Genomic DNA, 72,089 nt, shown 5'->3' on the forward strand with positions numbered 1-72,089 from the left:
TCTTGAAATCGTTAAGGTTTTTTGGCAACTCGAAGTTTCAACTCCCTCCATACATTTTCTATAGGATTAAGATCTGGAGACTGGCTAGGCCACTCCATGACCTTAATGTGCTTCTTGAGCCACTCCTTTGTTGCCTTAGCAGTGCTCTGGGTCATTGTTATGCTGGAAGACCCATCTTCAGTGTTTTGGCTGAGGAAAGAAGGTCCTCATCCAAGATTTTACAAATACATGGCCCCTCAATTCGGCAAAGTTAGCCTGTACCTTTAGCAGAGAAACTGCCCCAAAGCATGACGTTTCCACCTCCGTCCTCGACTGCAAGGATGGTGTTCTTATGGTGACAGTCAGCATTTTTCTTCCTTTAAACACGACAAGTCAAGTTAATGCCAAAGAGCTCAATTTTGTTCTCATCTGACCACAGCACTTTCTCTCAATCCTTCTCTGAATCATTTAGAAATTCATTGGCAGACTTCAGACAGGCCTGTACATGTGCCTCTTTGAGGAGAAATATTTAAATCCATGGCAGCGTATTGCGTTACCAATGGTTTGTTAGGTGACTGGTCCCAACTGCCTTGAGATCATGCACAAGCTCCTTGCATGCAGTTCTGGTCTGATCCCTCACTTTTCTTATGATCATCCTTACCCCAAAGCAAAGTCTTGCATGGAGCTCCAGACTGAGGGCGATTGATTATTTTGTATTTCTTCCATTTGCTAATAATCGCTCCAACAGTTGTCTCCTCACTCAGCTTCTTCCCGGTGGCCTTGTAGCCTATTCCAGCTTTGTGCAGGTCTACAATCTTGTCCCCGACGACCTTGCCCATGATGGCAAGGTTTGAATGGAAGAAAGATTCTATGGACAGATGTCTTTTATACACATAACAGGTTGTCATTACAAGCATCTTCTTAAATTGACTAATCTATGTACCACATGAGCACGTACTGTAGCCAGTCTGTGGGAGCCAGAATTATTGTTGGTTGGTAGGTGATCAAATACTTATTTTACTCACTGAACTGCAACTCCATTTATAACATTTGCATCGTGTTTTTTCCTGGATTTTTGGTTAGAATGGTATATAATTTAAAATACACCTATGACAATAATTATAGACCCTTAACTTATTCGTAAGTTGTCAAACTTATAAAATCAGCAGGGGATCAAATGATTATTTTCACCACTGTATATCCTTAATGATTGTGGAGAAGGATTTGAATGCAAGGCTTATTTTTTACTTTAGGCTGGGTTCACACTATTGCAAATTGAATGCAGGTTTCTTCCCATGTCAGGAGATTGTGACCGCTCTCTATGGAGCCAGTTCACACATCCACAGAGTGAATTGCACGGGAGTCCTGTGCGTTTTCTGGTCCCTTTCAGTCAGACCAAAATTGGACCTGAAACAAGGACGCACACTGAACACCTGCTGTGAGCCACTCTGTACAGCAGTGTGAACCCAGCCTTAATAGGGATGCCAAAAGCTGGCCCATAGATGCTATTTACACAAATGTCCTGCAGTCCAGCATTTTAACCTTACGAATATGAGCTGACATGATACACATGCCAGAAATGAAACAGGAGGCTTCTAGCAAACTGTCCCAACTGAATTTTAACACTACAGCAATCTTCTCCATACACTGTATAAAGTGAGAGATCAACTTCCACAGCACTTGGATCTCAAGAGCGTTTTATCAGTCAGATAATGGACTGATAAAGTAAGGTCAGAGAAGAATCGGCTAGGCAAGATGGGCAGCACCCAGCAAGAAAAGGCATCCAACCAACTTATCCGTTAGGTCCTTAACCACTTAAGGACCACCGTATTGCCAATGTACGTCATTACAATGGCACAGGCAGGCACAAGCACGTACATGTACGTGCCTGCCTTCCAGCGGGTGGGGGGTCCGATCGGACCCCCTCCCGCTGGATACGGCGGTCCGGTTCGCTGCAGGAGCGATCCGTGATGAGGGGATGGCCGTTGGTTTCTGGCCACCCCCTCTCGATCGCTCCTGGCCAATGAGAAGCTTCCTCCCACTGTGTATTGTATACACAGGAAGGAGGAAGTGATGTCATTCTCCTCGGGGCGGTCTTTTTGACCGGACTACGAGGAGAAGACAGAAAGTAAGTGCACCAAAACACTACACTAACACATAGGTATTGCATTGATCATTTATTTACTGATCACTGCATTCAGTGTCAGTTGTAAAAGTAAAAACTGTCAGGGCAGTTAGTGTTAGGTCCAGGGTAGCCCCCTATCACCCCCCAATAAAGGTTTAACCCCCTGATTGCCCCTAGAGTTAACCCTTTCACCCCCTTTTGCCAGTGTCACTAAGCAATCATTTTTCTGATCGCTGCATTACTGTCACTGATGTCGCTAGGTAGCTAGTTATTTTTTTAGGTTCACCGCCAGGTTTTTATAGCGCTAGGTACCCCGATATACTACCCAATAATGGTTTTAACCCCCTGATTGCCCCTAGTTAACCCTTTCACCCCCTTTTGCCAGCGTCACTAAGCGATCATTTTTCTGATCGCTGCATTAGTGTCGCTAGGTAGCTAGTTATTTTTTTAGGTTCACCGCCAGGTTTTTATAGCGCTAGGTACCCCGATATACTACCCAATAATGGTTTTAACCCCCTGATTGCCCCTAGTTAACCCTTTCACCAGCGATCACAGTATAAGTGTCACTGGTGACGCTGGTTAGCTAGTTAGTTATTTAGGTTCCCCGTCAGGTTTTTATATAGCGCCAGGGACCCCCATATACTACCTAATAAAAATTTGAACCCCCCGATTGCCCCTAGTTAACCCTTTCACCAGTGATCACCGTATAAGTGTTACGGGTGACTCTGGTTAGTTGCTTTTTATAGCATCAGGGCACCCACCATTTATTACCCAATAAAGGTTTAACCCCCTGATCACCCGGCGGGTGATATCAATTAGGTTTTAGGGTCAGGGTCTGCCTTGCCCCAGGCAGCGCAAGGTTAGTGCCAGTACCGCCAACACCCACACGCAAAGCATAAACCTCCCGTAGTGGTATAGAATCTGAACAGATCAATATCTGACCTGATCAGATCTATACTAGCATCCCCAGCAGTTTAGGGTTCCAAAAAAATGCATTGTTAGCGGGATCAGCCCAGATACCTGCTGGCACCTGCGTTTTGCCCCTCTGCCCAGCCCACCCAAGTGCAGTATCGATCGATCACTGTCACTTACAAAACACATAACTGCAGCGATCGCAGAGTCAGGCCTGATCCCTGCGATCGCTAACAGTTTTTTTTGGTAGCATTTTATATTTAAATCCGGAAGGCAGTGCTTGGTTTCGGGGTCCCGTACGTGGCTAGGCTCCCAAAAAGTCCCCCACATGTGGTATCCCCGTACTCGGGAGAAGCAGCAGAATTTATTTTGGGGTGTAATTTGACTTATGCCGATGGCATGTGTGAGCAATATATCATTTAGTGACAACTTTGTGCAAAAAAAAAAAAAAATTGTAAAATTCCTGCAACTTGTGGCAAAATATAAAATATTTCATGGACTCAACATGCCTCTCAGTAAATAGCTTGGGGTGTCTACTTTCCAAAATGGGGTCATTTGGGGGGGTTAGTGCTATTTTGGCATTTTATGGCCTTCGAAACTGTGATAGGTAGTGAGGAGTGAAATCAAAAATGTGCACCCTTAGAAATCCTGAAGGCAGTGATTGGATTTCGGGGTGCCGTACGCAGCTAGACTCCCAAAAAGTCCCACATACGTGGTATCCCCATACTCAGGAGAAGCAGAATATATTTTGGGGTGCAATTCCACATATAACTATGGCATGTGTGAGCAATATATAATTTAGTGACAACTTTTTGTAAACTTTTATTTTTTATTTATTTTTTTTGTCATTATTCAATCACTTGGGACAAAAAAAATAAAAAAATATATTCAATGGGCTCAACATGCCTCTCCACAACTTCCTTGGGGTGTCTACTTTCCAAAATGGGGTCATTTGGGGGGGTTGTACTGCCCTGCCATTTTAGCACCTCAAGAAATGAGATAGGCAGTCGTAAATTAAAAGCTGTGTAAATTCCAGAAAATGTACTCTAGTTTGTGGACGCTATAACTTTTGCGCAAACCAATAAATATACGCTTAGACATTTTTTTTTTTTTTTTTTACTAAAGACATGTGGCTGAATAAATTTTGCCCTAAATGTATGAATAAAATTTTGTTTATTCGATTTTTCTTATAACAAAAAGTAGAAAATATAATTTCTCAAAATTTTCGGTCTTTTTCCATTTATATCGCAAAAAATAAAAAAATCGCAGAGGCAATCAAATACCATCAAAAGAAAGCTCTATTTGTGGGAAGAAAAGGACGCAAATTTCGTTTGGGTACAACATTGCATGACCGCGCAATTACCAGTTAAAGCAGTGCAGTGCGAAATTGTAAAAAGACCTCTGGTCCTTAGGCTGTTTATTGGTCCGGGGCTGAAGTGGTTAAAGAGAAACTGCAGTCTGCTCACATAAACATATTTGCCATTCTGATGCTTTGCTCCAACCACTTTGCATATTTTATACACACTGTGATTCTGCAATTGCCAAATATGCTGCAGAAATCTCCCTCCGCTAAGTCTGGCTGCAACCATTTTAACTGGGGGGCAGCTGAAGCTGCTGCCTGTTCACTTCCTGGATTTACACACCCCTCCAGCTCTCATTGGCCCTCTTACGACTCCTCCCCCCCTGCCTCAGAGAGCGAGCTGTGCATGAGGTCATAAGCTTAGGCTTTTTACCAGACAAGAAACAGGAAGTGGTCTATATAAAAAAGGTATTTACTGGCAGGAAAAAAATAAAAAAATGATGTATTACTATCTAAAGCAACTATTACTATTAAAACAACCAGGGCAGAAGATTTACCAGATGGAAAGTTGAGGGAAAAAAAAAAAAAAAAAAAAAAAAAAAAAAAAAATGATGGAAGGTCCGCTTTAAATGCAAGTGCATATCATCTACCAGAATAGTAAGCACTCATAAAGCGGGAGTCCGCCGGGACTCCGCTTTTTTTTTTTTTTTTTTTTTTTTTTAAAAGCCAGCAGCTACAAATACTGCAGCTGCTGACTTTTAAAATAGTGACACTTACCTGTCCAGCGCGCCCGCGATGTCGGCACCCGAAGCCGATCTCTAGATAGTCTCTCGGGTCCTGCCGCCGCCATCTTGGGTATGGGAATCAGGAAATGGAGCCTTTCGGCTTCATTTCCTGGTTCCCTACTGCGCATGCGCGAGTTGCGCTGCGCAATAAGGACGGTCCCCGCTGCCTCTGGGATCTGTGAGTTTCCCAGCAGGCAGCGGGGCACTTGCGGAAAGGGACGGGCACTTGTGGAAAGGGGCGTAATCTACGCCCCTTTCCGCAGAGAGCTATCCCGGAAGTGGGTGCAGATACCTGTACAGGTATCTGCACCCCCCTGAAAGGTGCCAATTGTGGCGCCGGAGGGGGGGGGGTTCCGATAAGCGGAAGGTCCACTTTAGGGTGGACCACCGCTTTAAAATAGGACACTGCAGGGAACAAAACAAAAAAAAAAAACAACCTGCTAGCAAAAAACAGGATTTTTTTTTTTTTAAAACACCTTACCTGTAAAATCCTTTTCTTTGATGTACATCAAGGAACACAGAGCCATAGTAAATGACTGTGGGTTATAGGGCCACCGATAGGTGATGGAGACTGGCACGCATCAGTGGCCCTATAAACCACAGTCATTTACTATGGCTCTGTGTCCCTTGATGTACATCAAAAAAGGATTTTACAGGTAAGCCATTTTAAAAATCCTGTTTTCTTTTCTTACATCAGGGGACACAGAGCCATAGTAATTACTATGTGGGCTGTCCCATAGCAATGGCAACTGAAGGGAGGGAGACAACAGAAAAGGAGGGCCAGAGGACTCATACTGCAGCCTGCAGTACACTCATGAACTTTAACACCGATTTGATAAAATCTGGTAAACATAAACCGAAGACCAAGTCGCAGCCTTACAGATCTGAGTCAGAGGCCTGATGATGCACCACCCAAGAGGCACTAATCGAGTGTGCTCTAACATAAGAAGGAAGAATTTTCTTCTTAAGTTGAAGCTTGATCAATCACTTGACGAATCCATTTGGAAAATAGTAGATTTTGACAGTGCCAACATTTTGGACCTTCTGGCAGTACAAACAAAACGTGTGTTTTGCGAACCTGAACTGTCGCCTTTAGATAGACTGATCGCTCTTACTACATCAAGGGAATGTAGTGCTTTCTCTTCCCTAGATTGAGGCTCGGGGAGAAAGAAGCAAGAATAATATCTTGGTAGGAATTCAGGGTGACATAAAACCACATCATCCTTATGCATGATCAAATATGGCTCTTTACAAGACAGAGCATCTAGTTTCGATACTCTTCTAACAGGAGAAATGGCAACCAGAAAGATTATCTTTCTTGACAAAAGAACCAAGGGAATTTCTCGTAAAGGCTTAAACGGCTGATTTAGCAAAGCCGATAAGACCAAATTTAAATCAAGGATTTAGAGGTGCCTTGATAGGGGGAATAATGTTACCCTCTGAATAAGATGCTTCCCAATCTTGGTGCGTAAGAGGCCATTGAAAAAACACTGACAAGGCCGGGATCTGGCCCTTGATAGAAGTCAAGGGCAGCTTTATTTCAGATCCCATTTGCAGGAATCAAGGATCCTGGCTATGACATACTTTCTAGGGTGCCAACCCCTGGATCCACACCAAGAAACATATGCCTTCCAGACCCTATAGTTAATGATTCTGGAAGCCGGCTTCCTGGCATCAAAGTAGACACTACCAAAAGGAGATCACCCACAATCCTTTATAAAAGTGGGATTCAATAGTTAAACCCGTTAAATTTTTCATCCGTAAGGTAGGATGAAATAACGGACCTTGTGCGAGAAGGTCTGGCTATAATGGCAGAGTCCGAAGGACTCCTACTGCCATCTTTATGACCTCGTTAAATCAAGATCTTCTGGGGCCACCAGAATCACCCCCTTTCGTTCCCACTTGATCCTGCGGAGAAGGTGCTGAAGAAGCAGAACTGGAGGAAACGCATAGATCAGTGAAAAACTGATCCCATGGGAAGACTAATGCGTCTGTTCTGCCTGCTAGCGGATCCCTTGTTCTCGACACAAAGTTGTCAACTTTGTTGTTGAATTTGGACATGACTAGGTCCATGTCCGGAATACCCTATCTCTGACATATCGCTAGGAAGATGTTGGGGTGAAGAGACCATTCTCCCGGAATAATTGTTGGTGACTCAAGTAGCCCGCCTGCCAATTCTCTATTCCTGAAATGAAAAATGCAGATAGGCAAGGAATGTGTTCTGCCCAAGCTAGAACATTATTCACCTCTTTTTGGGCTGCATGACTTCTCCCGCCGCCCTGGTGATTGATGTAAGCCATCGCAGTGGCCTTGTCGGACTGAATCCTGACAGGACAGTCCTGTAGTCTGACCGTCCAAGATTCTAGGGCCAGACGTACTGCCCGAATCTTCCAAAATGTTGATAGGCAAGGTCCTCTAATTTGGACCATGTCCCCTGGACAGAATCTTCTTCCAGGGCTGCTCCCCAGCCTAGAAGGTTGGCATCTGTTAATACTTCCCAGGATACAGGTAAAAAAGGATCCCTTTTGCTTGATAACCACCAATTTAGGCTCTGACTTGCGTCAGGAGCCAAGCGTATTGGAAAAACAAAACAAAAAAAACAAGGCCTGAATCTTTTTGAGACCGACAGGATGGTGTTTTGAAGCAGTCTTGAGTGAAAACTGCATGAGGGACAGCCTCGAAGGAGGCAACCATTTCCCCTAACCATCTCATGCAAAGTCAAATGGAAGGATTTTTCCTGGTTTTGATAAGTTGAATTAGTCCTGCAACGGAATGGATTCTTGTCCGGGGTAAGAATACCTTCTGTACGGTATCTATAACCAGCCCCAAGTACTGTAATCTCCTTGATTTGTAAGGAGGATTTTTCTAGGTTGAGTATCCAACCCAGAGATTCCAGGTAGTTACAGCTGTAATGAGACTCTTGTTTAGACCTGAGACTGAATGATCTATTAAAGGTAGATCGTCTAAATAGGCTAGGACCGTTATGCCTTGAGCCCTATATCTGTTAAAGGAGGTGCCAGAGATTTTCAGAACACCCGTGATGCTGTGGCTAAACTGAATGGCAGGGATGTTTAAGTGCCGATTCAGATCTTTGAGATCTAGAATGGGTCTTACCTCTTAGTTTGGTTCCGAAACCGTAAAAGGTTTGAATCAAAAACTTGTGCCCTTTTCCACTAAGGGAACTTCTGGGATAATAGATGATCCAGAGCCAGAAAGACTTATTTTCTCTGGATCCTTGGGAACATCTTCCCTTAGAAAAAATAAATAAAAAAATGAGGAGACGGAAACTCTCAGAACTCTAGTTCTAGTTAGAGAAAAAAAAAAAAACTGCAGAAGACACCCATCTCTCCTAACATTGTCTTGAGAATTGCAGGAGCATTCCCCCACCTGAGAGAGCGGGGGCGCCCCTTCATGAAGAGGTTTTAGCATTCTGCTTTGTGGACTTTCTGCCCCAAAATCTGTTCCGACTCTGGTGCTGCCCTTGGGGACTTCCCCTTAAACCAGACGGTGAGGCAGTTGAGACGGCACAATTAAAAGGAGAATATTTTAACTTCTTTAATAGTAAGAGAGCTTTTCCCATTAGAGGTCCTTTGGACGTACTTATCCAGATCTCTAAATAGCCGTTCACCATCTTTTTACACAGTACTTCAGCTCACCAAATTTTCAGCCACAGAACTCTGCGAGAATGCACTAGTCCAAGCATAAGCCATGAGGTTTAAATGATAGGGTCTTTCATAGCATCTACTGTGAAACACAGTGCGTCTGATATACCAGCTCATTGCTGGGCCTGTTGATCAGGCAGAATTTAAAGTATCTCCACAAACTGTTCCTTAATGGACTGAAATACACCAATTGCAGCAAGGACCGACTGTGCTACTAAACTTGCTAAAAACATATTGTTTTTAGAAAGAAGTTCCAACTTTTTATCTGTTGGATCCTTTAACATCAGTGCATTATCCACCGGACATGTGAGATTCTTGCTCACCGAGGCGATTGCATCATTATTGCTGGAGCCCCCCCATTTTCTTTCACAGAAATCCTCTTCCATAGGATAAAGTGTGGAGAAATTCTTGGGAGGATATTATTTATCCGAATGTTCCCATTCAGAATACATTAACTTTTTTTAGTATATGTGCTACCGAAGCGAGCACCATGAATAGGGAAAAACATCCCCAAATGGGGGAGGTTTCAATTAACCCAATTAGAGATAGGTTCCTCAAGAGCCTGCGCTGTAGGCAGCAAAAAGGTTGAGTAATGGAGTACACAAGCAACCTGTCTTGTGATGCTACTCCTTCCATATTAAGATCCTCAGAAAAAGGATAAATAAGTATCTTCCAAATATTTGGGAAGATCTACCTGATCCCCAGCCTCCTGCACCTCAATAAGAGGGTTCTGAGCACATGATGGGAATCTGCTATGTTTAGCCCCACTATGGAGAGACATCATAGCATCAATCTTATTTCCAAATTACAAATGGTAGAAGAAAAAACCTCTTGTAAGATATATACAGGGACTGAAGCGTTTATGCAACAACTGTTTCCTCTCAGAGGAGGATGACATTCTTTTGGAAATGGATTTAGTTTATAGTAAAACCATTGACCTCTTTAGAACCCTTAGAGGAGTTCCTGGTCCCATTACCACTCATAGCCTGAAGCATAAAGCAGAGGCACTCAAAAAATGTACATTGCTAGCCTATAGTCCAGCGCCATTAGCTGCTAATAATCCTAGCCTGGTAAAGAATAATGTGTCAAAGGGAAATGCCTTTGTCACCAACCTGAATAAGCCATCCTCCTGCTCTGTCCCTCCACAGCCTGCAGCAGCTACACATAAACAGCGCTTTACAATTCTTCCATGTGTTGCTGGCGTCTGTCGCCATTAGCCATGCCCCCCTGCGAAGTGTGCCCCCTCCTTTCCTTTCAACGGCGTCCTGGGGTTAAATCCTCTGCTGAGCGATCCGTCCCAACCACCCCCCCCTTTTTTTTTTTTTTTTACAAAAAAGGAAACAGTTTTTATATCAAACCCCTGAAGGGAAAAAGATCAATATTGGGGACGCAGGAGGAGAACCAGACAACCCATCTTACCGGAGGATCTGTTGTGGCCAGAGGAGAGGAGAAAACTACAGGCTTCTGTGCCGTTTCCAGCGTCCGGTCGGTGAGTGCTCAACACAGCCCCCAGTGGTGACACATAGGCATGACATCATTATACATAAAAGGAGGAATTCCTGAGAAAATCTCCCTTACCTTTTTCTTGCAGCAGGGTTATCCGAGATAAAAACCCAATCTTCACCCATCAAGGTGGGCTCAGAGACCTTTAGGAAACCTTCAGGAACAGGGGGACCTCAGATTACCCACAATCCTGGACCTGCGACCGCACCCTGCCAGTAAAAACTTTATGGCCTTACTACCAAAAAGTACTGGATCCCAGGGTACAGCTCTCTAAAGAGAAGCATTTACAAGCAAAACCTTGTTTCTTCAGACACGAGGCCCGGGTACCATCCATTTAGCCCATGAAAGGACATCGGAACGGATTCAGTCAGCATGGCTAGCCCCAGCAAGGAAGCTTCCAGTGGAGCTCAGCAGACCACATCTTTACTCGTGACCAACACCTTAGACACTGGCGAATAAAAACTGAGGACTCCTAGTAGTGGGAGGGGTTATATAGGGAGTACACTTCTTTCCTTAGGGCATGCCAGTGCCCATCACCTATCAGTGGCCCTAAACCCACATAGTAATTACTATGGATCTGTGTCCCCTGATGTAAGAAAAGAAAAAAGGTAAGTTGTAGAATGGCATCCATCCTCCTAGCACTTTAGCCCAAAAAAAAAACTGGCGCATGCTTGTATTGGGGTGGGTTATCCTGAGCTGGTCTACAGAATCTTTGCAAGTATTCAATCCTCCTGTAAGGGGCAGCATAATTTAAAGGCAAGATTTCCCATGCCCCTGAATAGACAAGAAAGAATTTGTTTTATGTGTAAACTTTATATCAAATGACAAAGTAGCTAGTTACTACTGAAAAGTTTCAACTGTATTGTATTTAATTTCTGTTTAGCCAAAACATTATGTATTTATAATGGTCTGTAATGAGAGCCATGTTGCAGAGCAGGCCTGAATCTTATTTTTGAACTTTTTCAAATATTTTTATGCTAGATGTAAATATTCCATTCACTAGAACAGGCAGAAAGATATTCAAATAAAAATGGTAATTGGAGACAGGGAATTGATCATATTTTTATTCTGAAGTCACCGAGATGCCAGCAACAACATGGACCAGAAAGTCAGCTGAGGCTGGACACAGATGCAAGTGTGGCCACGTTGTCAGTCATAGGAAGCAGCACTGTTACAATGAGGCAACACATATCCTTTTCTCCTTCCTGGCAGTACTGTCAGATAGGGCAAGGATGGTAAGTACTGTGGTATAAACCATGCAACGGTAACAATGGATGAGTTGTAGGTGTGTAATAAATATTTTTTGGCCTCTGTTCCAGACATTGACAGAAAAAAAAAAAAAAAATGGTTTTAGGCAGGCAATTTGGCATAGTCAGATTCCAATTAAAAAAATTATTTTAAGACCTGGTAAGAAAATATTTTAACTTGACACAATTTACTCAGTAGAAATGATGTGGATTCTCAAGCTTTTGCAGGACATGGTGAATTGAACTATACAATTCACATCTTTGTCTAAAACAAAAAGTTCAGGGGCAGGAGATTCTAACTGTGGAACATTTATTTCACACCTAAGAAAAAAAAAAAATAATGACTAAAACAGCAAAATGTCATTATTGTTCAGTGTCTTCAGAAGCTGCGATTCGTCGGGGTCCATAAAGTAGAACATAAGCTATATGCCAGTCTCCACCTCCAGACAGCCGTAGTATATCTTCGGGAGAGACAATGCTCACTTTGTCATCATCAAACTTAATCCATTCATCTAAAAAGAGAAAAAAGCAGATCCAGTGTGTAAGAGAAGCAACATAGCCTCTTCAAAATATGCAACACCTAAATGATATTTCTGCAGAGTACATACACATTTCACTGAACCATCACTGCTCAGAAAGGAATTTTCTTTGACACTACAGACATAGGCATCAATATACAGTAGAAGGAGCCTTGCATGTATTGTCATCTGAGGCTCAGAGGCTTCGTGCATACATACTACTACTATATAGGTTTTATATAGCACCAACAGTTCGCACAGCGCTTTACAACATGATGGCAGACAGTACAGTTACTATACAAGAGGAATCAGAGGACCGGCTCCTTAAAGCTTACAATCTAGGTGGAAGGGTCAAGTGATACAAAAAAAGGTAATAACTGAGGGATGAGCTGGAGAAAATCAAAAGTATTGTTAGGTGGGGGGCAGGATAGGCTTCTCTGAAGAGAAGAGTTTTCAGGGATGGTCTTAAAGGCAAACAAAGCTGGGAGATAAAATCAGACAGATTGGGGTAGGGAGTTCCATAGGACGGAAGATGCTCTGGAAAAGTCCTGGAGGCAAACATAGGAGGTGGTGACAAGGGAACTAGAGAGCAGGAGGTCTTGGGAGGAACGAAGAGAAGGATTGGTATTTTGAGACCAGGTTAGTGATGTAGCTGGGGGCCGAACTGTGGATGGCTTTGTAAGTTGTTAGTATTTTTAACTTAATTTGTCGGGTGAGTGGAAGCCAGTGAAGAGATTGACAAAAGGGTACCAGACACAGAGTGGTTGGTAAGGTAGAAGAGCATGGCAGCAGCATTTATGATGGACTGAAGGAGGGATAGACTATGTAGAGGTAAGCCAATGAGAAGGTAGTTGAAGTAGTCAAGGCGAGAGATGATCAGGGCATGAACTAGGAGCTTTGTTGCGTCAATGGTTAGAAAGGGGCATATTTTGGAGCTGTTGTGGAGGTTGAGGCATCAATATTTTGACAGTAATTGGATGCAGGGCCTAAAGAATAGATCAGAGTCCAGCATAACACCTAGCATCTTGGCATGCGGGGATGAGCTGATAGTTGTGCCATTGCTCTTGACAGAGATCAAGGGAAGGGGCACGTGGGGGAGGAAAGAATACAAGCAGTATGGGAGTGGGAGATGCTGCTGTAGTTCACATTCATTTTTATAGATTTCTTGAGATCTAAGAACAGATGGCAGACAGATTGCAAGGGTGCTACAAGTGCCCTTACATCCAGTATACAAAGCCCTTTAAAAGCTTCAATTCAGCCTTACCTTCAGTCTTGCACATGCTCCTCTCCTGTACTGAAATGGCCTAGTCTGATTTCACTGCGAGCTTTGCAGCAAATCAGACAGCACCTACCTGATTTCCTGGTTGGAGGATGCCCTTACCTCCTAAATTCTTTCAATCATGGATCAGCATCACATGAGGGATTTACCTTGGGCAGTCTTTCATGCAAATGCAGGCTGCTTAGGAACACCCAGACCTCCAGATTAAAAAAGTAGTACAGCCAGAGCCATTTTGCAATACTTCTCTCCTATGGATCAAAGGAGTGCAGTTTGTACTTTTGCACTCCTGTGATCCATTTTCAGCCGACAGCAGGCTAAAGCCTGCAGTCAGCTGACGTCACTCAGCTGATTCAGGCTCAAAGATCCCATCTCTACAGTTGGGATCCACCCAGATGCCTGGGCCAGCAGCTGGCTCAGGCTCTCAGCATGCCAGCCCGTTCTGTCCCCTTCACAGGCCAAAGCTCCAGTGAGCGATGGAGGGGCAGAGCAGAACGCCAGTGACTGCCAGTCATGGCTCTCTGTTCAGAGCGGGGGGGGGGGGGGGGTTTGGGGAGAACTGAGAGATCATCGGTTTGATTGTTCAGTTCACAGGGTAGGAGCCAGCAAGGGACAGCTGCCACTAAGATCAGTGCTGCAGCCATCTAGGTGAGTATGTTTTTTTTTTTTTGCTATTCCTGAACTTCTTTTAAATTCCACCCTTTAAGACATTGATATTTGCAGATGTGCCAGCCCACCGCGTGCAACAGGGCTGAGAGGTACGGAGACAGTTTGTTGTGATGTTTTTAGGAACCTATGTACAGCACCCTGCCAGTTCCTTCCAGCAGCCATGAGCTGTCTGCATTATATAGAGAAGCACAGAGATCAGACAATAAGTCTAGGAAGCAAAATTTAAGCAGATTAAACCTCATATTTAGGCCAGATCTACATCTTTTTTCATTGAGACAGCATGCCGCTACCCAAAACATAGCTATAAAGACACTATTTTTAGTGTGGATTAAAATTATAAATGTGTGAAGATCACATGGTGACCAAACATCAATGAGTATGTACCCTAAAAAAAAAAGAGATTAGGCAGCTGCAGGAAGTTACCTTGTTTCCTTTTAACCCATGAAACATAGTGCCCTGATGAACTTGATCTTCCCTGGTGTGTAAGAACTGCCTGCAGTTCATAGTAACCACAATTATTAGACCCAACATCTACAAAACAAAAAGAAATATTTTGTTACATTTATGCCCATTGTTCAAGAACATAACAGTCACAAAGAACATTACATATACTGTAGCTGCTGACTTAATAAACATGCACTGACCAGTCCAGGGATCCAGCGATGCCCTTACCCGGGCTAGTGCTTCATGGATCCTGGGGTCCCTGGCACCATCATCTCGGATGTGGGAAGCCGGCTGTGGCTTCTTGGTGCTTCCCCAACAGCTTCCTACTGTGAATGTGTGAGTACCACTGAGCTCCCTCAACCCACAGGAGATTGCAGGGGGTGGTAGGAGAAATAGGAAAATGTAACTTCCCTTTATAGGTGAAGTTCTGCTTTAAGAACACAGAGCAGATTGTTTGCACCCCTTTTGTTAATGAACAGGATCTGCTTAATTTTCTCAGTGTAGAAAAATGGTGCAGATTGTACACTTGCTCCACTGTTATAAACCCCATTGAGTCTGAGCAGCCATCCCCAACTCAGAGAACCCCACAAAAGTATTCTTATATACACAACAGCTTATCTCCCAATGTTGCTACACTAATGTTCCTTAGCTTTAGCGCCTCTGAACTTTCACAAGAAATCATACCTTGCTCACCAGTTGTTCCATTCGTTGTATTTTGTAACTATATATTTTTTCTTAGTAATGCAAGTCTCTGAATGCATTTTTTTGCTAAAAGTTGCCATTATAAAATATGTTTGTCATGTCTAGCACCTCTGAAATGTCAAAAAAGCCACTTTTTTGTCTTTGAGACACTTTTCATCTAGCTTTGTTCTTGTAATATTACCAAATTCTATTTGTAATAAGTTCTTACCTTCAGGAAAGGCAAACGGTTCATATTTAACTTCTTTTTGTGTCCCTTGAGTAACCTAAAAATACACAAAGGACATTAAATAAAAAATATTGTCTAAATACAATAAGCATGTGCATTCCTTTATTCTTGGTGTGCTTTGTAAATTTCTTCTACATCTGTACAGGACTTTTCTGTAATAAAGAGGTCACTGCCATTCTCTCTCATTTTGCAGACACATTGTAGTGGGTGAACTTGCTGGGTCTGCAATCTACACAGGCTACGTGCACCTCATTGATTAGGTCACTACTTTTACAATGTGATATTTCAGTTCCCAATACAATATGGTGCATACAAAGCAGATTTATAGCTTTGTGACTATTGCGGAATATAAATATTGTGCCAGGAGCTCAGCTTTAACTTATTTATTTTTTAATATAACACCCTCCAAAATAATTGTATTTTAAGGTGGAGTGGTTACATCCAATTTGAATCATACTCTAGCTAATGCACACTAGACACAATGTATAACAGACTTCTTCCACATAACTGCCACAGCCATTACAAAGCTAAAATTATTGTACCACAGTCCCTTGAGGAATCATCTAATTTCAGCCTTGAGTGCTGGTTCACACTGCTGTGGCTTATCATGCGACTTGAGTTCAAAGAGTGTGACTCAGAAAATGTTCCTGCACTGACTTCTGTTAATGAAGTCGCACAGGAGGTTGGCTGTCGAAGCCAAGTAGATGTGGCGTGGCACTAAGGGAGTGAATGAAGACAACTACTGCAGTGAGGTTCTGTTATTACAATCTGTGAGCAATACTCAAACCAAACTTCGTACAACTAGTCATACGGAAATAGTCGATGACTAGACAAATGTTGTTCTAAAATACTTAAAGATTTTAATTTGCTTTTAAAACGTACATATTTGTAATGACTGGACTTTTCTGAACAAAAACCACATTCACTGTTGGAAATTTATTTGGTTGAGAAAAAATTTCCATTAAGCTTCCTCAAATTTCTTCATCACTGGTTGAAAATTATTGATTTGACTCCACTTAGAATTAGAAAAAAACCAAAAAAAAAAACAAAAAACAAAACGTTTTTACAAATGAAACATTTCAAAGACAAAAATCTACTAGAATATAGCCAGCTTAACCACTTGCCGACCGTTGCACGACGATTTACGTCGACAGAATGGCACGGGCAGGCATATGGGCGTACCTGTATGTTCCTGCCTTCCCGCGGGTGGGGGGCCCGATCGGGCCCCCTCCGGTGCCAGCGGCGGTCAGTATCCGTTCAGGAACGATCCGGGATGAGGGGGCGGCCATTCGTTCATGGCCACCCCCTCGCGATCGCTCCTGACGAATGGAAGTGAGGCGTGACATCACTTCCTCTCCTGTAATGTAAACACAGGCAGAGGAAGTGATGTAATCTCTCCTCCGTGTCGGTATTTTTCGTTCCGGCACCGAGGAGAGAGGATCGGTGAGTTGCACCAACACGACACTACACAGTAGAACATGCCAGGCACACTCTCACCCCCCCATCACCCCTGCCCCCCCAGTCACAGTGACACCAATTGCATTTATTTATTTATTTTGCATTGGTGTCATTTGTGACTGTAATAACTGTTAGGGCAGTTAGGGTTAGCCCCCTTTAGTTCTAAGGTACCCCCTAACCCCCCCCAATAAAGGTTTAACCCCGTGATCACCCCCTTGTCACTAAGGCTGGGTTCACATTGCAGCGGTTTATGAGAACGGATGTGATTCGCACCGCACTGCAGTGCAAATCACATCCGATCTCTGTGCGATTCGAGTTCAGCCATACAGTTCAGCCGTGCAAACTCGCACGGGACCCTTTTTTTGGTCCGCAGCAGAATCGGATCGCATGGTGTTCACACCATGCGATCCGAGTTTGCAGATCGCACTGCGATATGCGAACTGATCTGGGGGTGTCATTAACATTTCACTGACACTCCCAGCAGTTCGCATAGGGCAGTGTGAACTGCTGCCGGAAGGCATGCGATGCGGGAACCCGCCGCGGATTCGTGGCGTTCCCGCATCGCTCCAGTGTGAACCCAGCCTAATAAGCGATCGTTTTTCTGATCGCTGTATTAGTGTCACAGGTGACGCTAGTTAGGCAGGTAGGTATTTAGGTTCGCCGCAGCTTTTTATAGCGCCAGGGACCCCCATATACTACCGGATAAAGCCCCCTGATTGCCCCCTAGTTAACCCTTTCACCAGTGATCACCATATAACTGTTACAGGTGACGCTGGTTGGTTAGTTATTTTTTTATAGTTTCAGGGCACCCGCCATTTATTACCTAATAAAGGTTTAACCCCCTGATCACCCGGCGGGTGATATAAGTTTGAGGGTCAGATAAGGTCTGCGTCGCCCCAGGCAGCGTCAGGTTAGTGCCAGTACCGCTAACACCCACGCACAAAGCATACACCTCCCTTAGTAATATAGTATCAGATCTATATTGGCGTCGCCAGCAGTTTAGGTTTCCCAAAACGCATTGTTAGCGAGATCAGCCCAGATACCTGCTAGCACCTGCGTTTAGCCCCTCCGCCAAGCCCAGACCAGCCCACCCAAGTGCAGTATCGATCGATCACTGTCACTTACAAAACACAACACACATAACTGCAGCGTTTGCAGAGTAAGGCCTGATCCCTGCGATCGCTAACAGTTTTTCTTGTAGCGTTTTGATACAGTCGCTGACAGCCTAGGTGCTTTTTTACCTGTGAGTCTCACTAGTGTACCCCTAAATTTAGGGGTGTCTACTTTCCAAAATGGGGTCATTTGGGGGGGGGGGGGGGGGTTTGTGCCATCTTGGCATTTTATGGCCTTCAAAACTGTAATAGGTAGTGAGGAGTGAAGTCAAAAATTTACGCCCTTAGAAAGCCTGAAGGCGGTGCTTGGTTTCGGGGCCCCGTACGCGGCTAGGCTCCCAAAAAGTCCCACATATGTGGTATCCCCATACTCAGGAGAAGCAGCAGAACTTATTTTGGGGTGTCATTTCACATATGCCCATAGCATGTGTGAGAAATATATCATTTAGTGACAACTTTGTGAAAAAAAAAAAAAAAGTTTGTAATTTTCCCGCAACTTGTGCCAAATATAAAATATTCCATGGACTCAACATGCCTCTCAGCAAATAGCTTGGGGTGTCTACTTTCTAAAATGGGGTCATTTGTGGGGGTTTTGTGCCATCTTGGCATTTTATGGCCTTCAAAACCTGCCCTTAGAAATCCTGAAGGCGGTGCTTGGCTTTCGGGGCCCCGTACGCGGCTAGGCTTCCAAAAAGTCGACCACATGTGGTATCCCCGTACTCAGGAGAAGCAGCAGAATGTATTTTGGGGTACAATTCCACATATAACCATGGCATGTGTGAGCAATATATCATTTAGTGACAACTTTGTGTAAAAAAAATAAAAAAAATAAAAAATATTCAATGGGCTCAACATGCCTCTTATCAATTTCCTTAGGGTATCTACTTTCCAAAATGGGGTCATTTGGGGGGGGGTTTGTACTGCCCTGCCATTTTAGCACCTCAAGAAATGAGCTAGGCAGTCAAACTAAAAGCTGCGTAAATTCCAGAAAACGTACCTTAGTTTGTAGATGTGACAACTTTTGCGCAAACCAATAAATATACAGTTATTGACTTTTTTTTACCTAAGACATGTGGCTGAATACATTTTGGCCTAAATGTATGACTAAAATTGAGTTTATTGGATTTTTCTAATAACAAAAAGTAGAAAATATCATTTTTTTTCAAAATTTGCGGTCTTTTTACGTTTATATCGCAAAAAATAAAAATCGCAGAGTCAGTCAAATACCTTTAAAAGAAAGCTCTATTTGTGGGAAAAAAAGGACGCAAATTTTGTTTGGGTACAACATTGCATGACCGCGCAATTACCAGTTAAAGCAGCGCAGTGCCAAATTGTAAAAAGACCTCTGGTCATTGACCAGCAAAATGGTCCGGTCTGAAAGTGGTTAAAGAAGAACTCGAATAGTGAATAAACCTGTACAATAGCCCTCTATAATTAGTGAGGGAGGAGGCATCTCAGAAGCAGTATTGCCACTTCCTGTTAGCGTTTGTCACCACTTACTAAGACCACAAATCCCATCATGCCCTGGGATTTAGAGTTTAAATGTGTAGAAATGTGGGCAGTATTGTAGACCTGTGTTGGACGATTGAGACTCCTGGGTCCGATCAATGAAGAGGTGGTGTAATCACAGCATCGCTCCATTTACTAAGCACTGCAATGGGAAATCTACAAGACCAATTGCCAAGGGAATAGAGGGCACAGCAATCTAATCAACACTATATAAGGGGATCAGAGGGTTTTCCACAGAAAAAAGGGTGGATTACTGACTGCTAAGGGGACTGTGCTCTGTAACACCAAAAGGCATGGAAGCACCTGTATACATTATAGTATAACATTTCTACCCAGAGTTCAGCTTTAAGACTGAAATATAGCATCATGCTACATTACTAGACATCATTAATGCCTGCATACAACTCTAGACACACTGCTTATCGCAAAATTATTCATACTTCATAAAAATGAAGACACTGAACACATTACTTGAATATGTATAAAACGGCAATGAATAAATGTACTTACTTTTGGTACCGGCCCAGGTACTTTGTCTTCCAATTCTTTAAATTTGGAGCGGAATGGGACCATCTTTTCTTGAAGCTCTGGTGTGCAAAGCTCGTATATATCCAACATAAGAGGAAATTTAACATCCTGCAAATTAGAAATGTACTTGTTTTTTAGGGTAGAGTGTAATTTTCACTAAAGACCCAAACATTTTACAGGGTCAAAAATTAACAGGTGAACCAACTGGCATCTTGCTGTGTAAAGCTCCAGGAGTTTATGTCTTTCTAATTGGTTGTATAGCTCCAGGAACATGACAACCATATGTAAGGAGGATGACCCTCTTAAGCAACAGATCATCAGAAGCCAGACTTGATACCCAACAATATAATTATTTAATTATTATAGTTTCATTCTCATTTCAGTTTAATGGCATCAAAAGCAAAAAAGCAATTTTATTGGTGAATTTCAGATTTCTAATCGTAGTTCTAATCAGGGGCGGATCCAGAGTCTAGTCTCAGGGGGGCACTGCCAGAAAATAAGGTGTTGCTTACGGAATTGAATTGTAATGTATAATACAGTGTACAGAGGTCAGTAGTATGTAGGGCAATGTGCAGGGAACAGTAGAGCACATGCGGGGGAGGGGGGAATCGGGAAGGCATACACTGGGGAGGGGGAATCAGGATGGCATACACTGGGGAGGGGGAATCAGGATGGCATACACTGGGGAGGGGGAATCAGGAAGGCATACACTTACCTATAGGTATTGTAAATATCTCCTAAACGTGTACTGTTTAGGAGAGATTTACATTACACCTAGCCAGCGACATCACTGGCACATGCGCTCTGAAGGAATAGCCATCGGTGTCATTCCTTTTCAAGTCCAGCAGTATACAAAACACTTTAATGAATAGTGGGCATGCACATTTAAAAAGTGTACACCAATTTCCTATTATTGACAAATCTGCGTAAATAAATGTCAGCAATAAAAAACACAAACCTTAAGAACTTTGGCATTGACAGACTCCTTCTCTTTATAAAAGAATCGGACCATCTGGATAGTCATGTAGGCAGGTAATCGGCTTATTCTGGACTACAATGGAAAAAGCACAAATGAGACAAATGATCAGGTTCTGTTTACCATACAGCATCCAAAGCTTATTGGTTCAAGCTTGCACTGCAGTCACACACCCTGCTATACCTTAATGTCACTACTGAAATTAGCAATTATAAAATCAAAATTCTTGTGATGGAATGCAAGGTTATTAATTCCACCTAAACCCTCCATAAAATAAATTAGTGCCATTACCAATTTAGCAACCCAGATCCACCAACTCAAATTTCTTGTCAAGGAAGGTTGTAGGAGTTGCTGTACTTTGGTAAACAAGCCAGCGTATTAAATTAAAAAAACATTTTACATGAAGAAGGCATGTTTTAATATGTTGGCTGTATAAGACCAATATTCTAACTTGAATCAGCCTGTTCAGCTTTTAAAGTCTTGGTGCAATGCCATAGTGAGTGGCACCCTAACGCACTATACAGTAGCTGGCAAAGCAACTGCATTGCATCACACAGCACATGCCATATGATGTGATGCACTTAGTTTAAAACAAGGTTATGTGCATTTTAGGCGAGTTGGCAGCCCAATCACAATCAGCAGGCTGCTTGAACAGAACCCACATTAATATATAAAAAAAAAAAAAACCTGGTGTTAAAAGGCATACCACTTTTGTCAAGACACTACCTTGGAGATTGTGTTCAATTTTGCATAGTCTAATAATCTTCCAAAACATAAAAACACATTTTAAAGTAGGGTAATCTAATATTTGCACTCACAGTTTTGATATATAAAGCATTTCTTTGCAGTGATGGTGAATGTTTGGTGATTTCTTCTTGAAGGCGCTAGAAAAAGAAACAAACGCAGGTCAATGTCTGAACTGTTCTGCCATCTCCAAATTATGGTTTGCTTAGTTCATTTGTCAAAAAAAAAACTGATCAGGCAGACTCTATTGCTGAAGGGACATGTAATAAAATAAACCTACCTAGCATGTGGAAAACCGTATGGTTTTGGAGCTTTGGCACCTACAGGAGGACCCCCTGTGCTAGGACCCCTTTTCACCCAGTCTTTTGACCAGCAACGAGAGGGGAGTTTTGGACCCCGGTCTCTCCTTCTGACTAAACTCCATTGATTTGTTGTTCTGTTCATTTTTTTGTCCTCCCCCCCCCCCCCCCCCTCCTATTTTTTGATGGCTTGGTAATATTTTGTAGGACATTGGAGACAGTCACCGTTTTGGAGCAATTGTTGCCCTTTCTTCATCTGCTTTGGGCGCTATCTGCTTATACTTTTGCTCTGTTTAAGTGTATGCTGTATAACAATAGTCTATTATAATTAAGTATTGTATAAACTCTCAATGAATGCCCTGTAAAAAGTTCTTTGCTTGTTATTTTTAATTTTTTAAAATTTAAATTTGTTACTTATCAAAATAAATCTACCTACCTGCTTGCAGCCTTCATTAGCATATACAATGAGATGCGCATGTACAGCTCAGTTTACATTCCAGCCCAAATCCTGTGCGTCAGGATGACAAATCATAATCCAGAACCAGTCAATGAAGACCACATCCCGTCCAGAAGAAGCTGGTCAGATGCCAACTCCAGCAAGGGATATTAAGGAGAGGCAAGTATTGTGGACTTCAGTCCCAATTTAACTTGATCAGAATGCACTGGTCAGTGCTCCAGCTGACAGGCTGAATGAGCTGATTGGACCAAAATTTGCCAAAAGTCCTATTCGGGAGGAACTGCTCGTCAAATCCTCTCGAACAGGAACAGCCATAGATGGATCAAAATTTGGTCTGTACCTGCTGAACTGGCCACTTTTCAATCCATATATGGCCAGCTTTAGTCTGTGCTGCTTACATCCTAAAGACATTTGCTTGGAAATCATTCCCCTAAATGTCTATGAAGGCCCAGTGCTCAGGTGCATTCAACTGGAAGATTTGGTGCCAAGAATGAAAATATTATGGTGGGCTGTGGCTGAAAGATTCAAGTATGCAGCTGGGCCAGTGACGGTAGGTAGGCAGGCAAGGTAAGTGTAATTAAAGTATAATCACCCTTTAATGTAGGCAATATTAAACATTCACAATATCCTATCACGTTAACTGGTTAAAGTGAAATACGTTTTTGGCTCCTAAAAGGATATCTAAACACATATGTATTACTGCCCATTAAACAATATTTTTGCATCCCACTTAAAGCAATCATTAAGTGCATGCAAGCCAAACCATGGAGTTGGGAGGTAAAGATGGTACTGCAAGTTACTATTTTGACATGGTTAGTGCTGGTAAACAGAGCATACATAAAATATTACACACACACACACACACACTCTTTATATAAATAATACAGTGATTAAATTGTTCTCACCAGCTTGAGTCCAGTAAACAGATATTTTACTTCTTGGTTAATGAAACAGCTAAGCTGTAACTGAGTTTCTTTACTTTTTGTTACTTCTTCCTCTTCAGATTCTGTGCATTTCATGCTTTTGAAACCATTAAAGAAAACATCCACAAAAAAAAAAAAAAAAAAAGTGTGATTGAAATAAAGTGGCTTGTGTGAACTATGTGAAATTTGCTGTCATTTTACAAGGAGGCTGCAACTGTTCATCTTTTTAAAGCCATCTTTTTTAGACATGCGGTAGGAGGACAGCAGTGCTTTTCCTGTAGTGCTAGTGGAGACAGAGAATGCTGGAGGTGTGTGTGTGTGTGTGTGTGTGTGTGTGTGTGTGTGTGTGTGTGTGGGGCTGGGGTTGACGTCACTTCCAGGTTGTTGCTTAATGCTAAAAGCCCTGCAGATCTAGTACCGTGTGGTTTGACAGGCAAAAATGGAACCTGATCCTTAAAACCATAAGCTTGGATGATAGGTGTGCCTGAGCCACCTAAAGATGGTGAACTAGAAGCGGCCTTTATGGGGACCATCCAGGATGACAAAAATAAAAATAAAAAATCAGTCTGAAAGAATCAGTGGCAGAGGGATAGACTTGGGAAGAGAAGTCTGGATGGATGTGGTAAAAATCTCAGGAGCAGAGGGAAACAGGCTTCAGCCAATGGCCACATTAGTGGGCATGCTGCAAACAGCACCAAAGCTGTAAGTAGAGGGTGATCTGGAGACTTGGTACAGTGGGACTGTCCCCCCCCCCCCCCGTGTAGGGTAAGAAAACGTAAGACTCAGGGTATTGAGGCCTCATTTACTAACAAAACCTAGATAGCTGTGGCAAGTAAGAACAGGTGACCAAAGTCTGCCGGCGAGAAGCAGAAACAGAACAAAGATCAGTGTTCATTGTTGGTCTTTGCAAAGCAGCAGCAAGAAGATTCTTCTTTAATGCTGTAGAGTGGGAAATTGTCCTATAGTATCCCCCACTGTGAAATATTGCTGGAAATAGGAAATTGTAAAAAGGTAACCAGCAACCAAACTACAAAAAATACCTGTTGGTTGGCATGACAGGCCCATTCACAGGGACAGAGCAAGCGTTGAGGCAATGCCAGTGGCTCTAGAAAGTGATCAGTAGTTACATTTATTTTACCCTAGCTGGGTCTGAAAAGCTTCCTATGTGACACTCAGTGCCCGAAGGTCACTTACAGGCTTATCCCTGCAATGTCCAGTCCAGCAGGGTCCTGATTGGGCAATCCAAAAGCCAGGCTAAGGGGGGTCTGTCCCCAATACCTGCGATTGTGATGGTCAGTGGAAAGAATGGTCCTTACACTTGCGCTCCTTGGGAAGAATTACTTCCTTACAGATAGTTAAAAAGATCAATGGTGTCAGTGCGAACTTATCTGAGAGGCAGACATTTCCCAATGCTGAAGGAACACCTAGCAACCTCTGGAGGAACCCTAGTTAAGAATCACTGCTGTAGATGTATATCAACGTACCTGTGATTAGGCAACGCGCTTAGCTAATATACAGTTAGGTTCATATGCTTGGATACAGACAATGAGTTTTTTCAGTTATTTCCCAAAACATATTCAAGCTATAATTTTAGAATGACTGAGCTGAAAGTGCTCAGTCTCAGGTTAAATTTGAGTGCATGTATAGCCAAATCAGAGTAAGGGTTTAGGAATTGCAGCTCTGAAGAACAGCCATCCCTCTTTTTCAAGGGACCAAAAGAAATTGGAGAATGGAATCAAAAGCCGTTTCATGGACAGGTGTTGGCTACTCCTTTGTTATTTCTTCATCAGTTAAGCAGGTAAAAAGGTCTGGAGTTGATTCCAAGTGTGGTATTTGCATTTGGAATCTATTGCTGTGAACCCACATCACGCATTCAAAAGGAGCTGTCCATGCAAGTGAAACAGGCCATTGTAAGGCTTCAAAAACTAAACAAATCCTTCAGAGAGATAGCAGCAACATTAGGAGTGACCAAAACAGTTTGGTACATTATGAGGAAAGAACGCATTGGTGAGCTCAGCAACTTAAAAAGGCCTGGATGTCCACAGAAGACAACAGTGGTGGATGATTGCAGGATCCTCTCTGGTAAAGAAAAACCCATTCACAACATCCAGACAAGTGAAGAACACTCTCCAGGAGGTTGGCGTATAATTGTCAAAGTCTACAATCAAGAGAGGACTTCACGAGAGCAAATACAGCAGGTTCACCGCAAGGTGCAAACCATTCATAAGCCTGAAGAATAGAAAAGCCAAATTAGACTTTGGCCAAAAAATTAAAAAAAACACCACACCATCTAAAAGAGTCAGATCAGTTCTGGATAAAGCATACGTTGCATACGTTGGATGGATGAAACTAAGATTATTTTGTACCAGAATGACGGGAAGAAAATAAATTAAAAAAAAACAAAAAAACAAAAAAAAAAAACAAAAACAAAGTGTGGAGAAGGCTTGGAGCAACTCATGATCCAAAAGCACACATCTGTAAAACATGGTGGAGGCAGTGTAATGGCATGGGGCATGCATTGCTTCCATTGACACTCGGTCAATTGTGTTTATTGATGTGACAGAAGCAGCCAGATGAATTCTGCAGTGTTAGAGATATACAGCCAGCCCAGATTCAGCCAAATGCAGCAGAGTTGATTGGATGGAGCTTCACAATACAGATGGACAATGATCCAAGTCAATCACCTGATCTCAACCCAATTGAGCATTTCACTTTATGAATGCAAAACAAAAAGGCAGAAAGACCCACAAACAACAACTGAATACAGCTGTAGTTAGAGCCTGGCAAAGCATCAGAAAGGAGGAAACCCAGTGATTGGAAATGTCCATGGGCTCCAGACTGTCACTGCCAGTAAAAGATTCTCAAAAAAAATAAAATAAAAAAAATTATTAACATTTTATTTATGATCATTCATTTGTTCACTTACATTCGAGCCCCTGAAAATGGAGGAAATGAATATAAAAATGGTTGCAGGTCCTAAAAATTGTATTTGTGCCTTAAAGCTGAAAGTCTGCCCTTGAAATTAATTTGGATTGTTTCCTTTTCATTTTATTCTGGTGGCATACACAGAGCCAAAAGTATGAAAATTGTGCTGTGTCCAAATATATATGGACCCAACTATTACCAGACTGCAGAAAACATAAGGACAGTGCTGAAGATGTCTGACATTTTTGCCTCCAGCTTTTTGTGGAAAAAGCAGGAAGCCAGTAACACCAAAGCAGGAAATTATATATCTCTGTATTCTCTTCCCAGTGTATAGAATACCATTAGTCCATGCCTGAAAAGTTGTAATCTTTGGAATGAATTGGTTTATTTTTTGGGGACGGATTGCTTTTCACCTGCATTTTTTTTTTAAATGTAATTTGATGGGTATAGGACACACCCTGTATGCGCTGTGGCACAAGAATCTAAATGTCTGTGTATACTTACCTACACACCTTTGCATAGATCAGTGAATCAAACAATGTTTGCCATTTAACACTTGAATCTACATATTAAAAAAAGGATACGTTGACTCGAATTCTATGCCAAAAAATTGGTCAATAAAGCTTTTCTTCTTTGGTGCAGCAGCAGCAGCAGCTCCTGAGTTGGTCTACAAGAGATAAAATTGGTTATCTAGTGCTTGTGCTTTCACTCATTGCTTCATTCATCACAAACCATACTATGGGTTAATTTACTAAAGTCAAATTGTCCGTGCATTTCGCAAGTGCACTAATTTTCTCCAGAGCCAAGCCGTGTTCAGCGTACATCCCTTCGTCATCTGCAGCCCTGCTCTCGTCTCTCCCTCTCACCCCCTCCTCCTGCCTGTCAGCTATGCATCTGTGTCTCTGCTCTGCCCCGCTATTAGTAAAATAAAAATTCTAAAATGGTCCCTGCCAACCCCTCTATTATAGCCTGATATAGCACACTGCAGTATTCTCTTATAAAAAGGGAGCCTTGTAAATACCAGTTTAGCGTGATCTTCAGGCCGGTCACGTGACTCCCGGATGGTTTCCAGGACTACCGCAGGAGGGACCGAGTGGTCATGTGATCTCCCCGGTTGACATCAGAGGGAGATCTCTGACCCTCCTGCAGAAGCCATATATCAGAGGTATACAGCGGCCATAAGTCATATCACCGGCCCGAAGATCATTCTAAATTAGGTATTTACAAGCTTAGTTTTTTATAAAAGACTAAATGCAGTGTGCTATGCCAGGCTCTAATAGAGGGTCCGGCAGTGTTTGTTATACATGGGTTAACAAACACTTTAGTACCTGTTTAGATGGTCCTCTAAAAGAACAACTAGTGCACAAAAACAGTGTAAACACAGGCAGAGTCAAACTACTGTAAATTCTTCCAATGATAAACTGTGTAGATCAATAGATCACAACTAGGGTGCCAACTACATTGGCTCAAATATTTCAACATTTGAAGACTTCTGTCTGCTATTTAAGCAGAGAAAAGGCAGAACTGTACAGTTTATATAATTTTCTGGTGGTAAAGATACCCTCTACTAATCTGGTGTATTACTATTTGCTTTCTTAGAAAGACACATATAGGGGTTAAAGAGGCTGTAAAAGGTAAATAAAAAAAAAAAAAAAAAAAAAAAAAAAAACAAACACTTACCTACTCTGTGCAATAGAATTGCACAGATCGGGCGGGAAAATCTTCTTTTCGGGTGACCAACCAGCACTCCTGGCACATCCTCTCTGGCCAGTGGCCCCATGGGAATCAGCTTCCATGGGGGCACTCGTGTATGCTCACACTTAAGTCCCTCTGCTGCATCCATTGACACAGACAGCAGGATTCTGGCCCACCCCCCGCTTCCTCATCACTGGCTTGGATTGACAGCACTGGGAGTCAATGGCTCCTGGTGCCCCAGCAAAGCCAGTGAGACACGGATGTGAGGGTAGAAAAGATCTGCAGAAGTAAACTGGATTGAATGAGGTCTCAGGTAAATAAAAGGGGGCTGAGGGGTCAATGCTGACACCCAAAACATTTTTTTAACTTAAGGCAAAGAAGGCATTAAAAAAAGTTCGGACTTTACAACCCCCTTAAAAGTCCAATTGCAGCACCCTTACAGTGACTGCCAGTTGACAAGGATACAGGTAGCGTCTACCTTTCAAGCTATCCCTTAGGCAAATGACAAATAAGAACTTCTCTTGTCAGCAATCATTAGAAGCTTGGGGTGTGCTTCCAGTACTTACCTCCATGTCAGTGTCCCCTTCTATGGGCTCTAACTTCTGTTGTAGCACCCTCATTACTTGTACCCAACATTCATTGGCATCCTGAAAAGAAAGAAAAAGGATAACAATGGAATGGTCAAGTTTTTCACTCAGGTTGAGTTAAACGAATTAATCCACTTAGCAAGAGAAATACACTTGCATGAGTTTAGACACAATATAGACATGAAAGCAAGATGACCTGAGCAGCATAGACCCGAATGTCACACTTGGAACCCTTGATTATGCATGCTAAACAATTACCAGCTTGCCAGGCCACATTTCCAGCTCAATGGCTAAAATGTACTAAAAAGTAGAGAAGTGTCCGCTTCATATTCCATCATGACAAAATAAAAGCTTCATGTGGTTTTGCTGGCTTTAAAGCGGCTGTATATTTAGTCTCTATTTGGCAGGCCACAAGCTAAAGTGCTGGCTGTGTTGGTGTTCGCCACAAATATAAAAGCCTTATGGCTGTATACAACTTCTAATGAGGGCTTTAGGAATACCACACACACGTCTAATGATTACCTGCTGCAGGTACTGTCCCTGGTCACCTTTCTCTGCAAACTGTGGGAAGGCCATGTGCAAGAACTGGAGGAGGATGATAGGAGGGATACTGGAAGATGTCTTCTCCATAGATTCAAACAGATCTCTGAGGGCTGCAAAAACATGATGTACTTTAAAGTAACATGCAACACTAGCCATTCAAATCTTCACAGCCCTGGTACTGAAACATGAAGACTACAGAACAAAAGCCCACCACTAAAGAATGACATACAAGAGAATAAAAGATTGGTTTATAAAAATGCCTTTACATGTCCAGACAATCTTAAGCAGGGTATACATGGACTGGAAATCATCCCTTTAAGCAGGAACAGGGGAGTCTGCGCTTCCAGAATACAATAGCACGGTGCTCTGTGATCCCAGTATCATGGGTGCATCCAGTAGTAAATGCTCATTTTTTTTTTTATATTTTAGATAAATAAAAGAATCAGAGATGCAAAGTGTTTTCTGACTGGACGAAGTGGAGAGGCGTGGCAGCAACTTCACTCTCCACTTTGTCCAGAGAACACTTTGGAATCTTCCACAAAATATTCTCTGAATGGCGCTGCGCCAAGTAGTCGACTTCCTGAGTTCAAAATGCAGCAGGGAAGCCGTTCAGCACAGGATCTGAAAGCAAGTGGAGGTCACTGGAGTAGTGGTGTCTGTCAGCAATTTCCAACATCCAGGAGGATCAGCCAGGCTTCCTATATGCATAGTTATATATACAAACACATACATACACACACTTTAAAAACAAAAAGAAGTTTACAGAACACTGTAGTTTCCCTTTAATTATAAATGCACAAACCTGCAGTAATATACTGAGCAGAAGCCATTTCACCAGAAGCTCTCAAGGCACCTGCATAGCTGGGGGGGGGGGGGGGTAGGGAAGAGACGAAGGAAAAAAAAAAAATAAAAAAAAAATAAAACACACCATATAAATATTGTTGCAAATAAAACAAAAAATGACCCAATAGTACAATATTTTACCATCTACACCAAGTTTAGTCAAAAAGCCAAAGGATACCTCCGCTATATAATATAGCATCGCAGCAAATAAATATCAGGCAACCAATTCAAACCCAGCAACCAAAAAGCCTACCTAAGGCATATTGACTATACTTGCGGTGACAGTCTAAAAAGAAGCTTTTTGCACGCACTATAAAATCTAGGTTTTGGAGTCCAATAAGGGACACAGAAAGTGGGTATTCCCCTTTGGGTTTTACTGCTGTCTACAGGAGGACTAGACACTGGGAAAAAAAATGCAGGGATGGTGAAGAGTGGCGAGTGAAGGTTGCACACACAGCACTGCTCGGGACCGAGCCCGTACGAGTGCCCTCATAGCATGCGGCTCAGGAGTCAGGAACACCACAGAAGACAAGGATTAGGGCTGCTCTGTGCAGAACGAATGAACATGGGGCTGGTGGCTATCCTGGTAAGGTCTACAGTGTTTTTGAGCAGTGCCCAATCCTCCCGTAGTCGGCAGGAAAACCTTAAGGTGAATATTCCCTTCCCCCCCCCCCCAATGGACAAGAAAGAAATTAAACTTACATTAACACTAATGGGATGTTTCTCTGTCACCCAAAATATATAAGAAAAAAAAAAAAGACAAAAAAGGAGCAACTTACTAAAAGGCAAAACAATTGTGCACTCTGCAAGTGCAGCTGCTCTCATTTTCACTGGAGCTTTGCTTTATAAATACCAGATGCAAGAAAACAAAATGCTGTTTTTGTTTGCACATGATTGAATGATAGAAATCAGCAAAGCTTCACAACAATCACTGACTGGTTTAAACCCCTTCAGTATCAGCCATTGCTGGTGTTTTGGGGAGGAGGGGGTTCCCCCCGCACTTAAAGATTGCTTAAACCCCCTAAAAATTATGCATTTTTGTGATACTTGCACAATTTTAGGTCACATGACCGTTTATCAAGCCCAAAAATGTTAAAGTTACATTTATGGGCACTCAAACACAATATACTAACCAAGTTTTTGGTAGCATAACAAGAGACGAGGTTGTGCTGCGTAAATAGATAACATGTCAAGCCTTAAAAGTAGAACTATAGGCAACACTTTTCATTTTGGATAGAGTAAGGCAGTTTATTTTTTGCCATCTGGGTCCCATTGGGGAGATCTCCCTTCACTTCCTGGCAATTGGCAAGACAGAAAGTGGGGAAATCCAATCAAATTAAAGCGCTGCCAGAAAAAAAATAAAAAAATAAATAAATAAATAAATAAAAAACACACAGCACAATGCTTGTGCTGCATAATTGGGCCCCCTGTATCACCTGAAAATGCCTGGCTGATCCTGCCTGGTTCTGCATTCTACTCTGTAAAAAGGACCATGGTTTATCATGGCTGCTGAAACCCCGACACCGTGGTCATTTTACGTGCCTCCATCATCCATAGCTCTTCTGTCCTGCTCCCCCGCCCCGTGCAAACAGAACACACCTAGGGAACACACTTACTTAGGGAACACACTTACTTAGGGAACACACTTACTTAGGGAACACACTTACTTAGGGAACACACTTACTTAGGGAACACACTTACTTAGGGAACACACTTACTTAGGGAACACACTTACTTAGGGAACACACTTAACCCCTTAATTGCCACCCCCCCCCCCCAGTGTTAACCCCTTCCCTGCCATTTTTACATTGATCAGTGCATTTTTATAGCACTGATCAAAGTAATAATGTCACTGGTCCCCAAAAAGTGTAATTTGGGGTCAGATTTGTCCACTGCAATCCCCGAAAAAATAAATCACAGATCGCCGCCATTAGCAGTAAAAAAATAAAAATAAAAGTCCCTAAATCTATCCCATAGTTTGTAGACACGATAACTTCTGCACAAACCAATCAATGAACAACTATGGTTATTATTTTACCAGAAATATGTAGAAGAATTAAAATTTATATATCTCTGATGTCCGCAGAAGATTTTTGGCCCCTCCCGTACTGTCAGATGGGGAGAGGGGGCTGGTCACGTGAGCGCTGAGAGGCGCTCTGAAAACAAGTAAAGACTGCAAATTTTTTATTTTTTTTTAACACACACAGGATTAGGAAACACAATGGCTTATATGAAGATATGACTTTGGCTTAACCACTTTAAGGAAATTCCTTGGGGACCCCCCATGTCACCAGAACCGGTGTCCCATTTGGAAGATTTCCCCTCTGTTCGTTTTCTGGGGGCAGCCAAAAATTTGGGGTTTTATATAACTTTATAAGGGGTTATATCGTGCAATAAACATATACAGCAGGAACAAATCAGATCTCCACAGTGCAAAAAATGTATATAAAACAAGTTGCGCTCATATACACAGTGTGCGTGATCAAAAAAAATAAAATGAAAGTGCAAAACCAAGTCAAGACTCTGCATAAAAATAAATGGGGGGAGAAGAGAGAAAAAATAAAATAAAAAAAAACCCCACACACAAAACATTGGGGTCGATTTACTAAAGGCAAATTCACTTTGCACTACAAGTGCAGTCACTGTAGATCTGAAATGAGGGGAAGCTGTGATGATTTCTATCATCCAATCATGTACAAGCAAAAATGCTGTTTTATTTTTTATTTTTTTTCTGAGGGGGGCATGTCCCCCCTCAGAATAACAAGAGTGATGGATGTTACAGTTGATGATAATAAGTGATAGTAATACAAGATTAGCTGCTTTGATGTGGGGCAGATTTCATGCTTAGAAAATACTATAGCGAGCTTTCATACATTGACAGATTGCCACAATATTTACAGATATAATAACTTCACTTGGTGAAAACGTGCGCCCCCTCCATTTTTTAGACGCGATTTCAAATTTTCAAGTTGGATATTGAGGACTTCCAGCCACTGTCGGAGAGCTCCGGTGACAAGGAGGACCTATAGACCTTGCAGAAGTCTGCTGGCATATATGACCTTGCTCTTTAGGGGGGTCCACCAGTTCCGGTAAGAGTCCCCACGTATCAAGTGGGTTTTTTCTATTCAAGATACCCCCATCTCCTTGGTGAAGAGGGAAGTGACCTGGAGTTCATCACCTCATCTCACACTGTGGAATCCTTTATGTATGGACTCAATATGTTTTTTTCCATTTCTTTTTATGCAGTCTTTACTTATATACTTATATTTGTGCTGCACTTGCACTTTAATAATTTTTTCAGTATATGGGCACAACTTATCAAATCGTGAACCAAATGTTTCCTATCTGATAGCGCTTTGGTATTACAGGATCTATTGAGGCATCAGGCATCTATTAGACCCCTGATGTCTCACCAGCCTTCCACTGAAGTGAATGAATCACAGATCACACACTACCAGAGGACCATGGAAGTGATACAGTGGCTGTAGAGTTGACAGATCTTTTACCTGAGAGCTGACTCAAATTAATGCATACATACTCCCCCCTGCTGCCAATCTAGGATATACATTAGTGGCAGCAAAAGGGTTAAATCGTCAAAGGATGCTCATCCATTTCATTTATGTAAGCTATAAACATACCGTTTAAGAGAGTCTTTTAGCTCTGGCACTGAGCGGATACACTGAACAGTGGCATTCATATAACAGGTGTTTCCTAAATTTGTTAAGCCACAGGGCAGTTCCATCTGCAAGACAAGATATATATATATATATATATTATTAATATATATTTTTTCCCCCCAGCAGTGTGTACAAGTAAAACAAGATGTAAAAAGGAAGACATTTAAATTTAACAAAAAGGTGAAAATATGCTCAGCTTTGCAAAAGTAGCAAACTATATCTGTGGAACTTTTCCACAAAACAAAGTATTACCTTAAAGTATACACAGTTTTAAAAACACTACAGTGGAAACTGGATCTAATGGGAGTGATTTCATGATCAATCAGCTGCTGCACTTGCAGGGCTCCAATGAGGAATGTGGCAGGGCCCACTCCCCTTTAGACATTATTTCTCTTTGGGAGTAGCTCATGAAAAATTTGTTGCAGGGGGTGCCCAAAATCTGACCCGTATCTTAGTGCAGACTTCTGAAAAATCAGTATGTGTACAAGCAAAAAAGACGACACAGTAGCTCAAAATAGTGAGTACACCCGTCACATTTTTGTAAATATTTTATTATACATCTTATGTGACAACGCTGAAGAAATTACACTTTGCGACAATGTAAAGTAGTGAGCATACATCTTCTATAACAATGTAAATTTGCTGTCCCCTCAAAATAACTGGACAATAATGTCTAAACTGAAGGCAACAAAAGTGAGTACATCCCTAAGTGAAAATGTCCAAATTGGGCCCAATCCACAGAGAACAGGCCTCGCCATTGTCGACCAAAGAAGCTGAATGCACTTGCTCAGCTTCAAATTCAGAGGCTGTCTTTGGGAAATAGACGTAGGAGTGCTGCCAGCATTGCTGCAGAGGTTGAAGGGGTGGGGGTCAGCCTGTCAGTGATCAGACCATAAGTCACACACTGCATCAAATTTTTCTGCATGGCTGTTTTCCCAGAAGGAAGCCTCTTCTAAAGATGATGCAAAGAAAGCCCGCAAACAGTTTGCTGAAGACAAGCAGACTAAAGGGCAAGGATTACTGGAACCATGTCCTGTGGTCTGATGAGACCAAGATGAACTTATTTGGTTCAGAAGGTGTCAATCGTGTGTGGTGGAAAACAGGTGAGGAGTACAAAGACAAGTGCGTCTTGCCTACAGTCAAGCATGGTGGTGGGAGTGTCATGGTCTGGGGCTGCATGAGTGCTGCTGGCACTGGGGAGCTACAGTTCATTGAGGGAACCGTGAAAGCCAACACGTACCGTGACATACTGAAGCAGAGCATAATCCCCTCCCTTTGGCAACTGGGCCACAGGGCAGTATTGCAACATAACCCCAAACACCGCCAAGACAACCACTGCCTTGCTAAAGAAGCTGAGGGTAAAGGTGATGGACTGGCCAAGCATGTCTCCAGACCTAAACCCTATTGAGGGTCTGTGGGGCATCCTCAAAACGGAAGGTGGAGGAGCGCAAGTCACTAACATTCACCAGCTCCATGATATCGTCATGGAGGAGTGAAAGAGGACTCCAGTGGCAACCTGTGAAGCTCTGGTGAACTCCCTGCCCAAGAGGGATAGGGCAGTACTGTAAAATAATGGTGGCCACACAATATATTGACACTTTGGGCCAAATTTGGACATTTTCACTCAGGGGTGTACGCACTTTGTTGCCAGCAGTTTAGGCATTAATGGCTGTTTGTTGAGTTCTTTTGAGGGGACAGTAAATTTACACTGTTGCACAAGCTGTACACTCACTACTTTACATTGTAGTAAAGTGTAATTTCTTCAGTGTTGTCACATGAAAAGATATATTAATTTACAAAAATGTGAGGGGTGTACCCACTTTTGTGAGATACTCTATATGGGGGCCTCCAGGTTGCCATATTGCATTTTACAGAGAAATTACAGCGCTGTCGATTGAAAGGGAAAGGTCGTTTTTAATACCATTCAATTACAGAATGCCTTGTGTAGCATATGTATATTCTATATACATTAGCCTTTAAGCAAGAACCATAGGGCACCTTCTTTTTAAGCAACCACCTGAATTATAAGCCCCAGTAAAAACATTTAAAAAAGGTAAAAAGGTAAACCTGACATTCAGCCAGACCCAAGAGCAAGAGGAACTCTCTTAGCCCTCCACAAGTATTTCCCAAAACTGGAAAAGCACTTCAGGGCATTCTGGCACAGGGGGGAAAAAAAAAAAAAAAAAAAAAAAAAGGAAGAAGAAGAAGGGACACTTAAGTGGTGTTTCAGACACCCCAAAATAGTTTGTAAATTTTGAGCTCACTGAAAATACACAATACTCTCCCTTTCACTGTCATCTGAGCATTTAACCTTAAAGCTATTTTTAGTAGTCGCTTTCCCAGTTTACATACGTGCAGAGCCTGCCAGGAAGTCGGCACTGCCCTGATCACAGGCACAGACTTTGTCCTATGCGCGGCTGCAGAGAACGGGTAATGTCTCACTGCCTGTGATTAGTGCAGCGCCGACTTCCTGGCAGGCTCTGCACGTATGTAAACTCTGCACGTTGGGTGTGCGAACATGCCAAAGCTCACCCTGTCAACGTCTCACTTCCACCTCGGCTTGGAACTCTGCACGAACTCTCCCCGTCCCCCACCTCTGCACACATTTCCATTAACAGTCATCACCACCACCCCCCCCCCCCCCCAAAAGCTTCCTCACATCTCATCTACCTGGCTCTCAGCTCTAGTACCTCCCGAAGTGCGGCAGCTTTGCCTGCTGCACTTGGAGGGCAATCAATGGTCGCCATCTGTGATCCCCATCTGTGCCTGGGTGCACAGCGCAGTATAATACATGATGCGCCCCATCTCAATTTGTACCTGCATCTCCCTTGTCCCTATCCTGAATGCACAGCAGGCAGGGATCTGTGAAATCCACAGAGAGGAAAGCGGTGTTTGGAGAAACAGAAGGCTGCTTCTGTGTTTACAAGTGACAGTGGTGAGGGGCCACGTTTTTTTATTTATTTATTTTTTAGACAAAAGCCCTGGGTACGGGGGCCGCATTAAATGGCTTAAAGCAGGGGTAGGCAACCTGAGAGATTAGATCTACCTGGACAACACTGAAGAGATCAAAGATCACAGCACTTTTAATAAAGAAATTAACTAGCAAGTAAAAAAAAAAAAAACTAGCAAGTAAAAAAGTAAAGACAGCATTAAAAACCTAGAAAAATACACTAAAACTGCCACTGTAAAAAGACACTTAGCCTACCTTAAGCCTAGGTTCAGACTAGTGCAATACAGGAACGAGGGTGATCACAGCACCAGTTCCTGCATCACTTCTCTCCCACAGGCAGTTCACACTGCCCTCTGCAGGAGTCAATACATTATTATTGACACCCCCAGAAAGGTTCACGGATTGCAGTGGGAACTGTGGATCCGATTCCAGTATGGGGGGGGGAAACCAAGTCCCTGTACCCTTTTTCTGTGCAAATCCAAGGAGAGTTCAGCCATACAACTGCAGCGCGGGTGAAAATCACATGCAATCTATGAGATCGCACTAGCCTGAACCTAGGTTAAACATTAATTTCAGTGAGAAACTGGGCATTCAATTTTTTTCATGTCTGGGGAGCAAATGGTTACCCCCACAAGTCTGATGCCTGAGCTCATCATGAAAAGCAGAACATCTGGTATTGCAGGCTAATTTTCTTGTCTAATTTCTGGCCAGGGCTCAGAGGGTCAGTAGTAGGTAGTGTACAGAGGCTTAGAGGACCTTGCGTTTGACACAACACCACCACTATAGCTATGTGTTTAGTACATAGGAAAAACTGAGTGCATTGTTTGCAAACAGTCTGCCAAAACAGACTTTCACTCAAAGGAGCAGCAGTAAAGCAGTTATTGTAGAACACTAATACAGAAAGAATGGCTGGCTTATGTAATGGGCAAATATAGTGGGTATAGAAAAGAACCACCAACACGACCCCCCCCCCCCCCTTAAAATAATCATATCCTGTGATTACGCCACACCTCAAGAAAGGCCACATGCAGTCATGCTTTGCAAAAACGCACCTTAAAGATCTGAGGCCACATGGAAAAAAGGGGTTATAGTCAGAGGAGACTAAAATTGAATTATTTGGCCTCAACAAATGATATGCATGCCAAAAATCCAATACAGCTAACCATCCAAATAACGTGGTAATATAAGGTGGCAATATCCTGTTATGTGGGTGTTTCTCTGCAGCAAGGACTGGAGCACTTGTCAGAATAGAAGGAAAAATGGATGGGGCAAAATACCATCATGTTCTCGAGGACAATCCGCTAGAAAGTTGTCAATGGGAAGGTTTACCTTTCAACATGACAATGACCCAAAGCACACAGCAAAAAATTACCACACAGTAGTTGGCTAAAAGGGTGAAAGTCCCTGCATGGCTTTGTCAGAGCCCAGACAATCTGTGAAATGACTTGAAGACACCATCAAAATGTAACTGAACTGTGAAGAAGATTGAGCAAATATTGCAAAGTTTAGATGTGCAAAGTTAGTAGAGACATATCCCAACAGACTAAAATGCTGTAATTAAAGCAAAAGGTGGTTCAACAAAATACCGACAAGGAGGAGATTCCCTTTCCAACTCAGGGATCCTGTTTTTTTTTTTTTTTTTAAACCAAAAAAGAAACCCAAAAACAAACACACACACACACACACCCCCTCGCAGGTTGGCATTATATTTTTTACTTGGATGTTTTAAGTCGCATTGAATAAATACAGTGGATATAAAAAGTCTACACACCCTTGTTAAAATGTCAGGTTTCTGTGATGTGTAAAAAAAACAAAAAAAATTATTTCAGAACTTTTCCCACCTTTAATGTGACCTATAAACTGTACAACTCAGTTGAACAACAAACTGAAATCTTTTTAGGTGGAGAGAAGTAAAAATAAGAAACTAAATATGGTTGCATAAGTGTGCACACCCTTACACTAATACCTTGTTTAAGCACCTTTTAATTTTTATTACAGCACTCAGTCTTTTTGGATATGAGTCTATCAGCATGGCCCATCTTGGCTTGGCAATATTTGCCCACTCTCCTTAGCAAAAACACTCCAAATCTGTCAGATTGTGAGGACATCTGTGCACAGCCCTCTTCAGATCACCCCACAGATTTTTCAATAATATTCAGGTCTGGGCTCTGGCTGGGCCATTCCAAAACTTGAATCTTCTTCTGGTGAAGCCATTCCTTTGTTAAGTTGGATGTATGCTTTGGGTCGTTGTCATGCTGAAAGATGAAGTTCCTCTTCATGTTGAGCTTTCTAGCAGAAGCCTGAAGGTTTTGTGCCAATATTGACTGGTATTTGGAATTGTTCATAACTCGCACTACCTTGACTAAGGACCCTGTTCCAGATGAAGAAAAACGGCCCCAAAAGAATAATGCTGCCACCATCATGCTTCATGGTGTGTATGGTCTTTTGGGGATGTGCAGTGTTTTTGCGCCAAATTTTTTTTAGAATTATGGCCAAAAAAGTTCAACCTTGGTTTCATCAGACCATAAACACATTTTCCTACATGCTTTTGGGAGACTTCAGATGCGTTTTTGCTTGGCTTGGATTTTTTTCTTCGTAACAAAAAAAAAAAAAAAAAAAAGAAGAGCTTAATGTCTTGCCACGTTACCCCATAGCCCAGACATATAAACAAAACAGGAGATTGTTGTCAGATGTACCACACAGCCACTACTTGCCAGATATTCCTGCGGCTCCTTTAATGTTGCTGTAGGCCTCTTGGCAGCCTCCCTGACCAGTTTTCTTCTCGTCTTTTCATCAATTTTGGGGGGACGTCCAGTTCTTGGTAATGTCACTGTTGTGCCATATTTTCTCCACTTGATGACAATTGTCTTCACTGTGTTCCAGGGTATATCTAATGCCTTTGAAATTCTTTTGTACCCTTCTCCTGCCTGATACCTTTTAACAATGAGATCCCTCTGATGCTTTGGAAGCTCTCTGCGGACCATGGCTTTTGCTGAAGAATGCGACTAAGAAAACGTCAGGAAAGATCTACTAGAACAGCTGAACTTTATTTGGGGTTAATCAGAGGCTTTAAAATGATGACAGGTGTGTACCGACTCCTATTTAAACATGAGGTTCTATAAATATATAAAAAAGGGAAGGTGTGAACACTTATGCAACCGCATTATTTTTAGTCCCCCCAACTAAAAGATTTCAGTTTGTTTTTCAATTGAATTAAAAGTGGGAAAAGTTCTGAATTTTTTTTTTTTATGCGTCTTTTACATCACAGAAATCTGACATTTTAAAATGGGGTCGTGTAGACTTTATATCCATTGTACAGCTGGATAAAAAAAAAAAAAAAAAAAAAAAAAAAAAAATTGTGTGTCTAATTCAGGCTGCAAAGCAACAAAATGTGATTTTAAAAAGGGGGGGTGATTTTCATTTTTTTTTTTATACTCACTTTATGCCTGCCCCCATGTCGATATGTACTACACACAGTATGCAGCCCTTCAGTCATGGCTGCTTCTACTACAGTCTGTTATAGATGCATCTATAAGTTCAAATTTCTTTGGACACCTAACCATCTCACGGATGAGCTTTTTGAAAAAAAAATTCATGGGTATAAAAAAAAAAAAAAAAAAAAAAAAAAAAAAAGGAATTAAACTAAGTCTTTACAGACCTGTCTTTGTGCAAAGGGGCAGTCATGCTGGAAAAGAAAAAAGGGACTTCCCAGAACTTTTGCCCCCAGGCTGAAGCTGAACAAATTTCTATAATGTCTCTGAATGTTGTAGCATTATCAGGACCCCTCGCTGGAATTAATCTTTACTGTAGGCACTATTCAAGTCCAGAAGGTAGTGTTCTCCAGACAAATGCCAACCCAGATTCACCTAACTAAACTCAAATGGTTCAATGCGTTGAAGCCTGCTAGTACCAGATTATTTTTACCACCCCCATTGATAAAGCTGCAATGAACCCAAAATAAAAAAAAATATTTGGGGGAACAGTCTGGATCGCAAGTGACCACTCTGGGATGACAGTATCTCACCAAACTGAGTACAACCCTCACATATTTGTAAATATACATATTTTCATGTGACAACACTGAAGAAATTACACTTTACCACAATGTAAAGTAGTGAGTGTACAGCTTGTATAACAGTAAACTTGCTGTTCCCTCAAAACAACAACATAGAGCCATGAATGTCTAAACCGCTGGCAACAGAAGTGAGTACACCCCAAAGTGAAAATGTCCAAATTTGGCCTAATTAGCCATCTCCCCTCCCCGGTGTCATGTGTATTACAAGGTCTCAATGTGAATGGGCAGCAGGTGTGTTAAATTTGGTGTCATCGCTCTCACTGGAAGTGCAACACGGCACCTCATGACAAAGAACTGAGGATCTGAAAAATAGGATTTTTTGTACTCACCGAAAAATCCTCTCTCTGCAATTCACTGACTCACACAGCTCCTCTCTTAGCCATTGGGTTGTTACGCCCCCTTCAGGAGAAGACTAGGCATAACATGTTATGAAAAACACAGAACTTCAAGTTCCGCCCAAGGGGCGGTCCCTTAGGTAACAACCCCCCAGCCTGCCATGCAGCCATCAGTACGTCAACAAGCAATATAACGTAAAGAAAATTTGGGACGGACGGGTGCTGTCAGTCGATGAATTACAGAGAAGGATTTTTATTTTTTATTTTTTTTAAACGGAGAGCACAAAAAAAATAAAAAAAAATAATAAAAAATAAAATATCCTATTTTCTCTTATATTCACCGATTGACACAGCTCCTCTCTTAGCCATTGGGATGTCCCCAAGCAGAGCCAAAAACAACGGGTGGGAAAACAGCATAAAAACTTCATCCACCATGGCAAGTGGGAACTAGTATGAACTTTACCCACAAGACGACAGTGTATGGCAAAAACACCACAACAACCAGGGCGCTCCTCAACAGAGAGACCCTACCTTCAAACCGCACCAAAAACTGTGGTAACAAATGCAACAGTGCATTAACTTAAAAATGTACTGTGTTTTTACAAAAAAAAAAAAAACCTCACACAGGAAAAAAGGAAAACTTGCATATGCAATTGCAACTATACAGCCGTCTGCAAACCTTTGCGCCAAAACAGGCATCAGCCGATGCGCTTACATCCACCTTTTGTAAACGTGTGGACAGACTACCAGGTCACTGCCTTACACACTTGAGCGACAGACGCTTGATGTCGGAAGGCCCAAGACGTTCCGATTGCCCTCGTAGAGTGGACCGTGACTGGAAAGGGGGCACTTGACCCTTCAAGGCGTAGGCTTGTACTACAATCTGCCTGATCCACCTGGAAATGGTGGCAGACGAGACCGCCATGCCTTTCTTTGGACCAGCCACCGAAATAAACAGTCTGACTTCCGGAAGGGAGCTGTGGCAGACAAATACACCTTCAGAGCCCGAACCACGTCCAGGGCATGAAGGGCCACCTCCTTAGGATGTGTCGGCTTAGGACACAGATGGCAACACAATGTCTTCATTGATGGGAAACGCCGAAACCACCTTCAGCAGAAAAGAAGGTTGCGGACCCAACACCACCTTATCCCTGTGGATAACCAGAAAGGGTGACTTGCAGGACAAAGCCACCAGTTCCGAAACCTTCCTGGCTGATGTAATGACCACTAGAAAGACCACTTTCTGGGAAAGAGTCAACAGCGGGATCTCTGATATTTTCAAATGGCGGTTTTTGCAGCGCCGATAACACCTGGCTCAGATCCCACGGGGGTAACGGTGGACGCACTGGAGGAACTACATGTCGGACCCCTTGGACAAAAGTGCTCACTAGAGAGCGAGACCAGGTGTCGCTGAAAAAAAAAAAATAAATAAATAAAAAAGGGACAGCCAAAGCTGATATTTGTCCTTTAAATGGTGCTCAAAGCCAATTTGTGGCCTACTCCTTGCTGAACAAACAGCTGGACCCTGGATATAGAAAAGGAGCGTGGATGCCATCCTTTCACCTCACACATGGAGATGTAGGCCTTCTAGGTACGATGATATATCTTCCGAGAAGAAGATTTTCATGCTCTCAGCATAATAGGGATCACCGAGCCAGACAGACCCCGGTTCCTCAACACCTGGCTCTCAAGAGCCATGCCGTTAAAACCAGCGATGGTAAAGTAGGATGGAGAATCGGACCTTGAGACAGGTGGTCTTCTCGTAAGGGCAGTCACCAGGGAGCATCTGCCACCAGGCACACTAGGTCTGTGTACCAAGGACGCTGGGGCCAATCTGGGGCAATCAGTATTACTGGGATCCCCTCGGCCTCCACTCTGCGAAGCAGACGTTGTAACAGTTTCAGTGGAGGAAAGGCATAGATCAGCTGGTACTGATCCCAAGGAGCCACCAGCGCATCCGACGTGTCTGCCCATGGATCTCTTGTCCTGGACACGAATCTTGGCACCTTCCGATTGAGGAGGGAGGCCATTAGATCCACGCCTGGTGTGCCCCACCGTAGGCACAGTAGCCGGAACACCTCCAGATGCAATGCCCATTCTCCTGGGTCCAGCATCTGGTGACTTAGTCCGCCTGCCAGTTCTCCACTACCGGGATGTAAATGGCTGACAGGGCCGGTCTGCCCAAAGTATGTGAGCGACCACCCGTGCAGCAGCAGAGCTTCTTGTCCCTCCTTGGTGATTGACGTATCCCACAGCCGTGGCGTTGTCTGACTGGATCCTGATCGGACACCCTCGCAGTCTCATCAACCATGTGGAGAGACATAGCCTGATCGCTCTCAGTTCGAGCAGACTGATCGGCAACTTGGATTCATCCATTGACCAGAGGCCCTGAGTCGACTGAACTCCCATTACTCCACCCCAGCCGGATAGGCTGGCGTCCGTTGTGATCACTGTCCATTTCAGGAGGTAGGAACGACTTCCCGGTCTGAAGTACCGGGGACCTCAACCACCAGATCAGGGAATCCATGACTAACCTGAATCTGTTGATCCAGGGACAACGGAGATTTGTCCCACTTTGTCAAAATCTTCTTCTACAGAACTCTGGTGTGGAACTGGGCATACGGTACTGCCTCGAAGGAGGCCACCATGAGTCCCAGGACTCGCATGCAGAAGCGTAGCAACGACCACTTGCGGTTCATCAGCAGTTTCACCGCGGCTCAGAGTCTGCAGCTTGTCTGAAGGGAGGAAAACGCTCGCTTCCATGGAGTCCAGCAGCAAGCATAGGTACTCCAAACGCTGAGTCGGTACGATCACCGACTTCTTTAGGTTCAACAGCCACCCAAATTCCTGCAGGGTCTGCATGATCTCCACATCCTCCTCTAACTCCGAGGTGGAAGATGCTCTCAGGAGGAGATTGTCTATGTAACCCACAATCGCAATCCCGCGTTGCCGCAGCAACGCCAAAACAGGAGCCAATACCTTGGTAAAAACTCAGGTGGCTGATGCCAAACCAAAAAGTGAGAGCCACAAACTGGTAGTGGGCTTCCCCCCGACTGCAAACCGCAGAAACTTTTGATGCCGGAGGCATATGGGTATGTGCAGGTACGCATCCTGGATGTCTAAGGACGTCAGGGAGTCCCCTTGATGGAGTGCAGCGACTACTGAGCGAACTGATTCCATTCTGAACCTCTGTACTTTTACAAAGTAACTGAGGGCTTTTAGATTCAAGATTGTAGTTCCCAAGGAGGGGGTACGTCCAAACAGGTTTGAGTAGAACCCCTGGAAACGTTTGATTCCGGAACAGGTACTATCACCCCCCGATTCAGCAGGTCCCTTACCGCCCCCAAGAGGGCCACCCGGTGAGTCAGGAGTATGGGTATGCTGGAGGGGAAGAATTTATTTTGCGGCCAAGACAGGAACTCCATCTTGTAGCCGGAGGAAATCACAGATCTCAGACCCATTGGTCGGACAGTCGAGAGGTCCACCGGGCTGCAAACTCCCGTAGGGCAACCCCCCCAGGCTTGCGGTTCCAGGGGAGCTTTTGTCCTTCAGAAGTCGTCCTGTAGGGCTGGGGATGTTTGGCCGAAGCTACAGGCGGACAAAAAAAAAAAAAAATAAAATAAAAAAAAAAAAAAAAAGAAGGAGGAGGAGGAGGAGGAGGAGGAGGGAGGAGGGAGGAGGGAGGAGGGAGGAGGGAGGAGGGAGGAGGGAGGAGGGAGGAGGGAGGGAGGAGGGAGGGGTTCGTGAGCCGACCAGCATTTTAACCAAATCAGGCACCTCAGCACCACTGCCGACACTAAAGCCCTTGGATAACAGAGGGAGGGTATCCAGGGCCGTGTCACAAAAGTACTTCAGGCCTTGCACTAGTTGGTCTGCTAGTTCCACGCAGACAGGAGAAACCTGTTCTCCCAATTTGCAGTGAAACAGTTTTGCCCACTCAATTAGTGTCTGCGACACAAGTGCGGATGCCAGTACTGGTCATATGGTTGACCCAACAACCGTAAACAAGGAACAAGCCACTGCCTCAGCCTTCCTGTCCGAGGGATCCTTGAATGCAGGAGTCCCCTCAACCGGGATCGTGGTTACTTTGTTTAACCTGGATGGGGGGGGGGGGGGGGGGGGTGGTCCACAACCGGAGGAGCCGACCATTTGTTGAGAAGGCTCTCCTCAAAAGGGGTAATGCACGGCCATTTATTTGGGGACCGAAAAGGTCTATTGCGGTTGACCCCATTCCTTGTAAATGAACGTGTCAAAATAAGTCAGATACAGGAACACCTTAGGTGAACGGGCTGGCTTACGGGACCCAAAAGGGACCGCTACATCAGCAGAGGGATCTGCCGGCTCCTGAATATTCAGGGTATCACGCATATCTGTGATAAGTGCACCAACAAACCTTTTATCACGCACCGACCTGGACGAGGACTCATCCTCACTGTCCGAAAGGTCCTGGTCAGCGTCATCTGAAACGACAGATCAGGGGTCACCAGCCTCAGCAGAGCTCTCCCCAGAGGACGAGGGGGGGGGGGGGGGGTTGGGGCCGCTTTATAGCACCTTTGTGCCCACACACTGCCTCCATCTTGGCAACGAACGAACTGAAGACTGCCGACAAAGTGTCCAGGGGCACTGCGCAGGCAAACTGGTTGCAATTGTCTGGATTTTGGGGGGAAGAAACACCAGTTTTTGAAGCCATGCTGACCTTACCCTGTCTGCCACCTGTAGGGGACTTAGGACAGTGATGGTCCCACACTCCAAACTGCTGCTGGCTGAGGGGCTCTTTCCCACAGGACTCACCACCCTGACTGGTTCTACGCTGTCCAACAAGTAGTGCCTGTGTTCTGTCAGCTCCCAGGTGCAGAGGAATTGCCACTGTCATCCAAAGCTGCTGCTTATGGTGCTGAAACCGATCTGCAATGTGCCCAGGCTCAAAGGAAATGTCCGCCAAGCGTCCAGCATAAGGACAAAGCACTGAGAAAATGGTCGCTAGAATATAGGAAAGCATGCTGCTCCTAGAGCCTGATGAAAAACGTGCTCAGGCTTCAAGAAAATGGCTGCCGGCATCCAGTATAAAGGACGAAATCACAGGGAAAATGGCCGCCAGATTGAGAGCATGCTGTTCCTTGCCCTCACCTAAGATGGCCACTGAACACTGAAAACCATAAGGAACAGTGACAGAAAATGGCGGTGATCGGCGCTGCAGGCATTACAGACACAGCCTCAGACACCGCCATGCAGCATCCCCCACGGGGGGGGGAAGATGGGGACAGGGAGAGAAGAGAGGGAGGTGAGGGACCCCAAATCGACCTCCCAGGGAATGCCCAGCTGCTCAGCCCTGAGGCAGGGAGAGCTGTACTTACCAGTCCTGAAGAGCTGGGAGACATTCCATCACAGACCCACTCTCCGATCAGTACGGGGTGGCTGCTGACCTCGGCACACTGTGATGCAGACATCAGTAGCCCGGTCATATGTGTGCCCCGGAGCATAAAAGCTCACCGACCACCTCTGGAGCTGAGGTATGTCGTGGCCGGCCTAGCGCGCAGCTCCGACCTGCACATGCTCGCTGGCCAGGCTGCGGAGACAAGGATAAAAAGGTATCCAGCCTGTCCCCAGCCGGCTGTTGATAGCCGATCACAGGATTTTTCAGCTTGCGCAAAAAGCAAAGCTTCTGCAGAAAAAAAAAAAAATCTAAAAATAAAAAACAACCCACGGACCAATGGGCCCGTCAGGGTTCCCAGGTCCTTCTCCTCCACTAGGCAAAATAAAACCGATGGCTGCATGGCAGGCTGGGGGGGGGGGGGGGGGGGTTGTTACCTTAGGGAATGCCCCTTGGGCGGAACTAAAAGTTCTGTGTTTTTCATAACATGTTATGCCTAGTCTTCTACTAAAGGTGGCGTAACAATCCAATGGCTAAGAGAAGAGCTGCATCAGTCGGTAAATATAAGAGAAAAAATAAAAAAAATAAAATAAAGAATTGTTGCTCTACATAAAGACGGTCTAGGCAATAAAAGGGTTGCCAAGACCCCGAATACTGAGCTGCAGCATGGTGGCCAAGACCATACAGTGGTTGAACAGGACAGGTTCCACTCAGAACAGGCCTCGCCATGGTCAACCAAAGGAGCTGAGTGCATGTGCTCAGCGTCATAGCCAGGGGATTGCCTTTGGGAAATAGACGTATGAGTGCTACCAGAATTGCTGCAGAGGTTGAAAGGGTGGGGGGTGTCAGCCTGTCAGTGCTCAGACCATACGCAGCACACTGCATGAAATTGGTCTGGTGAGACCAGAAAACTTATTTGGTTTAGACGGTGTTAAGCGTGTGTGGCAGAAACCAGGTTAGGCGTACAAAAAGACAAATGTGTACTGTCTACAGTCAAGCATGATGGTGGGAGTGTCATGGTCTGGGGCTGCATGAGTGCTGCCGGCACTGGGGAGGCTATAGTTCGTTGAGGGAACCATGATCCCCTCCCCTGGGAGACTGGGCCACAGGGCAGTATTCCAACATGATAACAACCCCGAACACACCTTCAAGACGACCACTGCCTTGCTAAAGAAGCTGAGGGTAAAGGTGATTGATTGGCCAAGCATGTCTCCAGGTCTAAACCCTATTGTGGGGCATCCTCAAAAACGGAAGGTGGAAGAGTGCAAGGTCTCCAACATCAACTAGCTCTGTGATGTCATCATGGGAGGAGTGGAAGGATGACTCCAGTGGTAACCTGTGAAGCTCTGGTGAACTCCATGCCGAAGAGGGTTAAGGCAGTGCTGGAAAATAATTGTGGCCACGCAAAATATTGACACTTTGGGCCCAATTTGGACATTTTCCACTTAGGGGTGTACCCACTTTTGTTTCCACATGAATGGCTGTGTGTTATTTTGAGAGAACAGCAAATTTACACTGTTATACAGGCAGTACACTCACTACTTACATTGTAGCAACAAGTCATTTCTTCAGTGTTATCACATGAAATAAAAATATGCTCATACACACACAATGCATTATAAAGAAAGGTAATGCATATGAAAATAAAAAAAACTTACAGCTGAGGCCAGTTGCTCCTCCGTCATGTCCTCTACAAAGACAGGTCTTACTGCTGGTTCTTCAGGAAGAGCCTCGGCTGACCCAACCATTAACAAGCTCATTCCCTGGAAACAAAATTAATAAAAGATAAGACTACTGTAAAACATATCTACCATTGCTCGATGAAAAAAAGAATGATCTGGACAAAACAAATAGCTCCTTTATGCGTGGGCGATCCCACAAGATTGAACCATTTATGTCCTACAAAAAAAAAAAAAAAAAAAAAAGAAACCCCACCCACACACAAACACACACCTGAAGCACAATATATTTATTTACACAAGCAAATACATTTACCCTTAAAGCCTAACTCCATGTTTTAGTGAACTTTAAAAATGGTTTGATTGGGGCAAGCTGGTCCAAATTAACGATTTCCTCCAAGAACACATGAAGCGGCTGTCAATGCTGTATAAAGCATCAGCTAAATACAGTGTTGCCTGAATAAAACTGAATTGGGCCGAGCGCTGCTCAGCCATTCATAGGAAGCTTATTTTCCTAATAAACACATGGCTTCCTCTGATTGGCAGACATCATAATCTCAGCTTCAGCCAAATAGAGGAAGCCTTGAACTCATTTATAAAATACAAAGCTTCCTTGAATGGCTGAGCAGCGCTCAGCTTGATTAGATTTTGTTCCAGGTAGGAATTCCCCAACCTGCTGCTGGAACAGTGCTGTATACCATGTGTAGCCGATGCTACATACATTTCATACAAAGCCGACAGCCACCACATGCTGAAGGTAATTGTTTGTTTGGGCCAGCCTATGACACTACCTCAGTCCTGCAGATTAGAGTAGCTGCATACTGTGGCCATACTTGCTTTTACTTATAGGTGTACCTCATGCATCAATATGATCCTTTTAAAAACAAAAAGGAACAAACTTCACTTGTTAAGGGACAGCAATCGTGTTTGCTTGCTTCTGAACTAAAATTTATATACATACACACTTATTTTTAATTTTATTTTTTAAGACAGACCTTGGAGAAAAAAATAAAAAAAAGGGAGGAGAATGTTACAATACTTTCAGGTCACACGGTAATCACGCAGCTGTCTTACAAAGACACACAGTTTTTTTGAGAAAACACACAAAAAAACAAAAAAAAAAAAACCCGGAAAACTGTAAAAGTTAGCCCAATTTTTTTCTCTATAATGTGAAAGGTGAAAGATTTAAAATTGCTCACGCAGAGAAGGTCTTGGGCTAGAATTATTGCTCTTGCTCTAACAATCGCAGTGATACCTCAGACATATGGGTTAAAACACAGTTTACATATGTGGGCGTGACTTGCATGTGTGTTCGCTTCTGCGATATATATAAAATTTTGGATGACTTTTATTCCTATTACAAGGAATGTAAACATCCCTTGTGATAAAACTAAGCAGGTCAGGGGCTCTTTAATATGAGATCTGGGGTCAAGAAAACCTCAGATCTCACATTTACACTTAAAGTGGATGTAAGCCCTCACATACAGTGCCTTGCAAAAGTATTCACCCCCCCCCCCCCCCCAGGCTTTCTACCCATTTTTTTTTTTTTTTTTTTACATTACAGCTTTTAGTTCAATGTTTTTTTAATCTGAATTATATGTGATGGATCAGAAAAATAGACTAAGTTGGTGAAGTAAAATTATAAAAATATATACATAAATCTATTTTTCAGAAATAAACTGATAATTGGCGTGCGTATGTATTCACCCCCTTTGTTATGAAGCCCATAAAGCTCCGGTGCAAACAATTACTTTTAGAAGTCTTATAATTAGTGAAATGATGTCACCTTTTTGAAAGTCCCAGAGGCTGCAACACCTAAGCAAGAGGCGCCACTAACCAAACACTGCCACAAAGACCAAGGAACTCTCCAAACAAGTAAGGGACGATGTTGTTGAGAAGTACAAGTTGGAAAGAACATGGCACAACAGCAAACCTGCCAAGAGACAGCCGCACACCAAAACTCACGGACCGGGCAATGAGGGCATTAATCAGAGAGGCAGCACAGCGACCGAAGGTAACCCTGGAGGAGCTGCAGAGTTCCACAGCAAAGACTGGAGTATCTGTACATCGGACAACAATAAGCTGTACGCACCATAGAGTTGGGCTTTATAGCAGAGTGGCCAGAAGAAAGCCATTGCTTTCAGCAAAAAACAAAATGGCACATTTAGAGTTTGCGAAAAGGCATGTGGGAGACTCCCAAAATGTATAGAGGAAGGTGCTCTGGTCTGAGGAGACTAAAAATTTAACTTTTTGGCCATCAAAGGAAATGCTATGTCTGGTACAAACCCAACACATCACCCAAAGAACACCCACAGTGAAACGTGATGGCCGCATCATGCTGTGTGGATGTTTTTCAGCAGTCGGGACTGGGAAACTTGTCACAGTTGAGTGAAAGATGGATAGTGCCAAATACAGGGATATTCTTGAGCATAACCTGTACCACTCTGTGTATGATTTGAGGCAAGAACGGAGGTTCACCTTCCAGCAGGACAATGACCCGAAACACACTGCTAAAGCAACACTTGAGTGGTTTAAGAGGAAACATGTAAATGTGCTGGAATGACCTAGTCAAAGACCAGACCTCAATCCAATAGAAAATCTGTGGTCAGGCTTAAAGATTGCTGTTCACAAGCGCAAACCATCCAACTTGAAGGAGCTGGAGCAGATTTGTAAGGAGGAATGGGCAAAAATCCCAATGGTAAGATGTGGCATGCTCATAGAGACTCACCAAAAGCGACTTGGAGATGTGATAGCTGCAAAAGGTGGCTCTACAAAGTATTGACTTTGGGGGGGGGGGGGGGGGGGGGGTGAATAATTCTGCACTTATGTTATTTTGTCCTATTTGTTGTTTGTTTCACAATAAAAAAAAAAAAAACAACCCATGTTAATTCCAGGTTGTGAGGCACAAAACAAATGGCAAGGGGGTGAATACTTTTGCAAGGCACTGTATACCCAGGGAAGTAAACAGCCTCAGGTGATACAAAGGGATGAAACAAATATCCCTACATAAGTTTTACATGTATATCTGCTGTCTTCAACTTTATATACTGTTTAGAAAGTGCACATTGTTTTAGATTTTCTCTTCCTGGTTAGCACTGCAGTGAAGCCTGTGCATACAGCCAAGAAAGCTGATTGGAGGAAAGGCACACACCCCCTCTCCACATAGGTAGAGAAGCTCGTTTACATCCACTTTAACCACTTAAGCCCTGAACCATTTTGCAGACCAAAGACCAGAGCACTATTTGCGATTCGGCACCGTGTCGCTTTAATTGACAATTGCATGGTCGTGCAACGTGGCTCCCAAACAAAATTTGCATCCTTTTTTTCCCCCACAAATAGAGCTTTCTTTTGGTAGTATTTGATCACCTCTGCGGTTTTTATTTTTTGCGACAATTTTGAAAGAAAACGCATTTTTTACATTTTGCTATAATAAATATTCCCCAAAAATGGATTATAAAAAATGTTTTTTCCTCAGTTTAGGCCGATACATATTCTTCTAATTTTTATTTTTTTTTTAACCAAAAAATAACCGCAATAAGCGACTGATTGGTTTGCGCAAAAGTTATAGCGTTTACAAAATATGGGATAGTGTTATGGCATTTTTATAAAATTTTTTTTTTTTTTTTTACTACTAATGGCGGTGATCAGCAATTTTTATCATGACTGCGACATTATGGCGGACACATCGGACATTTTTCGGACCATTGTCATTTATACAGTAATCAGTGCTATACAAATGCACTGATCCCTGTGTAAATGACACTAGCAGTGAAGAGGTTAAGTGTGTCCTGGGGCAGGTTTCTAACTGTGGGGGGGACGTGGCTGTGTATGACACTTCACTGATCTCTGCTCCGATCACAGGGAGCAGAGATCCGTGACACGGTCACTAGGCAGAACGGGGAGATGTTTGTTTAGATTAGCATCTCCCCGTGCATGGTGGCAAATTTAAAGGGATGTACCTGTACACCCATTTGGCGGTCCGTGACATTCTGCCGACGTATATCGGCGTGCGCCGGTAGGCATGTGGTTAAAAAGCAATTTAAGAAAAATGGCCCTTTAAGGCCGGAGGTCAGAAGTGACGTTTGACATCACTCCGGTCCTCCAAGGGCATTGAGTCAAGTGGGGGCCATCTTGCCCCCACTCGACTTCCTGCCAACCAGGCATTCGGATCAGATAGCTTCCACCACTACAACAGCTACGGTAAGCAGCAGAAATTACCAGAAAGCCACAGAAGGGTAGGGGGCACCTCTCCCGCCACCCAGAAAATCCTGTAGCAAATGCGCCACTTTTATGCTAAATCAGACCGCCTGCCATTTCAAAAAAATACTGCCCACCGTGTATATACGTTGCTACTTTGACGTTAATTACCGGGGTTATGGCAGCTATCTGCTGTCATAACCCCAGTAATTAACGTCAAAGTAGCAACGTATATACACAGTGGCCGGTACATAAGTGGTTAAAGCACACACTTTGCATTTATGCAAGCTAATTCATTTTTGGGTGAATGGTTTCATTTTTAGAATGCAATTGCTCTGTACTCCTCCTGTTAACGATCTAGGAAATCATTTTGACCAAAATCTTCCTTCATCGTTATTTGTTAGCAATCATGTTTGAACCTAGACCATTAAGACTGTTTACACTTGTCAAACGGGTTTGACAGTTATACAGAAACCAGATTATAGTCAGTACACACCTTGGCACCAGATGTGTGCCTGCTGATGGTTTATGCTGAGCATAGGATATTATTGAACAGAATCAAGAGATTATGTACTTACATTTTTTATCTTAAGGGTCCCCCAGTCATCGTCCTAGAGAACAAAAAATAAATAAAAAATAAAGAATGATATTACACATTTGAGAATTATCACCCGCTGGGTCAGTAACGGGTACCATACGTTTCCACATTCAGAACATTGATACCTACACATGATCTTCGTAAACCTTAACCCCCCACACCCCCCTAAACTTCTTAATACGTTTGAGAGCAAGCATACCTGGGAAATACTGCAAACTCAGGCTCCAGATATTTGCGGGAGAAAGATGTCCCCCCCCCCCCCCATAAAAAAAAAACAAAAAAAAAAAAAACATTTAAAAAGAAAACTAAGTGCTGGTATAAGTAGGGCAGGGGCAGAGTTTTCACTTTTTAAAGCTGAAACCCAATCAAAAGAAACAGACTGACTGAGAAAGATGTGCCCTGCTCTTTTCTGCAGAAATGATCTGGGTGCCCAGCAATCTCTGCAGACACCAGAAGTGACTGCCAATTGTACCAGATACAAAGCATGATTAATACAAAATTAAACTTACTTTTAATGTTCCTCCTTTAACCATGACTTTTTGCCTGTCCGGCTGCACACCAGTCAAGGCAAACAGTTGGGCCTTAAAAACCATTGGTGGCTCATCAGTGTTCAACTCCACATTATCAAACTTCTCCTTTCCCCACTTCACGTTCACTAGGATAAAAAATAAAAACACACCCAAAGATTACATGTACTGGATGAACACAAACCACAATATCTTGCTGGGAAGCATAGAAAGTATAGGTTATAGAAAGGTGGCAAAGAAAATAAATAAATGAATCTCACTTATATAATTCAGTAAACAAACATAAGGTTGATGACAAGAAGGATTATCAAACACTAATGACAGAGAAGGTCCCATATTGGTTATAATGTGTTTTAGGCCAAATTTGACAAACAAAGCCATGTACTGGTCTAGCAAAAATATGAATTTGAAAAATGCTGGGATCCCCATGACATTATGAAAATACTATGTTGGCTCCTCAACACCTCCGTCACAGCAAAAAAACAAAACTTGTCCAAAATAAGTCTCCACCGATATCCGTACATTAGAGCTGAACAATTAATCGTTATCGTAGCTAAAGTGTTTCTCAATTCTTTCTATGCAAAGAATTCTCTTTGCTCTTCTGAAGCCACAGCGGGTGCCAAGAATCAAAACATTCTTTATCAGTTGAACTCAAGTATAAACATTGTAACAATTTGTCAATGGCTTGTGTGTGAGGAAAGTTTAACCACTTAAAAACACTAAACCTTTATCTGACATTTGTTGGATTCAAGTTAAAATCTTTATTTTTATTTTTTTTTGCTAGAAAATTACTTAGAACCCCCAAACACACGTGTGTGTGCATGTTTTTTTAGTAGACACCCTAGAGAATAAAATGGTTGTGGTAGGAAAACTAACCAGTAAAGTTAGCCCATTTTTTTTGTATAATGCAAAAGATTTTATGTTTTACGATAATCCTAAGAGAATCGTGATCTTTTCATTCTAAGCAAAAAATGCGATTCTCATTTTGGCCGTCGTGCAGCTCTAATGTACATGGACAATAATAGGGTCCCTCCTTAGATACCTCAAGTGGTTCTAAAGGCAGAAGTTTTTTTTTTTATCTTAATGCATTCCATAAATAAAAAAAATCTGGGTGTGGCAGCCCCCCTAATACTTACCAGACCCCCATCTCAATCCTGTTATGTTGCACGCGAGACTCGGCTGTCCGGGACTCTCCATGCCGATTGGCCGAGACACAGCAGCGGGCGCCATCGGCTCCTGCTAAGGTCAAAGTCAGTGAGCCAAAGAGGAGAGAGGGGGCAGGGCCAAGCCGCTGCTTTGTGTGTCCATTCAGATGCCCCCATAGCAAGCTGCTTGCTGTGGGGGCAAGAGGAAGGGGGTGGAGAGATGGTCTTTCGTTTAAGACCACCTCTTAAAAAAAGTGTGTGGCACTCCGCTTTAACAGTGCATGTCAGAGCACACAAACCAAGCAATTATCTGTAGACCTCCGAGACAAGATTGTATCGAGGCACAGATCTGGGGAAGGGTACAGAAACATTTTGGTCCCATAGTGCACAGTGGTTTCTATCATCCGTAAATGGAAGAAATTTGGAACCACCAGGACTCTTCCTAGAGTGGGCCACCTGGCCAAACAAGTGATTGGGGGAGAAGGATCTAAATCAGGGAGGTGACCAAGAACCCGACTGTCACTCTGACAGAACGCCAGCGTTTCTCTGTGGTGAGAGGAGAACTTTCCAGAAGAAACACCATCTCTGCAGCACGCCACTAATCAGGTCTGTATAATATAGAGTAGCCAGATGGAAGCCACTTTTCAGTAAAATGCACATGACAGCCCGCCTGGAGTTTGCCAAAAGGCACCTGAAGGACTCTCAGATCATGAGAAACAAAAATTATCTGGTCTGATAAAACAAATATTGAACTCTTTGGCCTGAATGGTGAGCATAGTGTCTGGAGGAAATCAGGAACCGCTCATCACCTGGCCAATACCATTCATACATACAATGAAGCATGGTGGTGGCAGCCTCACGCTGTGGGGATGTTCATCAGTGGCAGGAACTGGGAGCCTAGTTAGAATTGAGGGAAAGCTGAATGCAGCAAATGTACATACTAAAAATATAAAAGAAAAAAAAATGCAAATAGTCACTTTGCCCTAGCGCTCATAAATTCTAATTATTAGTGCACAGAAAGATCAAATGCACTGGAAGCAGCGGCTATTGAAATTGCACAATATAAAAATTATATGCTTAAACTTCCCAACAGAGACAAAAGCATTAGCAGCGCTAAGCAGGCGACACGCAGCTGGCAGCGACTGGAGGGGGCAGGGCTGAATCCTGGAAGACTTGATTGCCAGGCTAAGCTAGGACAGGAGCCAAGTGGTACTGAATACTGCTGATGAGAGGAGGCTCATCACACTCAGCAAAGTCTGTTGGAAGAAGGTGTTTGTGCTTAAGAGAGGTAGAGGCCGCTAGTCGGGATAAGATCGAGTGCAGTTGGTATCATGCCACGTGGTACAGAAGCCAGCACTACAGAGGAGGAATCGGACTATTCGGCTCTTCCTCCAATTTATCCCTCTGCATTGCACTCTGGGATGCGATGCATAGTAGTCCATTATGCTTTGCCTTTGCAGGGAATGAAAGAGGAAGTAAACCCATCAGGGTAATAATAATAATCTAACTCGCTCATGTCAATGTTGGCCAGCTGAGGTATTCCAATCCCAAGGCTCCTGTGAGAACACTCCTTGGTAACGTGTTAGCTTCACTCTGATACGAAATATCTCTCCAATATCCCCGGCTCATCCTACATCATGATCTGTGGAGCCGGGGATATTTGAGAAATATCGTGTCAGAGTAGAGCTGCACGATTGATCGATAAGAATCAAGATCGCGATTCTTCCCCCTTGCAATACGAACAAAGCATTTTCCCGATTCTTTGCAGAGTTCTCTGCTCAAAACAACAGCTGTAAAAAAACAAAAAACACACACACACACACACACACACACACACACACACACACAGTCTGCCAAGTTTCTCAACATTCCTCAGCTGTTGCTACCTATAAACATTGTAACGTTTTGTTCTTTAGATCAAAGAAATTGACTTCGGTCTGAAATAAGGGTAGTTTACTTAAAGACTAAACCTTTTTCTGACACTTGTTGGTTTCAAAGTTAAAAATCATTTTTTGCTAGAAAATTACTTAGAACCCAACACATGATATATCTCACAGACCATAGAGAATAAAATGGTGGTTGCTGCAATATTTTATGTCAATGTATTTGCGAAGCGGTCTTTCAAATGCTTTTTTTTTTAATCCAAGTGTAAAAAATAAAATCAGTAAAAATTACCCCCATTTTTTGGTATAATGTGGAAGGTGTTACACCACGAGAATCGTAAACTTTATTCTAAGCAAAAAAATTGTGATTCTCATTTTTTCCAAGAATCATGCAGCTCTATAAGATCTAAGTGAAGCTGACCACTTACCAAGGAGTGTTCTCACAGGAGCCATGGGAGTGGAATACCTCAGCTAGCTGACATTGACACGAGCAAGTTAGATCCTTCTAATTTGGGATCCAGCCACTCTGGTAAGAGGCGTACAGCTTTTTGTGTGGGAGAGATCACCAGATGAAGCGCTGGTGTTTTGTGAATCACTTTTCGTCCACATAATAAGAGCACCTAAAATGGACTTATACTTATGATACCTTTTTGGGAGTGGAATACCTTTAGCTGGCCGACATTGACACGAGCAAGTTAGATCCTTCTAATTTGGGATCCAGCCGTTCTGGTAAGAGGCGTACAGCTTTTTGTGTGGGAGAAATCACCAGATGAAGCGCTGATGTTTTGTGAATCACTTTTCATCCATATAATAAGAGCACCTTAAATGGACTTATACTGATATCTTTTTGGACTTAAATTTGTTGAATATCTTACATGGAAACATTTGGAGGGGATGCGCTCTTATCTGTTCAATAATTGAAACAACAATCAGCCAACTAATCGATTTTAAAAATAATTGTTAGTTGACGTCCTACTTGATGCATCCTCATCTCTTACATTCTACCAACAATTGTGTAATATATGGTTTCTAAAATTCACTATGGTGTACTTTTTTTACTGAAATGTTGTGGTTCGTAAACTGTTGCGCTAATATTGTATTACACAGACACTCTATCTGGGGAGGTTTACATTATTTTTAAACCTGGAATGATTTAACGTGTGCAAAAAGAGGCTCTGATAGCGAGCTGGTTTTGGGTGGGGGGGGGGGTCACACTCCACCTGTCCCAGGCCAGGGGGGTTACCTAGGAGACAGAGCTTGTTAGATGAGGGGACGCGCCTTCATAGCGCTGACATATACCATAGCGCCTCACCAGAGCTCTGTCCATTTCATAACTAAAGACGAATTACATTTTGAAATGGAAGCCCAGCCATAGGCACTCCTTTGTATATTTTGCTTTACTTCCGTCATAACTATGAACCTTGCCGAGGCAGAACTTCCCCTGAAATAGACCTAGGGCTGTATGGAGGCTGCACAGCCCTGGTATAGGATAGCGCTACAGAGAAGGTACTAGTCGGTCTTCCCAGTACCACCCAGCCCCCTCAGTCCTGAGCAGTGCAGCCCATTCCCAGCCACGGGGTCTCCGGTACCTGTATACAGGGGCATGATGGGTATTCGGGGCGTAGGATCGACTCGCGGGGCGCTCTCTCTCTCCCAGGTTCATTCAAACAGGGCCCCGCACAGCAGTGACGCTGCGAAATCACACGCTGCTCCGAGACTTCAGCCAATCGTTCCGCGCCGCCCGGTCACCTGAGCAATCACAGGCCCCTGCTGCCGCACCTCGGCCAATCAGAAACAGGGAAATTTGACTGCCGGTGTTTCGTCATATTAACAGCGGTCCAATCAGAGTATTGTCGCCTTTCTGGTGACCCGGAAGTGATAGTGTCGTCATTTCCCTGTGTCACATGGGTGACAGGAGTCACCGGGTGAATAGGAAGCTGAGTCTGACAGACGCCCGGGAGATTCAAATGAGGTTATCCTTATCGTAATTAGACCTCAGCGGACAGAGGCCCTGTGTAGTTTTGTGCCATAATTGGAGGAGGTTTGGTACTCTGAGGAAGTGCTATGGAACATGCAAAAAATCTGTGAGAATAGCACAATGCATTTGCCATGTCGTTAGTATTTTATGGCACCTCACACGTGGCTGGCAGATGTGGGTTATTGCGTGAAATGTAATGCCCAGAAAGTGGAAGCTTCTTTGGCATGTTTGTAACACACTCACAGGCCAATTTATGAGGTACACCTGTTAAGTTGCTTGGAAACACAAATTGCTAATCAGCCAATCACAAGGCAGTAACTCAATGCGTTTAGGCATTTAGATGTGGTGAAGATGACTTGCTGAATTTCAAACCGAGTATCAGAATGGAGAAGAAAGGGGATTTACAGAGGATGTCTGCCCCCACTCCCAGCAAAAAATTAACAGTCAGCAGCTAAACAAACTCTACCTGCTGACTTTTATTATTAGGCCTCTTACCTGTCCTGGAATCCAGCGATGTCAACACCTCAGCTGATGTTTCCATCAGCTCTCAGGTGCTGCTAGCAGGGACAGGTACCTGTCAAAAACAGGTGCCCGCTCCCCTCCCCCCCCCCCGAAAGGTGCCAAATGTGGCATCAGATGGGGGGGGGGGGTGGGCACCTGTTTTTGACATAAGTGGAGGTTCCACTTTTGGGTGGAACTCTGCTTTAAGTGACTTTGAACGTGATGTGGTTGTTGGTGGCAGACGGGTTGGTCTGAGTATTTTAAAAACTGCTGATCTACTGCAATTTTTACGTACAACCATCTCTAGGGTTTACAGAGAATGGTCCAATAAAGAGAAAATATCCAGTGAGCGGCAGTTGTGTGCATGAAAGTGCCTTGATATCAGAGGCCAGAGGAGATGGGCAGACTGGCTCAAGATGATAGAAAAGGAACAGTAACTCAAATAAGTACTTGTTACAACCAAGGTATGCAGAATACCATAACTGAATGCACAACACATCAAACCTTGAAGCAGGTGGCCTACAGCAGCAGAAGACCACACTGAGTGCCACTCCTGGCAGCTAAGAACAAGAAACTGAGGCTACAATTCGCACAGGCTCACCAAAATTGGACAATAAAAGATTAGAAAAACATTGCCTGGTCTGCTGAGTCTCGATTTCAGCTGTGACATTCAGATGGTAGGGTCAGAATTAGGTGTAAACAACATGAAAGCATGGATCTATCCTGCCTTGTATCAACAGTGGTGTAATGGTGTGGGGGATATTTTCTTGGCACACTTTGGGCCAATTGAGCATCATTTAAATGCCACAGCCTACCTGAGTATTGTTGCTGACCATGTCCATCCCTTTATAACTACAGTGTACCCATATTATGTCACAAAGCTCAAATCCCCTTAAACTGGTTTCTTGAACATGACCATGAGTTTACTGTACTCCAATGGCCTCCACAGTCACCAGATCTCGATCCAATAGAGCCTTTTGGAATATGTTGTAATGGGAGATTTGCATCATGGATGTGCAGCCGACAAATCTGCAGCAACTGTGTGATGCTATCATGTCAATACGGACTAAAATCTCTGAAGAATATCTTCAACACCTTGTTGAATCTATGCCACGAAGAATTAAGGCAGTTCTGAAGGCAAAAGGGGGTCCAACCTGGTACTAGCAAGGTGTACCTGATAAAGTGGCCGGTGAGTGTATGTTATTCCATTCAAGTCATTTATAAAAAATGCAGCGCTTATTAAAAAAAAAAAAGTTTATCCAGATCGAGTACACAATTTCTAGGGAGCACCCAGAGTGCTCCCTAGAATCTGCAGGTAAAATTACAATCCTTCACCAACACCACAGCAATCTGGGTCTCTTACCCTCAGAAGTGGACCACTAATTATAGGCTTGCTCCCATCAGATTGCACAAAAGGTTAAGACTCAAATCCAGTTGTCCCCCCTGATAATGTCTCTCCACAGGTTTTGATTCTCATGTACATGTGCCAAAATGAGAACAAAGACTGCCTCATAGTGTAGTATGTAAAAGAACTCAGATATTTAAAGAGGAAGTAAACCCCTTCAAACCACTTTGACCTACAGGTAAGCCTAGATTAAGGCTTACCTGTAGGTCCAAGCAATATCTCCTAAACCTATATGGTTTAGGAGATATTTGCCCGAAAATGGGCACCGCTGTCTACGGCGCATGCGCCGTAGACAGCGGCGCGCAGGCGCACTAAATGCGGCAAGTCCAAGAATGGATTTGCCTAATTTGTCGACTCCCGTGCGCATGCGCGAGAGTGACGTCATCGCGGCTTCGCCGAATGGCAGCGGCGGAGCTGCGAGACGCGACTCCCGTGCGCATGCGCGGGAGTGACGTCATCGCGGCTTCGCCGCTGTCATTGGTCGGAGCTGCGAGACGCCACCAGCAAGATGGATGCGGCGGACTACAGGGATCAGCGGCGACTTCGCTGGCTCCTGTGTCAGGTAAGTGACACATAATGAGCTACTATGCGATGCATAGTAGTCCATTATGCTTTACCTTTGCAGGGAAAAAAAGAGGAAGTAAACCCATCAGGGTTTACTTCCTCTTTAATAAACTGTATCCAATATACTCAGACATTAGCAGTAACAATCAAGCATGTCAAGTACAATTCCCTGATAGTTTCCAACCAACAAGATGGCTGTGGTTATGCAGCGACCTCACATGCCCATATCCCACCCAAAGCGTTTCATCATATCAGATGCTGTCAGGGGTGTGGCTAATGGGCATTGATGTGTGTGTGTGTGTGTGTGTGTGTGTGTGTGTGTATATATATATATACAGTGGTGTGAAAAAGTGTTTGCCCCCTTCCTCATTTCCTGTTCCTTTGCATGTTTGTCACACTTAAGTGTTTCGGAACATCAAACCAATTTAAACAATAGTCAAGGACAACACAAGTAAACACAAAATGCAATTTGTAAATGAAGGTGTTTATTATTAAAGGTGAAAAAAAATCCAAACCATCATGGCCCTGTGTGAAAAAGTGATTGCCCCCTAAACCTAATAACTGGTTGGGCCACCCTTAGCAGCAACAACTGCAACCAAGCGTTTGCGATAACGTGCAATGAGGCTTTTACAGCGTCCTGGAGGAATTTTGGCCCACTCATCTTTGCAGAATTGTCCTAATTCAGTTACATTAGAGGGTTTTCGAGCATGAACGGCCTTTTTAAGGTCATACCACAACATCTCAATAGGATTCAAGTCAGGACTTTGGCTAGGCCACTCCAAAGTCTTCATTTTGTTTTTCTTCAGCCATTCGGTGGTGGACTTGCTGGTGTGTTTAGGATCATTGTCCTGCTGCAGAACCCAAGTTCGTTTCAGCTTGAGTACACGAACAGATGGTCGGACATTCTCCTTCAGGATCTCTTGGTAGACAGCAGAATTCATAGTTCCTTTTATCACGGCAAGTCTTCCAGGTCCTGAAGCAGCAAAACAGCCCCAGACCATCACACTACCACCACCATATTTACGGTTGGTATAATGTTCTTTTTATGAAATGCAGTGTTCCTTCTATGCCAGATATACTTGGACACACACCTTCCAAAGAGTTCCACTTTTGTCTCATCGGTCCACAGAATGTTGTCCCAAAAGTCTTGGGGATCATCAAGATGTGTTGTGGAGAAATTGAGACGAGCTTTGATGTTCTTTTTGCTCAGCAGTGGTTTTCTCCTTGGAACTCTGCCATGCAGGCCATTTTTGCCCAGTCTTTTCCTGATGGTGGAGGCATGAACGCTGACCTTAACTGAGGCAAGTGAGGCCTGCAGTTCCTTGGACTTGTTGTGGGGTCTTTTGTGACCTCTTGGATGAGTCGTCGCTGCGCTCTTGGGGTAATTTTGGGCGGCCGGCCACTCCTGGGAATGTTCACCACTGTTCCATGTCTTCGCCATTTGTGGATAATGGCTCTCACTGTGGTTCGCTGGATTCCCAAAGCTTTGGAAATGGCTTTATAACCCTTTCCAGACTGATAGATCTCAATTACTTTCTTTCTCAATTGTTCCTGAATTTCTTTGGGTCTCGGCATGATGTGTAGCTTTTAAGGATCTTCTGGTGGACCTTACTGTGTCAAGCAGCTCCTATTTAAGTGATGCCTTGATTGTGAACAGGTGTGGCAATAATCAGGCCTGGGTGTGGCTAGAGAAATTGAACTCAGGTGTGGACAACCACAGTTATAGTATGTTTTAACAAGGGGGGCAATCACTTTTTCACACAGGGCCATGATGGTTTGGATTTTTTTTCACCTTTAATAATAAACACCTTCATTTACAAATTGCATTTTGTGTTTACTTGTGTTGTCCTTGACTATTGTTTAAATTGGTTTGATGTTCCGAAACACTTAAGTGTGACAAACATGCAAAGGAACAGGAAATGAGGAAGGGGCAAACACTTTTTCACACCACTGTATATATATATATATATATATATATATATATATATAATATAATATAATATAATATGCTAAGGGCTAGAGGGGACTGCCCTTCAGCGGAAGCGACGCAGCAACAGAAAGGCTATTGGTCTGGTCTGGACCAGAAATTATGTCAGACCCGGAACTAATCACCAAATAATGGAGTAAGAGGCATTCAAGTGAATTGGGTATCCTATGTGTGATGTGCAAAAAAGGACCAAAAACACATTTTGGTTATGCTAGCTGTGAATGGGTCTGAACTGAAAAGTAATATGTGTGATATTTAATGTATTATATTTAACATTTTAAATTTAGGACACCCACTCCAAATTCCTGAAGGTTTGGGACCCTTGGATAATATTTAATGACCATTTAGGTGTGGACCGCTACCCTGCTTTCAATTTGACTTCTAGCGCGGCCCCCTCCGGGACAGCATAGTGGTTTGAACCGCACAGGACACTCGCCTCTTCTCTTTTCTGCGGCCCCATGGAAAACAAGCCCAGTCCAGTGAGGGCGCATATATATATTACGTCGGCCTGAAGGGGTTAAAGTTCAGTAATACACTGTCTCACCCTGCTCTGCACATTCTCAGTTGCTCTTTCTACCCAAAGGGGCAGGATGAGAACCTTTGTGCACAGCATAAGTGAGCATATCAACATTGACAAACATTTACATGAAGCCATAATATCAGGTTCATATTATTATTATACACAATTTATATAGCGCCAACAGTTGACGCAGCCCTTTACAATGTAGAGGGGGACAGCACAATTACCGTACAGTTCAATACACAAGGGACACGCCCTGCTCATAGAGCTTACATTCTAAAGGGAGAGGGTGGTGATACAAAAGGTAATAGATGCGAGGAATGATTTGATGGGGGTGACTCAGGCACAGTTGTTAGGTCAGACATACCGGGGTAGAGAGTTCTAGAGGATGGGAAAGGCTCTGGAGAAGTCCTGAAGGCGAGCATGGGAGGAGGAAACAGGGGAGCTAGAGAGCAGGAGGTCCTGGGAGGAGTTGAGGGGACGATTTAGGTGATATCTGCAGATGAGGTTGGTGATGTAGCTGGGGGTGATGTTGTGGATGGCCTTGTATGCTGTCGTTAGCATTTTGAATTTTATACGGTGGGGTAGGGGAAGCTAGTGAAGGAATTGGCAGAGAGGGTCAGCAGTCATGGATTGGTTAGTGAGGTGTATTAGTCTAGCAGAAGGAGAAGGAGCCTGGTGTTTTTGAGCCCTAGACCCGCCCGGCTGTATTAACACCATTAGTTGCCTGTCTTAGATTGCTTGTCATGTGCCTGAGATAACAATAGAATTGGTTGCAGGGAAGGATGTTAAAATTGGGTCATGATCTGGTGCAAGAGAAGCATTGTCACTATGAGACTGAATGTTTTTCAGGCCTTTGGCAGAGCAAAAGTTCATCTGAGCTTTTGCTGTGGCTCCCTTTTGCCTGGTTTCCATCATTGCTGTGGCAAGGGAACTCCCCTGTGGATCATTTATCGAGTAGAGTGAAGAAATAAAGTAAGGGTAATTGATATAATGTTTTTTCTTTTTTTTTTTTTTTTCTTTTTTTTACAGTAACAGGCAGACGTTCAAAGTGACTCTTGCCTATCTATGTCCCAGGTCCCTATATATGGTCCTGGATTCACTAGTCACAGTGGGTAATACTCAAAAGTCTGGGTTTCATAGGGATAGACCATGACCCTGGACGTGTAGCACCCTGAGACTAACTACATACATGACACAAAGTGCAGCGGTGACTGCCCATTCAGGATCCAATGGACAATCCCCACTACGTGGTACGGTTCCCAAGGTTAAACTGCCTGCATCATATCATGTCCACCCAGGATAGGAGAGCTCCTGCCTGGCTGTCATTTGTCTCTAGGCCGGACAGGAGCTCTCCCATCCTGAGTGGACATCATATGACATTCTCCCAAGATTGGGCTGTGCGATCCGTCACACAGCAGATGACAGATCAGTGTATCAGACCGCTGTTGATACAATGCGACCAATCACAGAAAATCACATGAAAATTGTACACAATGGATGGCTTCCATTCATACCTGTGTTCTGAATAGACAAGCTCCGATCTGAGCTCTCCCTCACGACACAAATTTATCTCACGTGTCAGAAAAACTTCTCAGAAGTGACTCATGCTGATAGCAGAGGAACAAAGCACCAGAGAGGACTGACACTTAGAGCTGTGGAGAGAGCTAAGTATTGCAGATGTATGTGCTTTGCTCAGATTCCATGACTAGGTTTACAACCACTTTAATTATATTTTTTTGTATATTGTACCACTTCAGGAAAAATCACGTACCTGTACATCATTTGCTTGAAGTGGTTACACCATTTTTCAGAGCTAGCGGTCAGCTATCTCATGATAACCGAGGCGGCTAATGAGCCACTCGGCCATTATAAGGATTGGAAGGGGAAACCCCCCCCCCCCTCTCGCAGCTCTACCCCAATCTCCTGTCTCACCGGCTGTTTGGAGTCCCGAACGAAGCTGGAAACGGCTTAGATCGGGTCTCGTATGTAAAAACACGGAAGCAACGGTTCCGGTTTACTCAGCTGCCAACGGCGCAGATTTTTTAAAAATTACAGTATTCTAAAATGCAGATTTTCACGTTTTGAATACTTTGAAGTAGAATGGAGGGATTTGGGGTATTTTAGACCCCCCATAAAGAGTACCTGTCACCACCTATTACTGTCACAAGAGATGTTTACATTCCTTGTGACAGCAATAAAAGTGATCAGTTTTTTTTTTTTTTATTAAAGGGACAGTGTTCAATTAAAAATAAATAAATAAGAAAAAAATAATTTTATTTAAAGCGCGAGCACGCGAACTAAAGAAAATGCATACGTAAGTTGTGCCCACAAATGTAAACGGTGTTCAAATCACACATGTGAAGTATCGCCACGATCATTAGAGCAGGAGCAATAATTCTAGCAAAAGAGATCTGTAACACTAAACAGATTTGAAACGTCGCCTATGGAGATTTTTAAGTACCATAGTTTGTCACCATTCCACCAGTTGGTGCAATTTTAAAGTGTAACGTGTTAGGTATCTATTTACTTGGCGTAACATCTTTCACAATATGAAAAAAAATTGGGCTAACTTTTGCTGTTTTCTTATAATTTCCATTCAAAAAGTGTAATTTTGAAGGATCATGGCAAGCAGGATTGTAAAGCTTATATGCAGCGCATACAGAGCGAGGGGTTGTGAGCTTTCCTTAGTGTTGACTGCAAACCAGGGTGGTGGCAGCTTCATGGGTGGTTTGTTTAAACGTGTTAATGGAGACCATCTGTAGGGCAGCATCATGGTCTTCCCAGAATACCTTCCTAAGGCATTATAGAGTGGCCCCTGGCGCATTGTCGTCTCTAGACTTTGTTAGAAGAGCTATCCAATCTTCTGTCATGTTATAAATAAATTTCAAGCAGTACCCACCCTGTCAGCTAGTCTTTTATCACTAGTATGCTGCCATGTTGGTGTCAGGAAAACAGAAAATGTTATCAAATACTCCCTGTAATTTTCCTTTTCTGATGCCAAACCATGGCAGCATAGAAGCTCACCCTGTACATTTCTGTATGTGGCTTGTTACAAAGAATAGGGGGGTAACTAACTACTCCTTTTTTTTATGTTATTCACTGGTCCTGAGAGAGTGGTCAAGAGGCAGAGCTCTATCACTAGACTGCTGCCATAGTTTGGCATCAGAAAGTAAAATTACGCTAAGCATTTGATACAATTTTTCATTTTAGGATTAGGGCTAACACGCAAGCGGCACACAATCAGATGACAGTTTGTGGAATTACTGTTGAGCTTCTGAGAACTTTGTTGAAATTATTCCTGAACCTTTGCATCACTTACTACTGAACCCCTGCACTCTGTGTTCCTTTAAGCCACACCCAGTATTCAGCGCAGTGTAAATCACACCCAACGACTTTTTCTCAGCTGCGGAGGGGGCCCAACTTATGATTCTGCACACAGGCCCACTGCTTTCAGAAAATGTCCCTGACCTGAGCTCATCATTGCGCATCCATTCCATATGCTTGTATGTGACATCACTTACAAGTGGTGCAGCAGATGGGTTCAGTGTTAGGACAGATGAGAAGGTGATTCAGGAGTGAGACAGAAGAGCAGAGGGGTACAATGGTGGGGCAGATGTGCAGGGTAGTACAGTGGTGGGGCAGATGTGCAGGGGGGACAGTGATCTGAGGTGTGAAGGGGCATCAATTGGGGCTCATCTGAGGTGTGGAGTTGTAGGAATTGGGGCTGATGTGAGGAGTGAGAGTGCAGGAGGTTAATTTCTCACTACTAAAGTAGTTTACAGCATTTACTTTATAAAAAAAATCCTTTTTGTGATTGAGAGTGTGAAGTTTACATTTTTTTTTTTTTGTTATAAAATCGGCACTCTCAATTTCTTTGAAAACCATTTTTCGGCACACTGTGCTCAAAAGGTTGCCTACCCCTGACATAAACTCTATTCAACTCACTCGTTTTTATTTTTTTATGCTCATGGCTCTGCCTCACCTGCCTCCCCTCACTGCAGGTCCCTGCTTGAAAGTCTACATAGGATAAGTGGTATGTTGAGTAGAGAAATGTCTTGCAGCAGAGTTTTCAGGATGCAGGCCCACATGAGGAGCTTTCTTGAATCTGTCTTATGTTACTCAGAAGGTAAACTATGTGAAACGTATGATATTAGCATAGTTGCAGCATTTCCTTGGATGTACACAATCAGAGGCGTAATTAGAAATCACAGGGCCCCATAGCAAAATGTTGTAAAAAAAAATGGCAGGGCTTAAATAAAATCGTGGGCGTGGTTTAAAATGCGTGGCTCAAAGAGGGTGTGGTTTGAGTCTGAGATGAATGAGGAAGGAAGCAAAGATAAGGGATGGAGGGACAACAGGCCCAAATCCTACGCCACAATAGCAATATACGTATTCCAGAAAGTTTAACAATCAACAGATAAAGATACTCCAAACAGCTGGTGTTAGCACTTCAATAATCCTCACCTGTACCCAATGTGGCCTGCCTGTTCCCAATGCAGCATGGCCTGCCCGTGCCCAATACTGCCCCACTTGGGCCCACTTGTGCCCAATGCAGTGTGGCCTGTGCCCAATGCAGCCTCACCTGTGCCCAATGTAGCGTCACCTGTGCCCAATGCAGCCTCACCTGTGCCCAATGTGGTCTCACCTGTGCCCAATGCAGCGTGGCCTGCCCGTGCCCAATACAGCCTCACCTGTGCCCAATGCATCGTGACCCATGCCAAATACAGCCTCCCCTGTGCCCAATGCAGCCTCACTTGTGCCCAATGCAGCGTGACCTGCCTGTGCCCAATGCAGCATGTTCAGTGCCCAATACAGCCTCACCTGTGCCCAATCCAGCCTCACCTGTGCCCAATGCATCCTGACCCGTGCCCAATACAGCCTCCCCTGTGCCCAATGCAGTCTCACTTGTGCCCACCTGTGCCCAATGCAGCCTCACCTGTGCCCAATGCAGCGTGACCCGTGCACATTGCAGCCTCACCTGTGCAGAGGAAGAGGCGAACCAGTGGCAGAACTACCGGGGAGGATGAAGAATGCATACTGGGGCCCTCAAATGGCTGCTGGCAAGCGTGGGGCTGCCTCAGAGTGGGGGGGGGGGGCGAGCACCGTCCGCACGGTCCCCCAGCCAGGGGAAGCGAGGAGAGGAAGAGGCCAGCTGTCTGTACGAGCAGAGAGCTGTAATAGCTTTCATTTGAATGTCCTGCGTTCTCGGGGCTCGCCGCCACATCTTGGCCCAGAGCCTTTGATGACATCACATTGGACCGGTGTTCTGTCTATCAAAGGTGCTGGGCCAAGGAGGTGGGGCTATGTGACGGTGAGCCCCGGGACACAGGACATTCGCCCCCCCACGCAGTATGCATTCCTCATCCTTACCATGGGCCCCTCTCAGCTGCGGACCCCATAGTGGTCACGTGTGACGCTATGGCGGTAGTACCACCACTGTACACAATGCATTAGAATCACTCTTTACTGTAAAATGATTTTTGATTCAATACACAGGGGGTTATTTACGAAAGAAAAATCCACGGTGTACTGCAAGTGCACTTGGAAGTAAAGTGGTTGTAGATTCGAGGGGGGACATGCAAGGAAAATAAAAAAAACAGCATTTTAGCTTGAATATGATTGGATGGTAAAATCAGCAGAGCTTCCACTTATTTCAGATCTACCCCTTAGACCGCGTACACACGGGCGGACTGTCTGCCCAACTTAGTCCGCCGAAACACATTTCAGCGGACAGTCCGCTCGTGTGTGGGCTTCAGCGGACAGTCTGGCGGACTAAGTCTTACGGAAATTCCATAAGATTGTCCGTCCAAACTTGGTTTCAGCGGACAATCCGCCCGTGTGTGTGCCAGTCCGCCGTACTTTCGAAATGAGCGGACTTTTCCCGCCCGGAGAAAAGTCCGCTCATTTCGAGCGGCTATCCAGGTAGGCGGGGCCCGCGACGGAGACGTCGCTGGCCCCGCCGCCTGGTATGGACTTAAAGGGGAACCCCAACGCCGAAAAAAATCAGCGTGGGGGTCCCCCCCAAGTCCACAACAGACCCTTGTCCGAGCACGCTACCCGGCCGGCCAGGAAAGGGGGGCGAGCGAGCGCCCCCCCCCCCACCCTGAGCCGTACCAGGCCGCGTGCCCTCAACATGGGGGGTGCCTTGGGGAAGGGGGGGCCGCGCGGCCCCCCCACCCCAAAGCACCTTGTCCCCATGTTGATGAGGACAAGGGCCTCTTCCTGACAACCCTGGCCGTTGGTTGTCGGGGTCTGCGGGCGGGGGGCTTATCGGAATCCGGGAGCCCCCTTTAATAAGGGGGCCCCCGGATACCGGCCCCCCACCCTATGTGAATGAGTATGGGGTACAATGTACCCCTACCCATTCACCTGTAAAATAAAAGTACCAAAAAAAAACACAACACACGAGATAAAATATTTTATTGCACAGCTCCGGGGGTCTTCCGTCTTTGGGGGTCTTCTCGCCGGACTCCTCCGCTATCTTCTTGTAAGCCGGACTCCTCCGCTAGCAAAAGAGCTACAAGAAGATAGCGGAGGAGTCCGGCGAGAAGACCCCCGAAGACGGAAGACCCCCGGAGCTGTGCAATAAAATATTTTATCTCGTGTGTTGTGTTTTTTTTTGGTACTTTTATTTTACAAGTGAATGGGTAGGGGTACATTGTACTCCATACTCATTCACATAGGGTGGGGGGCCGGTATCCGGGGGCCCCCTTATTAAAGGGGGCTCCCGGATTCCGATAAGCCCCCCGCCCGCAGACCCCGACAACCAACGGCCAGGGTTGTCGGGAAGAGGCCCTTGTCCTCATCAACATGGGGACAAGGTGCTTTGGGGTGGGGGGGCCGCGCGGCCCCCCCTTCCCCAAGGCACCCCCCATGTTGAGGGCACGCGGCCTGGTACGGCTCAGGGTGGGGGGGCGCTCGCTCGCCCCCCTTTCCTGGCCGGCTGGGTAGCGTGCTCGGACAAGGGTCTGTTGTGGACTTGGGGGGGACCCCCACGCCGATTTTTTTCGGCGTTGGGGTTCCCCTTTAAGTCCATACCAGGCGGCGGGGCCCGCGACGTCTCCGTCGCGGGCCCCGCCTACCTGGATAGCCGCTCGAAATGAGCGGACTTTTCTCCGCGTGTGTGGGCGAGTCCGTTCATTTCAAAAGTAGGGCGGATTGTATGGCGAACTTAGTCCGCCGTATTAGTCCGCTCAAAAAGTGCCATGTGTGGGCAAGTCCGTTCATTCAAAAGTTGAACGGACTGTCTGTCGGATTGTCTGACGAACTTAGTTGGGCAGACAATCCGCCCGTGTGTACGCGGCCTTAGATTTAGAGCGACTGCACTTCCAAGTGCACTTGCAGTTCAAAGTGGATTTTCCTTTTGTAAATAACCCCCACAGAGTTATAATGCATGTTATTTTCAGATCTTAATACGGAGCAGAATCATCACTATAGTTTAGAGAAATGAGATTAATTTGTGTTTAACAAAAAGATTTAGCCATTTATGTTGAATGGGCATCCACCTTTATTACATATGCAGGCTATTTCTTGGTTTGTAGTTCTACACAGTAAATGTGCATTCCTGTTGCTCAGTCTCATCGCAAGTTTATCGGCTGATCTTCGCTCATTACTTGCTCAGGCTTTTCTTTTGTAGCACTAAACAGTTATTGTTATTAAGGCCCCATTCACCCCTTGTGTATTTTAGGTGAGGTGCACAAAAATAAATCCTGCTTGCTGCATCTTCGATGTGATTTCATGAAAACGCACCAAACAGATGTGAACTGGCCCTTACTGTTGTCCACTCTCTATGCAAGTCTCCCAGTCCTGCCTGAAAACATTTCTCTGTCTAGGTATAATAGGTTTTATGCTGTTATTCTGCAACCGTGATCATTGCATTCATATTACACGCTTACAGCCACTAGAGGGGAATCTACAATCTGTTCACATTTCTATATAACATACAATGATACAAATATAGTATTTGATACTGTAGGTTTATAAGCGTAAAAGTCATATCAAAACTACTTTGAAGTATGTTTTCTAACAGACTAAATTTCCTTATCAACATGTATGTTTGGGAATGTATTAAATAACCCTTTCACTGCCAGACCCTTTTTTGCTTGTTAAAAAAAAAAACTATTTTAGGCCTCTTCTGGACCTACCATGTTTCCCCTAAAATAAGACCTAGCGTGATTGTCGGTGATGGCTGCAATATAAGCCCTACCCTGGAAATAAGACCTACAAGGACTTTGACTAGGGCTTATTTGAGGGGTAGGGCTTATATTGCAGCCATCACCGACAATCACGCTAGGTCTTATTTTAGGGGAAACAGGGTATATACTATATATACATACTGCGGCCTGGCTACGCATACTACCTAACCTACCTATACCTGATCTTGTGCATCGGAGCGCCACTTCCGCTGTGATTGGACACAATGGGAGACAATCAGTGGGCCTGGTGGGCGTGATGGCTGCCGTGACCTGCCGATCATTATGTGAAGAGACAGAGCAGTGGTGTGCCTATGTAAACAAGGCACACCGCTGATCTCTCAGGGAGAAAAGGGAGAGATCTTTTGTTTCAGCTAGGCAGAAACACAATCTCTATTTTCCTTCTGTGTTTCTGTCCCCCACACAGTTAGAAAACACCCCCCGGAGAACATATTTAACCCTTTGATTGCCCCTGGTGTTAACCCCTTCCCTGCCAGTGTCATTTATACAGTAACCGGTGCATTTTTTTTTGCAGTGATCACTGTATTGGTGTCA

The 72,089-nt window shown here is 43.9% G+C and overlaps 1 protein-coding gene across 2 annotated transcripts; it reads right to left on the reverse strand.

The window, feature by feature from the left end:
• Nucleotides 1-11,316: 11,316 nt before the first annotated feature.
• Nucleotides 11,317-58,169, reverse strand: USP14 (ubiquitin specific peptidase 14). 2 transcript variants are annotated; one of them, XM_077492549.1, is made up of 17 exons: nt 57,974-58,169; nt 53,339-53,484; nt 52,810-52,842; nt 48,014-48,118; nt 39,289-39,579; nt 33,586-33,689; nt 29,907-29,965; nt 29,084-29,214; nt 28,541-28,621; nt 26,864-26,946; nt 23,337-23,451; nt 21,750-21,815; nt 20,914-21,006; nt 19,938-20,063; nt 15,331-15,385; nt 14,400-14,507; nt 11,317-12,025 (listed from the first exon to the last, which is right to left on the reverse strand). In XM_077492549.1, the coding sequence occupies exons 1-17, from the start codon at nt 57,987-57,989 to the stop codon at nt 11,877-11,879; spliced, it is 1,761 nt and encodes a 586-aa protein (XP_077348675.1). In that variant the 5' UTR covers nt 57,990-58,169; the 3' UTR covers nt 11,317-11,876. The 2 variants fall into 2 exon arrangements, with proteins under 2 accessions (XP_077348675.1, XP_077348676.1); XM_077492550.1 differs by lacking the exon at nt 39,289-39,579 and having other exon boundaries at nt 57,974-58,162.
• Between the last annotated feature and the right edge of the window lie 13,920 nt (nt 58,170-72,089).

Source organism: Lithobates pipiens, unplaced genomic scaffold (assembly GCF_037356315.1).
Source record: "Lithobates pipiens isolate NorthernLeopardFrog02 unplaced genomic scaffold, aLitPip1_a1.2 Scaffold_19, whole genome shotgun sequence".
Lineage (NCBI taxonomy): Eukaryota > Metazoa > Chordata > Amphibia > Anura > Ranidae > Lithobates > Lithobates pipiens.

Excerpts from the sequence above, each read along its gene's own strand:
- USP14 (XM_077492549.1), bottom strand. Across the intron at positions 20,064-20,913 it reads TCAATGCCAAAGTTCTTAAG|GATGTTAAATTTCCTCTTAT; the intron begins GTTTGTGTTTTT and ends TCTAATTTGCAG. Across the intron at positions 15,386-19,937 it reads TACCTGGGCCGGTACCAAAA|GTTACTCAAGGGACACAAAA; the intron begins GTAAGTACATTT and ends GTGTATTTTTAG.